Source organism: Artemia sp. Qi Xiang Cuo, chromosome 11, assembly GCF_049724085.1.
Source record: "Artemia sp. Qi Xiang Cuo chromosome 11, ASM4972408v1, whole genome shotgun sequence".
Taxonomy (NCBI): Eukaryota; Metazoa; Arthropoda; class Branchiopoda; order Anostraca; family Artemiidae; genus Artemia; species Artemia sp. Qi Xiang Cuo.
The window spans coordinates 13,089,288-13,150,235 of record NC_142804.1 but is presented as its reverse complement, the minus strand read 5'-3'; the positions used below and the strand labels follow the sequence as shown (position 1 = coordinate 13,150,235).

The 60,948-nt window shown below is 36.5% G+C and overlaps 2 protein-coding genes across 3 annotated transcripts in view; one reads left to right on the top strand and one right to left on the bottom strand.

The window, feature by feature from the left end:
- Positions 1–7,148: 7,148 nt before the first annotated feature.
- Positions 7,149–29,791, bottom strand: RpS12 (ribosomal protein S12). Of its 2 annotated transcripts, none has more exons than XM_089096306.1 (5): positions 29,719–29,791; positions 15,965–16,014; positions 14,364–14,489; positions 11,504–11,708; positions 7,149–7,312 (listed from the first exon to the last, which is right to left on the bottom strand). In XM_089096306.1, the coding sequence occupies exons 2-5, from the start codon at positions 15,970–15,972 to the stop codon at positions 7,253–7,255; spliced, it is 399 nt and encodes a 132-aa protein (XP_088952432.1). In that variant the 5' UTR covers positions 15,973–16,014; positions 29,719–29,791; the 3' UTR covers positions 7,149–7,252. The 2 variants fall into 2 exon arrangements, with proteins under 2 accessions (XP_088952432.1, XP_088952431.1); XM_089096305.1 differs by having other exon boundaries at positions 29,634–29,739.
- A 24,470-nt stretch (positions 29,792–54,261) lies between these two features.
- Positions 54,262–60,948, top strand: part of JMJD7 (Jumonji domain containing 7) — an 18,590-nt gene continuing 11,903 nt past the window's right edge. The window contains exon 1 of the mRNA XM_089097074.1: positions 54,262–54,345. Coding sequence (XP_088953200.1) covers positions 54,282–54,345 — 64 coding nt within the window. The 5' untranslated portion in view covers positions 54,262–54,281. The remainder of the gene's footprint in view (positions 54,346–60,948) is intronic.

Genomic DNA, 60,948 nt, shown 5'->3' with positions numbered 1-60,948 from the left:
CTTGGTCCAGTCTTCTTCCAAAAGAGGACCTTAAGTTCTTCAGTTGCTACTTTTGATCATGATAACATTGTGAACAGAATTCCCTTTCTTGCTCTTCAGCTCAATCAGAATGTAATCACCATGCCTTGACTTTCTCAGTGTCAAATTAGAAGTTGCTTGTAGGGGGCTTGTCTTCAATGTCTATGCTGGGGTCTGAAAAGTTGTTGTATACAGGATCATCTACGTCAGAATCGTCACTCTAACTGTGACTCTTGTTGTCAGAGACACGCCTTTTGCTTTTTAGTCTTTTCACTTGTCTGACTTTCTTCCGTTCCTTCCGGCAGACACAGCTTTTATCCATGCATTCTTTCATAGGGTTGTCAGTGAGCACTTCTGTGTTTTTCATATTTTTTTCCTGTTGATTTTTTGGGTTTGACTTGATTGATAAAATTCTGCAAGTAAAGCAAAGAATGAGAGGCAGCAATTCAGCCAGAAGTGTTTTCTGAGCTGATCATGATGGTTCCTGGTAAAGCTCCCCTGAGTAAAATTTCCGGGCACTATTTCCGTGTGAAAATAAGCATTAAAGGAACTGTGTCCCCAACACATTAGCACTAACACAAATTGTGATCAACAGTCCTCTTTCTGCTGACGTAACCTTCCTTATTTACTTCTGGTCTTGTTGTGCAATGATTTTAGGAGGCTTGTCGATTTTTTCAGACCTGATTCGTCAAAACTTGCAATGTCTTGTGGTCTGAACATGTGTTTGTATAGACTTCAATCCAGGTTGTTAAAGAAAGTTCCTTCATCGTGAAAGTTAAAAGTAGTTGTCCGTCACAGGCGTGTATATATTTGCATTTTTACTGATAGACTTTTAGGTCAATCCACAAAACCACGGTACCAATCTTTACCTGTAATTCCTCCACTGTTTCCACTACCTTTGCAGTTCCGTTATCTGGTACTTTTATGTCCTTAATAATGGAATAAGTGTATGCAAATTTACACGCTTATAGGGGAATACAGTCTAAAGCATATAAGCTATCGTTTTCAAGTAAGTTTTTAGTATTTTTGCTTGTTCCTCTGTAAATATTGCTCATGGGTTGTAACAGGGTGTAAGGAAATTCAGGTCCAGACTTTTTAGAAGGATATTCAGCTTCTCAACTTTTTGTTTTATGTAGTCTTGCAGCGTTCCTCTAGGGACACCCATGGTATTTCCAGAGAATCCAACTGACTTCTTGTAGAATAAGACAGAAAAAACTGCTATTTTATTTTCTTCTGGATCACAGACACCTTTCTTTCTTTTCTCTTCTGTTTTACTTTTAATCATTTTATCTTGAATGAAATTTAACAGAATAAAAAAGAACTTCAGTTCATCTACTGTTCTGACAGGATTAAACAACGCCAGAAATAACACAGTTTTGGGTATTAAGCTTGCCTTCAACCTTTAAATATGCTGTTTACACAGCTTTTACAAGCATAGCCCACCTTTGGACACCTTGGTACGGCATGCTGAATTTACCCTGGGTATTGTGGCCGAACATGGGAGTTCACTATCCCGCAGGATGAAAAAATACTAACAGCAAACTGTGAAGATGGCACGTCTCGGAAGCTGCCAAAAACAGGCAAATAATAGGAGAATACAATGTGAGTTTACAACGCGAGTTTTCTAGTATTCGTAATTAGGCGTAGGCTTTCAGACAAAATTGCAGAGTTAATCACCTAAAACCTGATCCAATCTGAAATTTTTGGTAAAAGTATTAATTAAGGTCAGACTTTTTAAAAAAATACACTGCAATCTGTCAGAGCGTTTATAATCCACCAGAAGCCCCATAGGTTTTTGTATTGAAACTGTTTGCTTTGGCTAGACGTGGGCCCTATACCAATTTTAATATTTAATTTTGCCCAACTGTAAACTTTTGAGTTGAATTCTTAGAAGAAGCTGTTATCTAACCATAATGTGATTTGTGTCAAATCGCTTTTGTGGTGTTTATGTTTTCTGGAAATTAGAAATAGGATAGTGGGTCTCTTATGTTATACTGTTGCAGGAAAAGTAGAACATGGAAAATGTTGAAGGCCGAGTCTTAGTGAAATATAGAATGACTAGTTTCTAAGGACCTATATTCAAAGGACCTCGGGACGTATTAGTAAGATCCCTCCCCCTCCATCACAGAAGCGGCTGCCCCTCCCCCCCCTACACAAGATGCTGCCTACGCCCATGTTAATAGGTCACCATGATAATGCAATAGAACCCAAACATCAGTATCATCTCCAATGACGGCAGTGTCGTAATATCGGGAAGAATCAACAACAGCTTGCATAATTGGGACATCTGTATCAACTAGTGCATGGACTACGACGAAACCCTTTAATCGGAGGTAAACAGTCCAAGCGCAGATAAACCTGGCCTTTCTTTTTTTTTTTGCAGGACAAGAACTCATTTATTTTTACCTTCAGCTGCATATCTGATGTGAAAAAGATCTTACGGCCGATTATACGACTTCTCTTCGACTGGGCCATATCCTTTATGGTAGCTCCGCCATCGTAGCCGTCAAACACAATAGTGGCAGATGGATATTTTTGGGTCACGTAAGTAGCATAATGGTTACGGATTTCGGAGTATCGTTCGTTTTTGGCCCATGGAAATCTGTGCAGAAGAGCTCCACCGTCGATGATATATAGAATTCCTTTGGGAACGGGAGTAGAGAGCTCCTCGAGATTGCAAGCCTGTGCTATAGCCTAGACAAACTCTGGTTTGCTCGGAGAACGAAACATGCAAGAACTTTCAAAAAGTAATGCCGGGTAGCAACACAGTTCGTGTTGAAATTACTCAGATTCCGTGAGATTGGTCCTCTTTGCTAGCGTGATGAACCTCTGAAAAAGGAGAGTGGGATCCAGTCTTTTGCAATCTTCACCTGGATTCTTCTTCGTAGTAATTTGAACTGACTTGTTTTCGTCGAAACACAAAATCAGCGACCAGCTTTCCAGACATGGAGTCAATGATTTTTAGGCCTAAATCTCTAGGAGAAATAACGTTGGCAGATTCGTAGGCTGTCAGAACGTTGGTGATGTTTCTTAGTTGAAAATCTCCATTAAATGGTGATCCTTTTTGTAGGAAATCGATAACGATCTGGGTGTGTTTATAGTCTCTCAGCTGCCTCGGCTCTGACGTTTCCTTATGTTGGTCACTAGTTCCATAGAGAACTCGTGGCACACCCTCCATCAGACGATTTAGTACTGAGCGGTCTGGTCAAGACAGAACCCATAAAGACCTTTGAACCTCTGTCAAGCCCCTTCCATCGATAAAACCACCAGCCGTTTTGAGGCAATGCATAAGCTCTTACTCAATGAAAAGATCTGCGGAGAGCCCAGCCCAGAATCTATCAGAACGTCTGATCACATGCATCCCATTCTGGAAGGCTGGATAAACGGCAGGATAGGTTTCTTGGAGCTTGACCATTCGCTGGATGTAAAGCTGGCAGGATTTTGTGTAATTGTTGTGCCCAGATGCCACCAGATAAGGTAGCATGTCAGAGATGAAATTTAAGTGGAGATCCCATGACCCAGATCGTTCGGCTCTTAAGAAATTTCGCAGTACGGATACCATATCGGAGTATTACAAGTTTGGGCAGCCTGACGTTAAGGGTCATCTGTTAGCACAAGATGCTTTTCAAGGCGCGATTATTGAAAAGAAAAAAGATAAAACAGTTATTTGATACAAATTTCCAAGAATTTTACTACGTACGGTTGGAAACATTAGCTTACACTTTCAGACTGTAGATCTTTGGTTGAAGTGATTGACACAAACAAAAGTGATCTCTTACCTTTAAATATCAAGTCAATGGGAAATAAGAACATTCGCATTGAAGGTGGCAGATACATCGAATGACTTTTTTGTATCCATAGATGGCAAGATATCAAACACGGGCATTAACGTGACTTAATAAATGATTACTCGGAGTAATTTTCAATTGCGACTCTTTAGCTTACGGCTTTATCCGGGAAATGACTTCGACAAAGCGTGGGACGAAAGGTTGATATTATTGCATACGAAGGTAATGAAAGTGATGTAGCTGCCTTCTGTGCCTTAATTGGTCTTCTTAATGAGCCAACCATAATTCATCAGCCCAATTATTATAATTTTTTTTTACCAACAATCGACGAATTGGGGGACAATAAGTGGTAAAAGAAACATGTCAAATAAAAAAGTGCATATTGATGAATATGAAACGGGTTTCTAGAAGACATTACTTCAGGTTAATTTTATTTTTGGGCTCAGCTCATCATTTTATATCAGAATAGTTGCCTTCTGATAGTATGGTAAAAAAGAAGTCTCAACAATGCGAAGGGTAAAATCACATATTGATGATTATGACACATTTTCTGGTGCATTGTACATCAAATTTGTTTTCATTTTCGGCCTCAGCTCTTCATTTTACATCAGGACGGTACTTCATAAACAGAAAAGCGAACTTTTACCGATAGTTCATTTTTTTTTTAAGAAAAAACTGAAAAAATTGACACGAAAAGCACAAAAAAACTAGTTTTGCGTGCTAATTACAACTTTGGATATTTTGTCAAGCTTTTTTTCTCTACAATATGGTATAAAAATAATTTCTGTTGCAATTTGTTTGGGGTCAACCCTTATTTTTGGCTAGTTTGCCTGTACTACTGTGCGACTGTAAAACTGATATTGTTTCATAGAGGATACTCAGCTTATCAAACAACCGAATTACACTTTTGTTGTAATTTGAATTATACTTTTGCATTGATTTAATTTTTTAATGAAAAATACGTTGATAACATGGGAGAATAAGTAGATTTTCTTATTGGATCATTCTTTAGAAGTCTGTACAATCATAATTTCGGCCTGGTGATTGGATAAATATGATACTATTGAATCCAATGACAGAAGTATCTAGTCTTTACGGTGCAAGTTACAGCTGTAGACATGCAAAAAACTTCACAAAACGTTTCACAGGGAGCATATGCCTTCTTGTTTCTTCTTCTTATTATTTGGATTAGTGTGAAGACGCTTTCGCATAACCACATCACTCGAGTCCAATTATGATGAACATAGACCTTAGAATATTGTTGGTTTAACTCTTATGTTTTTTAGTGGAACATCTGAAGAATTTACGGTTAGTTTAATACCTTGGGTAACCTTGTCAGTGGTGTAAATTAGCAGGAGGGGATAATTTAATTTTTTTTTCTTCAATGGAAGTACCAAAAAAGCCAGTTATCAATTTGAAAACCAGAAGTTTTTTTTGTGTCTATGCTTTTTAGTGGAACATCTGAAGAATTTACAGTTAGTTTAATACCTATGGGTAACCTTGTCATTGGTGTAAATAAGGACGTGGGGGGGGGGGGGATAATTTTGCTTTTTTTTCAATGGAAGTACCAAAAAGACAGTTATCAATTTGAAAACCAAAAGTTATTTTTTTATTCTAGGTGGTATTCATTAAGCAACAAGGTGGGAGTGATATTTAAAGATTGAAAAATTAGAGATAAGTTACAAAAATAATGATTTTTGATAATGGGAAAATTTAGATTAAACGTCATAATAGGAAAGGTTGAAGTAACTGTATGGAATCCGCTTCATTAAGGATAAAGATCCTCCAGAGCCATTGATAGCGCATAGGGTGTTGACAATCCAGCTGTCGATTCTCTTACAGGGACATGTAGCAAGCCTGTCGCCCAGCCTTGCGACAGCTGTGATCAAACCCAGGGCCCAGTTTTTCCAAGCAGAGATCAATCCCCTGCGCAACCATAGACTGTTTAATTTCAATAGTAAGCAAATTGCTTGGCATGATACTTACTACACTAAGCAATTATGCAGATACAGTGCTGTGACAAGAACGGTGTGGTTTTAGAAAAGCAAAGGGAAGCGTCGACAGTTTTCATGCTTGGATTATTAGTTGGGTGTATCTATATTGTCGGATCTCATTAATTATGTTTTATCGATTATAAACATATTTGAATTTGGCTGATAGAAAGCCTTAGTGAATTTATTCTTGAATGGTACATCAAGTGAGCAATTTAAAGTGACTATTTGATGTACTTTGTCCTAATGACCATGGCATCAAATGGGAAAGAAACACCCTCGTACACCTCTGATTAGATAATTTCAGTACCCTTGCGACGAAATAAATCTATAAAGCCTGCAAGAATGGGCATGAAAGTCAATGTTAAAATTACTAAGTTTTTTAAATTCGGGCTAAACGACGATGAAGAATGACGTTGGCAAACAACAAAATCGACCGAGTCAGAGCTTTATTACCTAGGTAAGTATAATATAATAAGTGTAATAAATAATATACTACTACTACTAACAACTCACCGTAGCACGAAGCCGCCTGAGGCCAGCATAGCTACGCACACTCATCCTCTATCCCGACTTATTCAAAGCCTCCCTCTTTACCCCTTCCCAGGAAGTTCCCATTTCCTTTTAATCTTTCCTTACACCATGTTCCCACCGCAACCGTGGATGGCCTGCTTTCTGTTTAGCCCTACACAGTAGGCCAAAAAGGACAATCTGTCATCCGCAGAACGTGCACCAGAAATCTCAACCTTTCTCTCATTATAGCCCTAGAAAGCGGGATTGAACCACACTTTTCGTACAACCTACTGTTTGAAATACGGTCAGTCAGTCGGATATGCAAAACAGTCCGTAAGCAATCTCTGGAAAACATCTAGCAATTCTTCCTCCGTTTTTCGGAGCGCCCATGCTTCAGAACCTACTTTACCACTGTCATCACTGTAGCTTCCAATATTATAATCTTAGTTTGCAGATTTATCTTACTATTCTTACGAACTTTTTTCAGCTGTGAAAAACACTCTGGGCCTTGGCTATTCTATTTTTAACATCTTCACTGTTTGGAAGAATAGCTAAGTCAAATAATAGATTGTATGAAAAATGTTGTTCACAGGTTATTGCCAAAGACAGTTAAAATTATCATATGACTTACCATCGTTCTACTTGTCAAATTACCTGGGGCTAAAAAAAAACTTTTAACTTTCTCCAAGAGGATGAGAAGAGGTAATAAAAATATATGAAAGAAGTAGGAACTTCAAGGGAGGGATTAAAAAAAGAAGCTATGAACAACAGAGGTAGAGGAATGGTAATCATTGACAAATAAACCCTTCCTGTTGCCAATTGAATACAAAAAATAGACTTTTGAGACACAACTACAAAATGTAATAACAAGAATGTATAAAATTTGTAAATTGTATCTTAAAATCGTACATCTTGTGTCAGATATACAATTTAGCAGAGGTTTTACTGCTTCTTGACGTAGTCGAGGAGAAATTGTGTAGCTTGTGTCTCTTCGCCCCAATCCTGCAATACAAAAATGAGCTTAATATACCTATTCATTTATGCAAATCATATGAAACAAGAAAGACATTAAGGGACGCCCAGATAGGTGGGGAAGAAATCTCACTGATTCAGATTCTCTCTTCAAAAAAGACAAAAGTACACTATTTTGCTAAATGAAATTTAATTTTGACAATAGCACTTAATCATATGCTTAAATCTTTTAGTGCCCCCTCCCAAGTCCAAAAATGGCAATCTGGTCACAGAACAACCGGGCCCTTGACTTCTTTTCGTATTTCGACCATCATTCATATCTTTCGCCTATTTTATTCAGGTTTTTTGGAAGTCCCTCCTCCAAATAAACGACTATATACGTGCTTCTATTTGCTCTAAAGCAGTGCTCTGCTTTAGAGCAGAGCACCTCCTCAAGACCAAAGACCAGTCACCTTGAATAACAGGGCCATTACATTTGACTCATGTGCTTTTTGTTAGGTTAGACCCAGTAAAATCTTTTCTCCGACTCCAAGAACTATGTTAATTTTAAATTCTTTGTCAACCTGCCCGAGACTCTAGTTAGGGGTGTCTATCCAAAAACTGACAAATAAGTATTTGTCCAATAAGAGTCATACTCGAATTGAGTCATTCAATTCGAGTCCGTTGATTTTGAATTGAAATTATCAAGTATTTTGCAGTAGGTTGCATCAAGACAGGGCTAATTGTAGAAAGAGAAAAGCCAAGACAGATAGTCTAAATAATTGAGAGGCAAATGTTTAAATAGCTGGAGTAAGTATGACTCTCTTATTTAGTATAACTCAAGATCAAAACTCCTTTATAGACTTTAGTCCCTAGATTAGGGTCTCTAAATCCTCAGGACTCAACAGAAGGCAGCTAGAGGTTAAACACAGTTTATATAATTATCCAGTATGATCATTCCCTATCTCACCCATTATAAAAACCCGGACCGGGGTGCGAGTGCTCCGGAAAACGTTTTTGCAGATAGAAACATAAGCGGCATCAGATCTTTTCACGGGCAGACAAGTCAGACGCGAAACAATCGGAAACAAGTGGAAACCCGCTATTAAGAATAATGCACTTTGTAACCATTTCTCATTGATAGACGCAAACACACTGATCCATAAGTGAAGAAAGAAGTGGGAGGAGCTTTTTGTTCGCACCGAGAACGAAGACCAGAAATGATCTGCGATAAGCTTACTGGATAATTATATAAACTGTGAGGTTAAATGACAAAGAATACTTTAAAAGGGAATAATATGAAACCAAGGGGACAACGATCGAAGAAATATATTCCACAGATTCCACAGAAATTTCACAAATATATTCCACAGAAATTCTTTATTTAGTTTGGCATAAGGGTCTAAAACGACAACACAGGTAAACAGAATAATAAATATCATTCATAATAAATTTTTGAATGTCAATGAATCCAGTAGGAAGTAATCAACATTAGGAGAGTCTTCAGTGAGGCAAAAGCTCCTGCCTGGCATCAACGTGTTGCTGCTCTCAAACCTACCAGCTAACACTGAAAGACATCCATACAAAAGTATTTTCAATTTCCTAAGACGTAACAATATCTGCGAGTAGTTCACATAGATGGTAGCAAGACTTATTCCTGACCCATCATCCCTTGCAGATTGAAAATCGTCGTGAAGCCAAAAGGAGACCGAAGGAGTCCAGAAGGCTTGGCATTCCAAGAAGAAAAATGGCGATATTTACTTAAAGCTTCACCTTTTTTCAAAATGCAAAACTGGTTCTCAAACAACAAAGAAAGCAAAGGAAAATTAGAATATGATGTATACCATCTTTCCAAAAATTTTCCAACTTGTCCATTATAGTACCATTAAGGCACTTCTTTAATTATGCAGGATAAGGAGTACTTTTTTCTTAGAATCAAACATGATAAATTGAAAAGAAGTGTTACAACATTGAAAAGATTTTTTTTTAGTAGAGTTTTCAAATTGCCAGTTTCCCAAAATTACCAGTTAATAATAATAATAAATAAATCATCCCAATAAAAATAAATACACTTCCATCTCCAATAAAAAGCATTCAATTAGCTATTTTCATGATCTAGAGTTTCATAAGCCGTGACCGACGTTTGTCAATAACAACGAAGGGCTATTAACAATGGTAATTTATTATAATACTATTATGTATTACTTATTGTATTTTAGTACACTAAATCTACGAGACAAGTATCGTGCATTTAAGTGTTTATTGTAAATATTTACATTTTCAAGCTAAAATTTCCTTATCAGCCACAACAATACTTTAGAAAAATAAATGTTTATTTAAAAAAAGACTAATTTCAAGAACATGCAAAAGATCAAATTGAAAATTATTTTTTAGAAGTTTTCTGGGTTCGTACTATGGCCAGTCACAATGTGACAAACACACTTTGTCGCTATAATAACATTACAGGAACTTTGTGTCTCACCTTTTTTGGAATGCTACAATTATTTTTTCTTTTGCTATTTTCCTATATTGCTATCATTGTTTTCTTATGTCACTTCAAACAGTATCACCTTCGTCTGTCTAGAATATCTTTTTACTTGGGTGGGGGGATAGTTTCCTTCTTTTGTTACAAAAATGCTCTTGATTTTGTCTAATATTTTAAATATTAAATCTTCTAATATGAAGTATTGTTGCTTTACGTGCTACCTTTTTCCCACTACTTAATAAAATAAACGTAGTTTGTGTTTTGTTTTATATTGGATTCTTTTATCTAGTCAGGCCTTTTTCGTTGCATCGCAAATCCTCAAAACGTAATAAATGGGACATTGCAAAAGATTTCACTCAAAGATTCGACTCATGGCTGCAGTTTGCACTGGCAGCACTTGCTGCCAGTGAAATCTTCCCTCTATATTTTGCGCAGTGGTAATCTTTCCATGTGTGCAATTCTCAATGGAACTATGAAAATATTCTTGAGACTGAAGAACACTGGGTTGGTCTCGACTTTAATTAAAACTTGAAGTGAGTTTGAATTAAATGTTGTACTATATTAAACAAAATATGACAATTTATTCTCTAAACATATTATATCATTTATCAGTCAAGGGCTTTCTACTACGATGGAAGAACGAAAAGAAACAGACATTTCTGTACAGGATTTAGGAAGAAAGAATTACCTTTCTACGAGCTAGTGTTACTTAATCCTTGAACCATCACTTGTTTGACAGAAGACCCTTATGCCTGTCTGCATTAGCTTCTTTCTAAGGTATTTTTTAAAACTTTATCTAGGTCATAATGGACGATTAAAAAGAAGATATTATTTTTTGGTCTTTCACAAATTTTTCATTTCTTCATCTGAAACTGCTTTAAAGATTTGAATTTCTTTGTTAGAAAACATACAAGAAATCTTTATTAACAAAGCAAATCGTTCAAGGACTAAGCCCGTTACTTGATCTAAAATCACTTTTAAATTTGCATCTTCCACCTTTTAGCAATAAATAAAATGAGTAATCAGATGAACGACGGTTCTTCTTGACTACTGTCCCTTTGTCGGCCCTGCTGTGTGTTGCTACAGCTGGGTCCGATCTCTGGGTCGAGCAGATATTGCTCGAGTTTACTGACTTTTTGAAAGCATTCGATTCACTCCATCGTGAGACTTGCCGATCTTCATGTTGAGGATTTAAAAATTATATTAATCAGTTCCAGAATCTTGGCAGTTTCAACGCTAGGTGACAAGGAAATAGCTAATCGTCAAAACTTTCAGCGTGTCCACCTGACAATGGTACATTTTTATTGAACTAAGCTCCTTCACGTCAAACTTTCTTTAACTAAAATGAAGGTTAATGTTCCCTTAAGAAAATTTTTCGTTTGATTTTTGTAGTCCACCATTTTAATGTTTCAATATAAAAAGATAATTTTACTATCTTTGATCAAACATTATTTAGCTTTATCGGATCAATTTTTTGAGCTTTAGTTTTTTTGGATTAAAAAATACCTCGAAAAGATACGAAAATATAATTATTTTCTTGTTTTTATACAAATTTATATAATTCTCTAAGAAAAAGTCAAGCAATGTAGCAATTCTCGCTTGGTGAATGGAAAGATCTGAAAATGGCAAATCGAGTATCTAAAAGCATTTTTTTTTTATAATGAAAACACAAAAAAGGTGTTTTTCAAAATCTAGACAGGACGATTGCCCCCGCCCCCAATCGGCACATAGTTCTCTGAGACTCGAAAATACAATACCTTAACAACAACGCAGGAGCATCCAACCACTTTCCTTGCTTTCCCTTCTTTATCAATTTTACAGAGTCCAGCCCACTCACCCAATTTTTTGTTACTGTCAACTTTGATCAGAGGGATCTCGTGCTCTGTACACAATGCTGTAACCAGTTTCTTGTAGAGTGGTTCGTCACAGCTGTCAGCAATAACGCAGAGCAAAGCCTGACGCCTAAAAGAAAAGATTATCCCCTTAAAATACAAGATATCACCTGCCTTGAGAGGGGAAGGGGCCATAAAATGTTATCCTCCCTTTTTCCAAGGATGAATATTTCACATTTATATAGCATTTGTCAAAAACGTTAGGCAATTTTTCATCAAACTAAAAATCTCTAAATATTGGCATGTTAGAATATCCCCTTTATTCCCTTAGAATGTTTCAACAAAATGGCAAATATCTCTGGGCTTTGTTTACTAGCTACAAATCATTCCCAGGAATGTCAACAAAGTAAAATACGTAAATTTTTTAAAACAAAGAATGAATTTTCAATGTTCACAATACAAGGACACTATCACACTTAAAAAAAAAGAGAAATTTTTTGCATAGATTTTTATCATAGCTCTATTTTTAGAATTCCGAATATAAAAATATTGCTATAAAAATATAACAGTATAAAAAACTCCAATTTTAGATTAATTTTTTTAATGTCGTAGCTGTTGTGTCTAAAGGTTGTAATTGACGCATTTTTGAAAATCCTCTGATAAATAATATGACTCACGTTATGAAATAACTCCGATAAAAATCAATAATAAAAATGAAGATTCCACGTAAGTATCGAAATTGGCACTGCAAATGTACTTGACCCATACTCAAATACTTTGACAGAGGTCAGAGCACACTTAAAAATACCCCTATAAATAATAAATATAACTGACCGCTTACTTCAAGAGATCAAGATCAAGAAACACAATTCCCAATATGGAAAAATCTTGTACCCAAAACTTTCAATGGGATGGATTCTTTTTTTTCATCCATACTCTTTAGCCAACATAACCTTATTTTAGTGTTATTTGAATTAACTTTTTTGGAGACAATTCATTGACAGAAAAAAAACAATTGTATTTATAAGAAATTATAAAATTGGAAGTTTTGTGTAGTATAGTGTACCATTTATTTCCTATACATATTTTCTTTTTATCATCACCCTTTACAAGAAAGAAACTTAGCTAAAAATGATTTTGATAAATTGTATAGAGACATGTCATTGACTTTAAAAGAATGTGTCTGTATAAAAAGTAACAGATGAGGAATGCTTTTTTTGTGCAGCACTGAGTACTATTTATTTGTTCTATTATGTATTTGTTAGATTTTTATTTGTTGTGTACATATTGTGAACATAAAAGACAATATTATCATTATTTTCGGTTATTTTGGAGTCTCCCTGGAAGCATTTCGGTTCTGTATATAGTGGTAAATTATATACACCCTTCTTTGACTGACCATTGTTGCCCTAAAGGTACTTTGTTAAATTTACTTTACATTATTTTCATTATGTATTATACATTGTAATTTGTTTTGTATTTAATTTAGTCATTGCCCTAGATTTTAAGGTGTTAATCTTTAAAAGATCCAGACCTGGAATAGTTATAAATTTTAATCAAAAACAAGCTGTCACACGATACTAATATCTCCACCATTTTCGTATTTCCACCTATTAGTTTCTGCACGGTAGAAGTATAGTAGAAGGACTCTCTTCCTCAATTTTGCAGACTTTCTGAAGGACTCTTAGAAAATACCCCCTCCCTCCACCCCGCAAAGGTTAGCTTTTTAGCATTTCAGCCCCATACCTTACAAAACATTTTCTAACACAAGTCCTGAAATGTTTGCTACATAAAACAATAACTTCTCTAGCAGGCTAACATTTTATCAACACTATTTTAAATGTTTTTTTTAATGAACATCTACTGAGAAAAAAACGTTTTTTAAAGAGAAAATCTATGTCAAACTAATAAAAGTCAAAATCTGCCAAACTAGTAAAGTTACTATATTTTTAGACGTCAGCAAATAGTAAATAACATTATTGTTCAAAGCAAGAATTTTTCATGCTAATACAGTATAATCTATTATAGATCGTTCCAGCCTTTAGAAGGAAGCCATACAATTTTCTGCTGAAGAATGACTTTCCCTAATCTTTTGGTAAGAGTTCCTCCCATAAACAGGAATATTGAGGGCCCTCTTATCTTGTGTTGGTACCAACTCATGAACTAGAGGTCATCACCTGAAACTTGTCAAGCAATCTACAATATCCGGGGTCCACACTCAATTCTTCTCAACATGAATTGTCAACAGTTGGAACAAACTATCTAATAAAACAGTTACTGGTGAATCCGTTGATGTTTTCAAACGAAGGCTAGATGCTGAGTGGTCTTCCAGAGAGTGTAAACTCAATTGGGATGCTACTGAACATGGAACAACACCTGGTCACTAATGAACTTTGTATACAACTCAAGTCATCATTCTGGAGCTCTACAAGGAGAAATCCTTAGATTGCTCCTAGCTGCAATTTAAGGTAATGGGAGGGAGGTATTTTGAAGACTACACTGCCTTTCCTCGACGTATAAATAACAGGGAAAATCCTTTTATTAGACAGTGGACCACAACAAAATAATCTCTGGATATTTCAGTCACATGTACAGTGTTGATCATCAGCAGACAAACTCAGTTTATCTGCTGATGACAGCCACCAAATGTGTGCTGATGACCAAAATATCTTGAGATTATTTTGTTGCAGTTCACTGTCTAATAGAAGGATTTTCCCTATTGAACTGTTATTTAAATGTAAAGGAGGTAAAACCACTGTCTTACAAATATGCAGTGAAAGCTTACTTATCCAGAGCCTTAGCAGCCTCGTGTAAACCCCTTGTGAGGCCATCATTGATAAGAGCATGTTTAAGGACCTCTTGAAGGGCTGAATTCAAATCCATAGGCCCAGCACCAGTGGGGACATCATCTCTAAAAAAAATATCCAATGAAAAATAAAAAACACCTTAAACAAGCAGTGAGTAACTATAGTATTGAGTGAAACTAAATAAGTAGCTAGTCTTAGTCCATGCAAAAGGGCAAGTTAATTGACAACTTGGGATAGACTTCTGTAGAAGCGGCAATGGTACCTACATTGTAACATACTTGAATAGATCTACTATAAATAATCCTGAGAGTTAAAATTTTAAGCACAGATACTCATAATTTTTTTTATGGGGAATATAGCAACAGAATAATTTTTTTTGTTTTTTGGGTACTTGTCTATTATATAAAACACTCGAGAAGTGAAGTTTGGTGAATACTAATGAAAAAAAAAATGTGATGAAAATATAATAGTTTAGAAACAAATTTGGGTTATAAATTTATGCATTAGGGGAGGTAACGCATAGCGTATATTAAATACGTAACATAAACAAACCTATTTAACCTAATAAAAAAAAAATATGATGAAAATAAGATACTTTATTAGCAAAATTGTGAAAACCACAACTAGGAAATATGCTCCCAGAATGCAGAAATGTCCTCAAGAATTGCGTTAAAATGAACGCGGCCTTCTGCCTCTACTGCCGCCCACCACATGTACTCTACTAAGTAAGAATGTAAAATATGGCGTCCACTTTGCAGAGCCCCTCATTCTCTCTAGTTTGTGGGTAGAGGTGCCAGTATCTGGGTCAACAAAATTATTTTTGTGGTTCATTTTCAAAGTAGTGAAACCTGCTTGTTCCATCCCAGTTGTGTCGTAGCCATTCCAACAATCTGAAATGATTCTTGAACATCCATGATGAGACACTATATTCTATCATTAGTCAAAGCAAACTAATTGGTGTCCTCAAGAATTGCATTAATAATGAACTAAAATGAACAAGGTCAAGAATTGTGTTAGTAATGAACTTTTCTTTGTCTTTGAGATGGTCAGCCAACACCAAAGCGCCAAATTTATTAATTCACAAATGACCTTCACAATTTTGCTAATAAAATATTCTGTTTTCTTCATATTTTTTTGTCACCAAACTTCACTTCTTGAGTGTGTTTGATATAATAGACAAGTACCGTTTTTTTTTTATCATTGTAAAATGAGAACCATCACATTTCCTATAAATAGACCTTACTCGATTTATACTGAAAAAAAATCCCTGTATCATAAGTAAGCCAACTGAAATGAAATAAGTAACCTGACATAAAAAACAAAATTGAATAAATGGTTAATGATTTAGATTTTTCTGCCAAATTTATAACTTAGTATGGTTGCCCTGACACCAAAACCTGTCTCACAGTGGTTAATTGTAACTGCAGTTAGAAACACAAAGAAGAAGATCAGAAGCAATTAAACAAGCAAATTTTTTTTTGTAAGAAACTAAAAGGAGACTGTTTAGACTCTAAGCACCGGTTTCCAGAAGAATAAGTTTTTTTTTTTAAAGAAGTTGAGACTGGTTAAAAACACTTACCCTTCCATATTTCTTGAAGGTTGCTGTAAGCTTCAAGTGAGGAACTCCTTCTAAAATAAAATATTATAAATAAATATCTTCCCTGTAAAGCTAAAAAATAATAATAGCCATAAAAAAGCAGTACATACAAAGTTGTGCTTAGAAAGCTCAGAAATAAAGATGATATAAAGAGGGCTTCAAGCTTCATCTTAGGTACTGCTGTAACTGGTAAAATTGGGTATTTTACATTTTTAATTCAATTTACGTTTTTACCAGTATTTTACATATTTTGCTGACATATTTTATGCCACCTTGAAATTTTCACAGCTTCAAAAAATGCTAGTGTGCATAAATAATCTCTCTTTAACAGGTAGACAAAATCAGTTGTGGATATGATAGATTGATTTTCCTTGTATATAGCTGTATTAGAAGATTGTTTGTGTGACTTCAGTCTCTTGCTATCAGAACAATGAAGTGTATTAGATTATATTACAGGTAATCAAAATTTTGGAATAGTAAAATATTAGCAAAAATAAAATTATATTATATATCCAGTCAACAATATACCAAATAAAATTATATATCAAGTCAATGTTGATCAACAAACCCATGTGATGTTGTGATATTTGAATTGTGGATTATTAACTTAAACTTAGTGTCTAAGTCATTTCTCCAATTCTAGTGTGTTATTTTCACAATTAATAGACCCTAAAATGTTTTATAGTTACTCACCTTAGTGCCTTATTCTGTTTATGCGTTTTCTAACTAATAATATAAGTTTAATTCCCTAGAGATTTCAACATCTACATATTTTGATTTTTTTTTTCATAGTTGCCTACAGAATTCCAATACCCAGCACAAAAGATGATGCAAGTACTGTTGAAAACTTCCTGTTAAGTGAGTATGGAATTGCATGTGGTCCCTCAAGTAATATTCGACACTTAAATGGGCAGAGTGACAGAACTATGGCACCTAACACTCCTCTGCTGCTGTTGTTCACTGTGTTCTCCTTCCAAATCAAGAAGCAAATTATTAAAGTATCATTTACTAGAATGGAGGATATCCTGTTCCTGTTCCTGCTGTTGTTCACTGTGTCCTCCTTCCAAATCAAGAAGCAAATTATTAAAGTGTCATTTACTAGAATGGAGGATATCCAGTTCCACCATGACCACTCAAAGATGGACCATGAAAAGTATAAGCAGCTTGTCAAAAAACTGAAAGAATGCACCACTGTAGGTGAACAAAACCTTGGCATATGCGATTTCAAAATCATGATATAAAATGGTCTGTCTACATCTGCCCCAATGCAGATGTAGAACCCCAAGAATTGGACAGTGTACATAGTGTTATATCTACTGAAAGACAATCAACTGTTTCTAGTGCTGATTTATTATAATCTGAAACAAACTCGAAAAGTTTTTGGACTGCAAATTCATCAACGCCTGCAACAAACTTTGCCTTACTAGATGACCACATGGACAAGCCCAATTGCCAGACCAACCACCAAAGTAAGAAACACCTACAAAGAGTATGTCCAACTTTTTCTGCTCATATTACTAATGTTGACCAGCTTACTTACAAACTGAATGAGCTGAAAACTGTTGTTTACTCAAAAATTATGATCTGGTTCTTTGACCAAAGTCTAGTGGTAAGTTCCCTGGATATTTTGTTATTTCAAATTTGCAGTCGCCAAATTATAGATGTAGTACATTGGCACTTGTCAAAGCATCCTACAGTGCCCAACAAATTAGTATATCCTGCAACTCAGATTGTGGAAGCTATATGGTTTGATCTCACTGATCACAACAGCATGGTGGTAACTTGAATAGGCTGCATATATAGGAGCCCCTCTGCCTCAGATCAGCTTGAAATGCAAAGTGATTACAAGTATGTTTTTTAATGCAACTGCAAGCTTCAAAGGGAATTTGCTGATTGCTGGTGACTTCAACTTCCCAACCCTTCACTGGAGAGAAGGCTTCCCATTTGACCCTTTCCAACTGGATAGAAGCTCCTCTAACCTTTTTTAAGAATGCCTTCATGATCTGATCCTACCTCAGATAGTTGAAAAGCCAACCAGGCATCAACTTTCCCAGAGACCAGCCCTCCTTGATTTGGTATTCTTTAGGAATAAAGGACAGCTACAAAGCATAAGTTACCACCCCCCTTTATGCAAGAGAAATCACCTTGTCATTGAAGTCAGTTTAGCCTTCCACAAGATAACAAACGATTATAACAACAAGACTTACATCAACTATACAGTAATCAAAGGAGAGTTGAGTGGCGTGGACTGGGGGTCTTTGCTTCAAGGGGAAGTAGATCAACAGTGAATTGGATTCAAAGAAGAGCTTACAGCACTCCAGAAAAAACACAGATCTACCAAACTTGTGCCAAAGCTCAAGACACTCCCATGCATGACCCCTCAGATATGTAGAGAACAAAACCAAAAAAGCCAATACTGAAAAATGGTGAAAGATTATCACTATGAAAAGTTTGTGAAGGCTCAAAATAAACTAAAAATCTCACTAAACAAATGTATTCAAACTTTGAGTCCATGCTTGCAGATGATAGCAAGAGAAACCCTAAATAGTTCTGGAACTATGTATCCAGCAAAGACCACAGTAGATGTTCAATAAAGAAACTTAAGAAATCTGATGACATGGAAATTACTGACCTACAAGAAATTTCTGAATTACTCAGCAAGCAATTTGCATCAGTGTTTACCAATGAAACTGAGTCCTCTCCCCAACAGTCCAGTGTATGGTGTACCAAACCTTATGCCACCTATCATGATTACTCTGGGGTCTGTCACAAAACGACTTGACGTGCTAGATGTTAATAAGTCAGCAGGGCTAGAAAACATTCACCCAAGGCTCCTAAAAGAACTGGCTAATGAGATATCAACTCCATTATGTCAAATATTTCAAAGGTCCCTTGACTCAAAGACTGTGCCTTTGGATTGGAAGAGCTCTCACATTACACCAATATTCAAGAAAGGTGGCAAGACAAATTCAGAAAATTATCAGCCAATCAGCTTAACCCCAGCTGTAGCAAAACCATGGAACACATTGTGAACACTGAAATTCTAACACATCTTCTGCCCAGCAGTATACTGTCACCAGACCAGCACAACTTCCCTCCAGGAAAGTCAGTCAAGACCAACTTACTTGAAATCTACAATATCATCACTGACCTTCTGGAGAGGGTAATTTTGCTTGACATTGCCAAAGCATTTGACAAGGTGTCCCACAGATGCATTTGGGCCAAATTATCAGCAGTTGGCATCCACACTGATGTAGTAGGATGGGTGATGAATTTCCTGACAGACTGAGAACAGCAGGTCAAACTTTTCACTAATAATGGTGATAAAGTATTCTCCAAACCATGTGACGTTGTCAGTGGAGTTCCTCAGGGTACCATCCTAGGCCCCACCCTCTTCCTCATTTACATAAATGATATGACAAAGGAAGCCACAAATAACATCATATTTTATGCTGATGACTCCAAGCTTTTTGGACCAGCCATTCAACAAAGCCTGCAGTCAGACCTCCAGAGAATCCAGAGTGGACAAGTGAATGACTGCTCAAGTTCTACATTAGTAAATGCAATGTCCTCCATTTGGCAATAACAATCCTCACCACCAGTACCATGCATGGCCAGAAGTTGCAGTCTGATATTCAGCTACAAACCAGTTATGAAGGACAAGACTTAGGAGTACTTCTTGATGAGCAACTGATGTTCCATGGGCATTGGCAACAAGCAGCATTGAAAGCTAATTCAAGTCTATGCTTGCTGAAATGCACTATCACCAGCCACTCCTGTGCTCTATTGTTAGACCATTCTTTGACTTTGGAACATGTCTGACCCCTCCCTTCTACAAGCATGACACCAGAATAACTGACAGAGTTCAAAGATGTGTCACCAAATGCATCACAGGTCTGCAAAATATGCTGTATGACAAAAGACTGAAGCACCTAAAACTACCAATGCTGATCTTCAGACATTGCAGATTTGATATGATACTGACCTACAAATATAATAGTCAACCAAACGCCACCCTCCTCACAAAACATACAGGTCAACACGACAATAGAGGTCACTTGCAGAAGCTATCAAAGCAAAGACCAGAATGCATTAAAACTTTTTTACCAAGCATATTTCCAACAACTGGAACAACCTAGAAGACAAAATCGTGACTGCACCCACTAGTGCCTTCTTCAAGTCAATGCTTGACAAAGAATGGAATAACAAGCCATGAAAATATAAGTGGGACAATCTATCCCTCTCAGCTACCAACTAATGCAACATCACTGGGCCCTTATCACAGTGACATATGCAGAGCAAAACAGATCCAGCAAGGACCTTATTTTGCTCTGAAGCATGAATGAAGGTAATTAGTTCTGTGAGCTGTTAAAGATGGAAAGGGCTACAAGCAGGATTGAAATATGACAAACAAGAACAAATGAAAAACAGTTAATAACAGAACTAGCCTATACATAAAAATAACAGCCTACCAAACGATAATTGGCTAAGGTTTGTTTTTTTCTCCTACATTTTGATTAATTCCATAGAGTGAGCTTATTTGTATTTTTACTTTTCACTTATTGCTGGCTATGTTTACTAGTAACCTATAGTTGTGACAGCTGGGCACTACTAACTATACAAGTGTATGTTTCTACTTTGTTGTGTTACGCCTCACCTAAGAAGTCTGGGTAGCCTCAGTATACTTGATTATTGATTATAGAATCTGCACACCTGTTGGCAGTTTTGAAATTACAGCTAGTTTAGTAGCCTATTACCAGTGTGATGCCCCCTCCACAAAGTAACAAACGTCAGAAACCAATTACTCCTGAAAAAGGCATTGATAAATGTGCTGTTGCTGGGTGTTTGCTTGACAACAGTTCTTGTGCTATGCAGTTTGATAAATGTGACCAATGGTTGTGTGCACAATGCCTATCAATGTCCTCCTCTGAATATGATATCTTTGTAAAAATGAATGACCAACTTGGTAGAACCCGGGTATGCCCAATGTGTAAATCTAGAGGTTCAGCCCAGCAAGAACTTCCCCAGCTGCTGAAGTCAGCTCTTAATGAGCACTGTAGTGAAACAAACGCTATGTATATTGGTTTTCAAAATGAAATGCATACCTCTCTTGAAGGTATTAATGCTAGAGTTCAGAATCTAGAAAATATTATTTCATCTAAGGTGTCCATGGCCAATATTGAGGAAATGGTCAATCATACCATTGTTGATAAACTGAAAACTGAAGTTCAAAAGATGGTGCTACAAGAAAATGACCAACTGAAAAGATGTATGAATTTAGTTGTATATGGTGTTCTACCCCAAACCAATGACTTACAGTTCTTACAAAATTTTCTTAAAAACAGGTTTCGAATTGATGTAGGTGCAGTGACCAATTTGCAAAGGCTGACAAGCAATAAACCCAACTCAAATGCTACCAACTCATCCAATCGACCAGATCCATTACTGTTCTCAGTCAGTTCCTTCAAAACTAAAATTGACATCCTAACACAGTCCCACATTAAAAAGGGAGACATTCATTTCTATGCTGATACCTCAAAAGAAGACTGGCTACACAGAAAAGAATTAGTAGAAGAAATCAAGAAAAGGGCTGCTGCTGGTGAGCAAAATTTAGGAATTAAAAATGGTTGTATAGTGACAAAAAAAATGCTAAAACAGGGAGCCATTACCCCAAACAACAGAATGGCCCTTTAAAAACATATTCCCTGCCTCTATATAGTATTACCAAACAAAGTAATCTAACTGTTCTACATACAAATGCAGACCATTTATCTACAAAAATTGATGAATTTCATGCCCTAATATCAACCCGCAAACCCCATGTTATTGTTATTACAGAATCACTACCCAAGAATTGTCAGCACCCAGATGTATTTTTCCAGCAAGTGCCTGATTATAATCTCATTATAAATACTAATTATAAGTGTGGAATTTTCATTTATGTTCATACCTCATTAAAGTATATTGAAGTTAATGACCCAATTTCTTCAATTATAAGTGAATCCTTAGTAGTTGATGTGAAATTACCCGGGTCCTCAATTGCTTTTAGAGCCATTGTAGCCATTTATCGTAGTCCTAGTGTTTGTGAATTGTCTTCATTTAACAATAGAAAAATATTGCAGTATTTATCCACTGTCTCTTTATCTAGTTCTAAGTTTCTAGTAGTTGGTGACTTTAACCTACCTTCTATTGATAGGACATCAAGTACAACACAACTTTCTGATGAGTCATTTGAAAATCAATTCCTAGAAACTTTACATGCTTTGTCATCACCTATGTCTGTCATAAGTGGAGCTCCACAGGGCAGTTGTCTTGGGCCAGTACTCTTCTGCCTATTTATCAATGATTTGCCAGGTATTGTTAGGAATTCAACCTTAAAAATGTTTGCAGATGATGTAAAAATCTACAGGTCAGTCATGAGTGAACATGAGATATCTTTACTTCAAGAGGATTTGGTTGCTCTGGGACAGTGGTGTGCTGCAAACTCTATGTTCATTAATGAAACCAAGTGCAATGATTTGCACTATTTGCGTAGACTCCCTCAACATTACCATTACTTTATTGTTGGTAAATCAATTTCAAGTGTGGAATATGTTTGTGACCTTGGGATTTGCTTTGATTCAAGTCTCAAATTTAATAAACATGTATCAGATATCACCCATAAAGCGAATTACCAATTACTATGTCTAAGATGTACTTTTTCAAGTTTAATTTTCATTCACTGATTTCACTTTATGTATCCACTGTACATACAATACTTGAGTATTGCTCATCAGTATGGTATCCCCTTAATAAGAGAGATAGAGAGAGGGTTGAGAGAGTGCAATGTAAGACCACCAAACTCATACCATACCTGAGTCATCTACCTTGCCACCAGAGAATACAAAGACTACAGTTGCCTTCTCTCCAGTTCAGACATGATAGAGCCAACCTAATAAATGCATTCTGCATTGTTAGTAATATTGATAATACCACCCCAACTCACTTTTTCACTTTTACAGAATACAGCAGTACCCATCAACACCAACACAAAATTTACCCACCACATTCACAGAAAAGAATAGTCCAAAACTCTTTGTCTAGCTGAGTGTGGAACACTTGGAATTCACTTCCATCAGAAATAGTTGCAAGTACCACAATCCAGTCTTTCAAAAGCAGTTTAGCCTCTACAGATTTCTATACTAGGTCCTATCACAATCCATTTTGAGAATATTTTTACTTTTGTATTAGCTGATTTGTGAGTGTGTTTTCAGTTATTTTGTAGGCTTACTTTTTGGTATGTTTCAATTATTAACAGATATGTTTCAGTTAGTTTAGTATGCTACTGTATGTTTCAGTTATTATGTTTTCTATGTTTTCAGTTACTGTATGTTTTTGTTATGTCATTGACATTGTTATATACTTTTTATAATTGTTTAGTGTGACAAGCTTGTTAAAGCTTACTGTATTTTGGTATTAATAAATAAATAAATAAATTAATTAATTAATAAATAATAAAATGAAATAGACATGAAAAAAAGAGGATAATGTCAGCCAGTGGACAGAAAAGAAGGGGGGGGGGGGGGTGTTGCCCAGACAGCATTATACTAAACATGTAACCTAACCAAAATACAAACTAAATGTTTCATTAAAATATGGCCACAATGTAGTTTTCCACCAAGACAAAGATAATTGTCAGGTAAAAAGACTGTGAAAACTGGTTATTGTCTGATCTTTGCCATACAAATTCTCAAGTTTATACCATATAATAGGTAAGTACCCATAATTAGTTCTAAGGAAGAGACAACAGGAGGGTGGAGGCAGAGATTGATATATAATACTCAGGGTCATATCCAGGACTTTTGTTTGGGAGGAGGGCATAAAAAACTTTTGGGTACCCATCAAAAATGTGTGTTAACCAAAGAGATGAACCAGACTGTTAGTTAAATTGATGAAGGTCTAGATGATGGTGTATTAAGCCAAGGAAAAATCAGAATAATTAAAATGTAATTAAAAGCTGAAAGGGATGCTTAAAAAGAAATGCTCAATTGGTCTTGTAGCTACAGGGCAACTCTAAACACCAATTTTACCCCATATTACCTGAGGAGTACCTTATTTTACATATTTTACCATACTTTACCAATTTTACATACAAAATTTTTATTTTATGGCAATTTTACAACACTCATATTAGGGTCACCATTTTTCCTCTGAGGGGGAGAATCCTAATGATGTATCATTCCCCCTATTTCTGGACCCATTAATAAAACAGCCTGACTTCCCCCAAGGATCAAACCTGTGTGCAGGCATGGCTAATACCCATAGATTGACAGTTCTCTGGCCAATGAGAATGAAAGGGCAGCAGCACCAATTCATGAAAATGTTGTGAAGAAAATTTTTCTCAAAATCTAGGGGTGAGTGACAAGTTTGTTGCTTCTTTATTTATTTTTTAGTAAAAATACCTGAAAAGGATACTTTTAAATAAAAATTCCAAAAAATTAAATTTTCAAATCTAGAGGGAAAAAACACAGGAAGAGGAAAAGTAATCCCCTCTTGAATTGGTACCAAAGAGAGGGGGACAGAAGTTCCACAGAGGATCACAAATACAAAAAGTAGGGAAGAATTTTTCAGCCTCTACAGCTCCTCTATGCAGGTAATGCTATAACCCATGACCAGATCATTACTGTAATGCCTAAAGATTTCATTTGACATTTTTACAAAACAGACTATCTGTTCATAAGATGTCTAAGACAATGCACTATAGGTTTGTGACCACACAAAGTAATACCTTCAAACTTGCATCAAAATTGGCTATCCTCTCCAAATGTATCTACCAAAGGCTGCTATACTCAAAGTTAGTAAATGTGCAGCTGTGACCTTTGGGTGTAACAATTTCATAAACTGTTTGTCAGTAATAACATTATATATCTGGAAGTGCATATTATATATGAAGAAACAGAAGATTACAAGACCTAACCATACTAACTGTCAAAAGGTAGTTGGCTTCCATTTTTTTTTTCAATTTGCTAAAGGTTTCATAAGAAAATAACAAGACAGCGCCTATACCTAAAACCTGCCATTTCATATTTACAATAAAACAGAAGGCAAAATGAAAAAATCTAATCTAACCTAATAAAAATCTTCCAGTTGTACCTACACCAAAATTTCTAAATACTAACCTATCACCTTTATCCTATTAGCCCATTTGAACTGAATTTTTTGAGAAACAAGGATTTCCACAAAACCAAATAAGATGTATTTTTCTTTTTGAAGGGTTGAGAGGACAATTGACAAAGTTACAACATTATAAGTTTTTGTACCATTTAAGCAGTGTTGTTGTTCCTATTACAATCCACATTTTGAGTATATTTAATCTCTGTATCAAAATTCTACCCAGTTAACCAGAATATGTAATGTTTGTAGAGTCAAAGCAAGTTACTGGTCCATTGACTTAAAAAGTTCACTAACTGTTCTTGAGTTTTGTATGTGTTGAATAAAGGTGGTACAATTTTCCTCAAAATTGGTGGTCAAAGCAGGTTACTGGTCCATTGACTTAGAAAGTTCACTAACTGTTCTTGAATTCTGTAATACTGTGTTGTATAGATGAACAGTGTGTCATTGAATATTAGCTCAGCCCATTATTTATATGCCTAAACCAGATGGCAATCCAATGAGAGTGGAATCATATAGACCAATTTGCCTCTTCTCCAGCATTAATGTTTTCAATCATTCACTCTATCAGTACCTGAGGCTAAATGAACTTTTGGGTGGCCACCAATATGGACTCTGCTAAAAGCATTCAGTGCTCAACTGCTTAATGGTCCAAAACCAGCTGGAAATTTCTGTAATGGTAGTAGAGTTCTAGGAAGCAATGCTGCCTAGAGACCATGGATAAAATTGCCAAAGATCTGGAGGATGCATCTTGATGGCATAATAGTAAAATATTGTACTGGCATGTTACCTTAAATATTGTTCTGGCATGTTAATAAATTGAGATGGATTAGTCAATCTGGACTTGTCTTAGTTAAAGATAGGAACAAGACCACAATCAGTGATAAGGAAATATTTAAAGATAGATGGGCAAATGTGCAAAACAAGAATATAATTGCAGGAAAAGATAGAAAGAAGTATGAAGTTTGTGACACCTTTGATGTGAAGGAAGATTTATTTTGTACTTAGTAACAGTACCAAAAGATTAAAAAATAATAAGGTCCCAGGTGCTGATGTGAGTTTCTTAAATATGGTGGTTATAAGGATAGAAATAAGTTACTGAAAATTATGAATGATTTTGAAAAAGGGGGGTACCTAGCAATTTTAGGAAAACCCCAATTAAAGCCATGTATAAGAAAGCTGATAAGAGTGAGCATGGTAATTATAGAGGCATTAGCCTGGTTTATGTAGATAGTAAATAATTTAGTATGATGATACTTTTTAGACTTAGAGATGCCATAAATGAAGTTTTAAGTGAAGAGCAGTGCAGTTTTAGGAGGGGTATGTGATGTGCTTTAGATTATACTGATGAGTAAAGAATCCTGGATGAAAGTGTGAGCAAAATGAAGAACTTCTAGAGCTTTTAATAACTTCAGGGTGCTAGAATATGTTTGAAAATTAATGTTAAGACAAAGTTGCTAAGGGTAGGAATAAGTGAGGATGAAAAAGGGATATTGGATAACAAAATGATTGATAAATTGGACAGCTTTACTAACTAAGTTAACCTAGCATTATTAATAAAGACAATGGGTGCAGTGAAGATATTAAAAGTAGAATAGCCAAAGCCCAGGGTGTACTTTCACAGTTGAAAAAGAGTTTGGAAGAATAAAAAGATAAGTCTATAAACTAAGATCAGAATATTATAAGCTACAGTGATAAGCAATCAAGTATGGTTCTGAAGCATGGGGTGCTCCCAAAATGGATGAAGATTTGTTAGATGTTTCCCAGAGTGTATGACAAATTAGACTATATGAAAAGTGTGGTTCAATCCTGCTTTCTAGGGCTATAATGAGATAAAAGTTGAGATGGCTAGGACATGTTTTGCAGATAGAAGATGATAGATTGTGCTTTTTGGCCAACTTACTAGAGCTAAATAAAAAGCAGTCAACCTCAATTGGGATGGAAGGATGTCATAAGGAGATTTAAAAGAAATAGGAACTTCTAGGGAGGGTGTAAAGGGGGTGGGAGGCTTTAAATTGGGACGGAGGAGGAGCATGTGTAGCTGTATTTGCCTCAGGCAGCTTGGTGCTGAGGTGGGACCATTTTTTATGCTTTTTCTAAATATAATAATTTCTTTTCTAACTAATTCAATTTTAAGCCCTTTTAGGACCCTTGAAAATAATAATTTCTTTCTATTTTTTTAATATAAAATTGGGTTAAAATATTTGTTTCAAACTTGTTGCTTCATTATAAATCCATTTTGTAAAAATTGTAGAACACACAAACATTGATTTGTCAAAGATGAAGTAGAATAAAAAATTCAAAACAATTTTTTAACATATAAGTGAAATGACAGTTTTTAAGTGGCCTAACAGAAGCCATCTTTTCTTCTTATTCTGTTAGGCCGCTTAAAAACTGTCATTTCACTTATATGTTAAAAAATATCAAAGCCAGCCAAAAAAAACAAGGCAGCTGGAAAAATTGTATTGATTTTTTTTTATCAAACTTAATTGTGACAAATAAAGCTTAGTAGATCATAAAACTTTAACAAAATAGATTGTAGAGTGAAATAGTAAGTTTAAAACTAACATTTTAACCCTTTTCATACAAAAAAAAGCATAGAAAGAAATTATCATTTTCAAGGGTCTAAAAAAGGCTTAAACTGAATTTGCAAGAAAACAATTATTATATTTGGAAAGAGCATAAAAAATAGCATCTAGCTGTATGCTCACTTTATTTGTATGTCAATTATATGAACTGCTCAATATTACTGGGTTGTTAGTACTACTAGTAGTATTCATTTCAATCTACCCCTAGCTTTTACACCAAAGGTGAACTTTTTAATTTACAATGGTTCAAAACTTTTAATAGAGCTAGGCACACATAGCTGATTTCAGCATCAGTGGAAAAACAATAGCAGTAAGAAAAATTTGTTGAAAGCAAAATTTATTGCACAAAATTTTCAGAACAAAAAATCATGGACACAAATAGTCAACTGGAGTTATATTAATAGTTGCTTGATTGATCTCAGTCCAGTAGTGGGGTCTTTCACCACAGATACTTCTAGCTGACTATTTATTTGTATCCCTATTTTTTTGTGATGATCATGATGAAAAGCAGCATTGATTTTGAAAAATTGGTGCTGAAAACTAGAAATTTTTTCAAGGTCAAATCAATGCCAATTTCTTTTAAAATCAGCACTGATTTGGAAATCAGTTCCCAAAATCAGCTATGTGTGCCCAGCCCTTAAGCCCCTAAAAAGACTGTCCTCTAAGTTTTTTTTTTTAGAGAGGTCTTAGATGCATCATTTTTTTTTGTCCTGTTGTGCATCCTTACTTCCCTGATATCATCTGATCAAACAGCCTATTTTTCTTTGATATATAATGATGAGGAAATTTATAGTTGCTACTCTTTATAGAAAGCCCAAAAGCCACATTCCCATAGCTTATTGGGGTAGCTGGTCTACTGACACCACCTGAGATTTCAGCCTTAGGATGTTATATTTATATTTTTAGAAAAGGATTCACAAGAATAACATTCCTGGTGAGTCCTATATAGCCTAAGTCTGTCATATATTGCGGGAACCCAATGGACCAGAGCAAAAAAAATTATAAATAGTAGGCTAACTAAATAGGGTCTTATCAATATAGACATTTAGGCTATATAAAAGCTGCACAATAGCATAATGTAAGTATAATTTATCACTGCACTATAAAAATTTGTTACAGTAGGCTAACTAGGAAGCAAAAATCCACTTTATAGCCAAATCACCTAATGCACCACTATAGGTCTAGCCAAATACTTATGATATAGGCTAAATAAAGAATTATGGCTATTGAGAAGGAACCATGTTAAGAAAACAATTTGAACTTCAAAGTATACACAAGAACTGTAGTAGGCTAATCAAATTTCAAAATGCCTTTTTTATGCTGATTACAAATATAATAATCATTTCTATCAGAAATGAATGTTATATTTGTAATCAGCATAGGCCTAAAAAAAGGCATCAAATGGTATAGGCTATTCACTTTATTTGAAACTCAATAGGCCTAATATGATTTGGTAAAAATTTACCACATGCCAATATGTATGAGAAATGTAAAATGTGGGCTAAACATTTAAACATTAGAAGGAGGAGGTAAAACATAGGCTAGCCTAGTGGAATAGCTTTCAAAATTTGCAAACTACAATTCTTCTGCATATTTTGAAGCAAGAATTGTTTTCTCAACAAGTTTACTTCTTAATAGCCCCAATTTTGGAGGCTACTAACTGTCAACCCTAGCTTCACCTCGCCTGTAGGCTATGACCTTAGAGGGAGAGAAGGCCAAGCTACAATTACAATGGTAGTGACTGTTGTATTAGAAGAGCATATATTAGTGATATTTTAATAAATAGACCTAAAGTACAAATAAGTCCCAGGGATTTTTCTTGTGAACCTCATGGTTCCTTAAGTTACGGCCTAATATTCTGAATAGATACCATGTCTAAATCAAGAATAAGAAAGGTATTTGGAAATATATACCTACAAACCTTGTCCGCAGAATAGATATGAACTTTTGATACAATAACCTGACTGAAGTTTCGTGATTAAAAGAGATAAAACTCACAATGATATCCCGAATATATTTTTAGTAATAATTCTTTCTTCCCTATTGTGTTGCCAGATGATGAACGAAAAAGTAAGCCGCAGCCTTTGAAAAACAAGCCAAAAATAAGCCAGACAATTTTTTGCCCAAAATCCAGCTTTACTTTTAAACGTGTCCAAGTTTTGACGGCCGTTTTATAGAAATACTTACCACTATTCAGGTCCTTTGATCCTACTGGCATTATCCACCTTTCAATTCGTTCCCTGGCTTGAGGAAGTTCAGTTCCAGTGTAGAGATTATTTTGAGGCTGCATCTAGTAGAATTGCGATAAACCGGTACCCCATGTGGAACTCTAGAGACTTTACAGAAATTCCCACGCGCTATGTTCAGAAAATGCTCAACCGTGCTTACTTTCCTGTCCAACAGTTCGGAGAAAATTATTGACGAGGACGCCCACCGGTTCGATTTCTCCTGTGTTAGTTCGAGCACTGTCCGTGTGTGCGCCGCAATTTCTGTATCCCATAATTTCACTGAGTCGGACCTCCGATTACTATAATGATACTCTGTGACCCAAGGCGTTTTAATGTCAACATTCTGATTCAGTCAGAGGTTCTTTTTGGCGCAATAGAGTTATTGCCAGAAAAAATTCTTAAATTTGTGTCCCAGCCATTATGTATTGTTTGTACATATTGATGCATTACTAAATAACGACCGTAGCCCGCAGACAAAAACAAAAAAGATCATTAGATCATTGGTTTATTATCACATGAGTCTGAAACAAGATTGATTGCTTCAGGTTTGCTTATGTCACAAGCTGATGCTCATCACCGCTAAAAATGGGGGTGCAAACCAGTCATGTACACCAGCTATTTTTCTGTGGCATGTACCCAATTTGCTGGTAGCCAATACATTGAAGTACAAACCTCAATGGATTGGGTACCCCCCCATACCAGTTAGGGATTGATTGTTTTATGTACAACCATCAACATATAATGTACTCCTTCACCACTGTAATATTATACCACAGGATCTGTACCTTAGAATTTGATGCCTACATCTAACCAAGTGTACTACTCCATATATAGCGTAGAAGGACCTACTCCATGTATAGCGTAGTAGGACCTATGCCATGTTTAATGTAGTACTGATTGTGGGGTGTAGTACTCAAATTCTTAGGTACAGATCCTGTGGTGTACTACTGCAGGGGTGAAGTAGTACATTATGTTGATGGTAGTACATAAAACAATTAATATCCCTAACTGCCCCATACCGATTTTCACTTTTGCATGTATTCTGAGAAAATCAATGACCAATTTGCTTTTTCCTTTGAGCATATTTAAACTGAAGTGATGCAAAGAAAACCTCAAATATAAATAAACATGTTTTCTCAGAATAGGCCTAGACAAAAAGTGAAAACGGGTATGGAGTTACCCAATATATTGGGGGCAGTACCCAATGCATTGGGGTGTGTAACCAGTGGACTAGGCTGTGTACCCAATCTGTTTGTACAGAGATACAAACCACAGAAAATAGCTAGAGTGTACATGACGACAGCATGACGACTCCTGAACGACTCACATGAACTAAACAGCTAAACAGGATCTGTAGATTTTACAGACATGTCTGTTATGAGGTTGATTCCTGGTGTTATTCTATACTAACAAGTAACAGCTAATATACTGTACCTTCAGCTGTAGTTCAACCCCATGACTTAATGGCTAATGCTTTTTATGCTGTTGTTACGAAGCCACGTGTCTCATAGGATTTGAAAACTCCACCGCACTGCTGCGGTTAGATTCGTATTTTGACCATAGAGTTAAAACGTGGTTTTGACCTTTCGTGAGCATTCGTTCGTTCGAGAATCGGATGAATTGCCAAAAAATATAAATTCTTCCCGAAAAAGTAAATCACGCCAAGAAATAAGCCAGCTCAAAATAAAAATAGCCAAGTTTTAAGCCACAAGCCAGTTCCAAACATTTTCACGCCAATCGCCAACAAAATAAGCCAGTTGGCGTAAAATAAGCCAATCTGGCAACGCTGCTTATCTAATTCAGATTGACCGCAGGGTTTCCAGAAAGTCAACCAAAAAACAAGCTCGAGCTTTTGCAAAACAAGCCAGAATAAGCCCGAGCCTTTAAAAAAAAAATAAGAGTGCCATCATGGTCAGTTCATAAAGTTCTGAAATTGCCCAAATTTTCGGTGCTAAAGTCAAAAAAAAATTTTTTGACCGTTTTTTTGAGCCGCGTGTCGTGGCTTGGGCCGCGACACGCGATTGGCTCGATAAGTGTAGTTAGATTAATTTCTAGATCAGTTTTTTTGTCCGGCTATTTCAAACTTAGCAACAATCTTTCGGAACAAACACGGAAAAAAGGTGGTTCTGGTTAAATCAAACTTGCTCAAATCTCTCAAACAAATACGGAAAAATGCGGTCCAAAATTTTTGTTAATTCCTTAACCTTTTCCAAAACCCTTATCGTTCCGTCCGTGACAAAATTAAAAAATTGTATTATGAAAGTGCTACAAATTGAAGCACGTGCTACAGTGCTAGAAATGATGAAATAGTGCTAAAATAGTTCTTTCGTGCTTAAGTCAGAAAAAGTTTTGCCCCTAATCTAATTCTACATTTACCTTGCTTGCTTACCCTTCGTTCATCCTGCTCCACTTTCATGGAGCAACAACGATTTATGTGATCCTCCAAAATTCTTCTTTTTTTAGCTGCAATTTTATGTGTCATAATGGTTAAACAGCTGTGAACTCTTCTTATTAACATTTAGAATTAAATATGACTTATTCCTATGAATACGCTAGTAACAACCACAAGCCGAAGACATGCAATATCTTTGGTTTATTATCGCATCAAACTTTTTGGTACACGTTATTTGGTACAGTTGCAACACAATATTTAAAGATAACTTTATGATTAAAGTAAGGCCTCAACAAAAAAAAAAAATTTGAAAACAGGGTTAATACAAAAGCCATCGTAATTCCAAGATGAAATAACACGTACAGATAAAAAACAAAAACAAAAAAGAAAGGCATTTAGATCCATAAGGCACTAAGAGATTTAAGACTTAAAGGAGGCTTTGGATACTATCTAGATCGACTAGATCAGTTGTTTGGCCAGTTTCTTCGACTTCACAAGCCTTATAAATATCACTATTGAAAACCAGCATACACTTTGTAGGCTCAAACGTCGAGCAACAAGAGCCCCATGCTGACAACTACAGCCTGGACACAAGTATTGAGTTCAACAAGAGCAAGAGCATACGGTTTTGGAGCTTGCTCTTAATGACATTCATCATAGAAAAGTACCGTTCCACTATCGCATTGCTATTTGGAAAACTCAACAGGGTCAATACCCACCTGGCTAACTCACGAAAAGGACACGCCCCAAGAGCATCAAGATAAGGTAGGACAGCTATCCAGAACTGAGAGGAGCCTTTGGGGATTGTTCCTCCACACACAAATGACCAATTAACGTCCAACAGTTTCCTCCTTTGATTCTCCAAGGTACTGAGATCAGTTGCAGCGACAATTCTCATTGGCAAGTCTCCAAATCGGGGTTGAAACAGGGACAAGCAAATCACAGGGGATAAAAATTTCAGCTTTAGGGGCGAAACCAGAGCAGGATGCATTCGTTTAAGCACTGCTTTAGCCGCAGTTTTCAGGAACGCAAAACACCGTATTCTGAAAGTTTAGATTTGGCCAGTTCAATCAGGAACTCGTGTCCGTAATCAACTTGATCTGGCGGCAAATAATTGATTTCGAAGTCCATATTAACCATCAAAGACAATGCAGATGAGCAGAGTATCCTACGCAGGAGACAGTATCAAACCCCGCAGCCCTTCAAAAAGACAAAATTGGTCAGCATGTGTGTGCTGAAAAAGCAAGTCGACCCTTTGAAATTCGGACAGCAATGGCTTCAAGAAGACAATGAAAATTTTGTTTTGCTCATCTTGATACACAGCGTGTAGCATTCTGGCAGTATAGCAACGTTCTTTCTCTTCGGCTGGACTGAAGTGTGTGGTGAGGTCCAATTACTGCTCATGTATGCGAACCAAGGCATTGTACTGAGAGAGCCAGCGAGTATTTGAGGGAGAAATAATACGTAAGGGTGAATTTCCATCGTTTATCAACTTAATTACATGTTGATATGCCTCCCTTCTAAGGGGGCTTACATTAAACCATTTATATGTTTCGGACATCATAAACTCAATGTTCGAAGGGAGTTCACAGACCGCATCTGAAGCACTATTCTAGACAAGCTACTTTTTGATATCTTGGAAGAGTTAGGTTAGGAAAACAACACTTTTAGTGATGAATCCAGAGCTAAAAACATACTCTGGGAAGGTGTTGCCATTTTACTATGTTAACCCCCTTCTGATTTCTAAGTCTTGGAATTTTGAAAAAATAACATTATATCTTAATTTTGAGTTTCTGTTTCTCTGGTCTTAGTTTGAAAATGCAACTCCTGTTATGTTTTTTTCCTGAATTTAGGAAATGTATTTCCAGATCTTTGAAACTTCCCAAACTTGGATTGAGCAAAGTTGTAAAGCTGAAAACACTTTTTTTGTACTTTTTTTTAAGCAGAAGATCTATTCTGCATGGTTTCACTTTTATAAAACAATGGTTTTTAAAGGTTTCCTTCTTTAGGTATATGCTATTACAAGTAGCGAAATCTGCATATTACAAAGTATAAATTGTTTTCTTAACATGATTTTTTTGCAACAGCCCCAATTGTAGACTAAACCTAGGCCACAGAAAGGTTGGGCCAGATCTGTCAAATACATCAAAAAAGGATAGATCTGCATAAAATTCAAGTCTTGCCTTATTCTGAGCAGCAATAGAATTCCTTGTAAGGCTCCTAACGCAGAGCCATCTCAGCCATGCAGAAACAAATTCCTAACGGGAAGCGTTTCAGAATAGAAAGCGTTCCACGCGCTAAAGGAGGGCTCTTGTCTTGTTGGTGCATAGCCACGGCTGAGCCACCGTGATTTTGGAATAATTGTCTGGTTCCAAACTTTCAGTCAAAATAAGCCTATTTTTTTGAAAAAAAGCTAACGTTCCCACCCCACGCCCCCCATGCCCACTCCGAAATTCAGCCCACCTTGACGGCTAAAATAAGCCCACGGGGCAGAAAACAAGCCCATCTGGCAACACAGATTGACAGAATCAATGAAATAACTAACTGTCTGAAATTTGAAATCCTTTAAGCAATCCAGAATGTCCGTGTTTTTTTTTTACATTATTTTTGTGACTGAAACGTCATAAGAGAGATTGAAGGTTTACTAATAAAAAACATAATTAATCTAAAAACATTTACTAACTTCTCAAAAAATCAAACCTTGCCAGTGCGGTTTTAGATAAAAAATTGCCGAGAAAAGAAACAACTTTACCACCAAAACCAACACAATAATCAATAAATGTAGAAGAACAAATATCATTCTTTACCATCAGAAACTATATATAGTCATTATCCCCTCAAAACATAAATAACAAATCAAATTCATCTCCAACAAAAAAAGATCCTTAATTGTTTTTTCTAAGTAAATGGTGTCATTAATCGTCCTGCATCACTTTTTCGCTATTTTACTTTAGGGAACTAGAGTAGGGTGCCTTTATATAAGATTAATTAAAAAAAAAAATTTCCACAAAACAAGTTTTTCAAATAAAAGTAATGAGCACCATTAAACCAAAAATGAGCAAAAATAAAATCAACTAATCTACCAAGCTCGAAACTACCACAAATCAGCATCGATAAATAAATGAAACCCAAAACGAACAGAATTTACAATAGATAACCGAGTCAAACTCAAAACGAGCAGAAATTAATATAAGTTGGGCGCAAAACCCCTATGCCTTCCCAAGACCAGAACAAACATTTAGTTTTTAAACATAATGGGCAAATGGGAGGGTGGGAGTGGAAGGGGGAATAGTTTCCCTCCAACCACTTTCGACTATTAAAAAGAACATCAGCCCTTTTTATTTTCAATCGAATGAGCCCCAAAGGGAAGTAGCCCTTTGAATTTCAAATTGAATGAGCCCTTTTATGAAGTTTCTACGACAACGCCTTCTATAAAACCTTACATGCCCCCCCCCGGCATAACTTAAAACCCTTGCCCTCAGGGTTGTGGGGGAGGGTCCTCCTCAAAAAGATATTTTGTACCTCGAAATCGACTACGCTGAACACACTGGCTAACTCACAATTTTGAGTGGATGTGTTTGGGGGAATAACTGGCGTGGGGGGTGGGGCTAGTTGCCCTCCAATCACTTTTGACAATTAAAAAGGGCACTAGCCCTTTGAATTTCCAATCGAAATAGCCTTTTTTGAAATATCTACGACAACACCTTCTATAAAAACCTTATATGCCCCCAGGGCATAACTTAAAACCCTTGCCCTGAGGGATGTTGGGGAGTGTCATACTCAAAAACATATTTTCTATCTGGAAATCAACTAGCCTACGCTAAAAAAATGGCTATATCAAAATTTTGATTGTATATGTTTGGGTGAATGATGGACGTAAGGGGGGGGCTAGTTGCCTTCCAATCACTTTCGACTATTAAAAAGGGTACTAGCCCTTGTAATTTCCAATCAAATGAGCCCCTTTTGAATTTTCTATGACAACGCCTTCTATAAAAACTTTATATACCCCAGGACATAACTTAAAACCCTTGCCCTGAGGGTTGTTGGGGAGTGTTCTCCTTTAAAACATATTTTCTATCTGAAAATCAACTACGCTGAACAAAATGGCTATCTCAAAATATTGATTGGATGTGTTTGGGGGAATGATGGGCGTGGTGGAGGGGCTAGTTCCCCTCCAATCACTTTTGACTATTATGAAGGGAACTAGCCCTTTGAATTTCCAATCGAATGAGCCTGTTTTGAAGTTTCTACGACAACGCCTTCTTATGAAAACCTTATATGCCCCCAGGGCATAACTTAAAACCCTTGCCCTGAGGGTTGGGGGAGTGTCCTCCTAAAAAACATATTTTCAATCTGGAAATCAACTAGCCTACGCTGAACAAAAAGGCTATCTCAAAATTCTGATTGGATTTGTTTGGGGGAATGATGGGCGGGGGGGGACTAGTTGTCCTCCAATCACTTTCAACTATTAAAAAGGGCATTAGCCCTTTGAATTCCAAGTCGAATGAGCATGTTTTGAAGTTTCTACGACAACGCCTTCTATAAAAACCTTATATGTCCACAGGGCATAACTTAAAACCTTTGCCCTGAGGGATGGGGGGGAATGTCCTCCTCAAAGACACATTTTCTATCTTGAAATCAACTACGCTGAACAAAATGGCTACCTTAATGATGGGCGTGGGGGATCTAGTGGCCCTCCAATCAATTTCAACTATTAAAAAGGGCACTAGCCCTTTGAATTTCTAATCGAATGAGCCTGTTTTGAAATTTCCACGACAACGTCTTCTATTAAAAACTTTATATGGCCCCAGGGCATAACTTAAAACCCTTTCCCCGAGGGTTGTGGGGAAGTGTCCTCCTCAAAAAGATATTTTCTATCTGGAAATCAGCTACGCTGACAAAATGCCTATCTCAAAATATTGATTGGATGTGTTTGGGGGAATGATGGGCGTAGGGGGGGGGGCTAGTTGCCCTCCAATCACTTTCGACTATTAAAAAGGGCAGCAGCCCTTTGAATTTCCAATCGAATGAGACTATTCTGAAGTTTCTACGACAACGCCTTCTATAAAAACCTTATATGCCCCCAGGGCATAACTTAAAACCCTTGCCCTGAGGGTTGTGGGGGAGTGTCCTCCTCAAAAACATATTTTCCATCTGGAAATCAACTATGCTGAACAAAATGGCTATCTCACAATTTTTAGTGGATGTGTTAGGGGGAATGATGGGCGTGGGGGGGGGCTAGTTGCCCTCCAATCACTTTTGACTGTTAAAAAGGGCACAAGCCCTTTGAATTCCAATCGAATGAGCCTGTTTTGAAGTTCCAACGACAACGCCTTCTATAAAAAACCTTATATGCCCTCAGGGCATAACTTAAAACCCTTGCCCTGAGGGTTGTGGGGGAGTGTCCTCCTCAAAAACATATTTTCTATCTGGAAATCAACTAGCCTACGCTGAACAGAATGGATATCTCAATATTTAGATTGGATGTGTTTCGGGGAATGATGTGCGGGGGGGGGGGCTAGGTGCCCTCCAGTCACTTTTGACTATTAAAAAGGGCAATAGCCCTTTGAATTTTCAATCGAATGAGCCTGTTTTGAAGTTTCTCCAACAACGCCTTCTATAAAAACTTTATATACCCCCAGGGTATAACTTAAAACCCTTGCCCTGAGGGTTATGGGGGAGTGTCCTCCTCAAAAACATATTTTCTGTCTGGAACTCAACTACGCTGAACAAAATGGCTAACTCAAAATTTTGATTTGATGTGTTTGGGGGACTGATGAGCTTTTTTTGAAGTTTCTACGACAACGCCTTATATAAAAACCTTATATGCCCCCAGGGCATAAATTAAAACCCTTGCCCTGAGGGTTGTGGGGGAGTGTCCTCACAAAAAGATATTTTCTATCTGGAAATCAACTACGCTGAACAAAATGGTTATCTCAAAATTTTTAGTGGATGTGTTTGGGGGAAAGATGGGCGTGGGGGGGGCTAGTTACAGTCCAGTCACTTTCGACTATTAAAAAGGGCACTAGCTACTCCAATATCCAGTCAAATGAGCTCCTTTCGATCTTTCTACGACAACTCCTTCGATACGAAGTGCTTATCGAAGAAAGAAGAGGAAAAAAAACACATTGTGGCCGCATCGTTCTTCACTTAGCGCGCTGCCTATGTTAAATCCCGCATTTATAAATGGACAAGTTGCGCAATTTACAATCCTTACCCTGGGGGCTGTAAGGCATCGCGCACCGAAGGCATTATTACTAAACCTTTTGAATATCAAAATGTGATCAGTGTTTAGGGGAGAGGCATCTAAAAAGAAAAAGTGGCTGGTAGCCCTCCCATCACTTTTTAATATTCCTCTTAACATATCCTGTAAGTTTCAACTTAATATCCTCAGCCCTTCCTTAGGTATACTGAAAAGCCCTTTTGACAACCAGCTTGCAAATAGCATTATGTTCAGCATTCCTCCCCATATTTTGATTGTGTTCAGGATTCCTCCCCGAAGCTATAAGGGATTATGCTATACCTATAGGCATAGTTATTTGGCCCTAAACTATATTGAACAAGATGACTATTTCAAAATTTTGATCGAGTCTAATTGGAAGGCGGGCAGCTGTAAAGAACATGCGAGGGCGCTGGCAGCAATCTAAGCACTTTGAAACAACCCTTCAACATCTCCTAAAAGTTTCAACCTAATACCCTCAGCCCTTCCTTTGATATACTGAAAAGCCCTTTTGACAACCAGCTTGCACATATTATTATATTCAGCATTCCGCCCAATATTTTGATTATGTTCAGCATTCCTCCCCAAAGCTATAGGGGATTATGCTATTCCTACAGGCATAGTTATTTGGCCATAGACTATTTTGAACAAGATGACTATTTCAAAATTTTGACCGAGTCTTATTGGAAGGAGGGCAGCCAAAAAGGGAATGCGAGGACAATAGCCGCCATTTAAGCACATTGAAACACCCCTTTAACATCTCCTGAAAGTTTCAATTTAATACCTCACTCCTTCTTAAGATATTGCAGATCCGCCTGTTTAATAAACTGGATACACATGGTACTTTTTGATTTAGCCTAAAGCGCTGCTCCCACGGCGTCAATAAAGTTAATAAAGTATTCCGCAAAGTTACATACCGTAAAGTTCGTCGCGCTCACACATGAATTTTACCTTCCTGACTTTATGGAATTTTTTTGAAGCAATTAATTTGAATTATTCACGCGTTCATTCTTGAATATATCTGACATTATTTTTTGATAACTTTTTCAATTTAATAAGTTAGTCTTCAGTTAGATGTTGTTTTTACTTTAAAATTTACTAAAGAAGGCTCAAAGATAAAAATGAGGACCCAATTCTTGACACATTACTTCACTTATTTCCTTGAATGCGTTTTCAACACAAATTCTGTCCTTATGTTCCCCTTGTGAGGAACTGCATACTAAAGGTTTATTTCTCACTAGTGAAATAAGCAAGTCTTCTGCTTCAATGTTCCACATATCAATGTTCCACAGATTAGATAAAAAAGTTCAAGACTGGCTATCTAATTAGTTTCTTTTAGCTGAATTGAAATTTTCCACAAGTCTTCTCCTATTGGCTAAACTTTCCAGACCTTATTGAAAAAGTTAAATAAAGTTTAACTTCTTTCCGACAACCATAAAGTCAATAAAGTTATAAGAGGAAAACGGTTTATTAACTTTATGGACAGCTTTATTAACTTTATTGACGCCGTGGGAGCCCTGCTTAAGACATCCCTCAACATTCTTTAAAGTTTCTTTAGTCTTTTTGAATACACCCAGAATCAAACCTTTCCCCTTTTCCTAATGATAAATCCAACATGTCAACAATGGACAAATTGCATGATTTACAGCCTTTGCCCCAGGACTGTGAGGGTACGGCATCCATTGAGGCGTAGCTGTTTGAGCTTTTGACTAGTTAGAAGAAAATGACAATTACAAAATTTTGGTCATTGGTGAGCAGAGGGGGCCCGTAAAAAGACAATGGAAGCGGAGGGGGGGGGCTGGTTTTACTCTAGTCAATCTTCAAGATCCCATATCACCAACATACCTTGAAAGTTTCTACTTAATACCCTACAGCCATTCCTTATATATTGCTGATTTTCCCTTTTTACAACCAGTAAGCATTTAATATGCTTTGATTGTTTTTGGCATCCCTCGTAGCAGTTCCTTAAAGTTTCACTTTAATAACCTAAGCCTATTTGGAGATTCAGCATCTAATATACCCTCTTTTCCCAATAAAAAATTTATACGTTCCGAATGGGCAACTTCCATAGCCTATAGCCCTTGTCCCGGAGGCTCTTGGGTGTTTTGTCAACCCTGAGTTCTAACTTTTTGACTTTTAGACTATTTTGAACAAAAAGGCTATCTCAAAATTTTGATCGGATGCTTTTGGGGGAAAAAGGCGTGGGATGAGCGTTATTTCTCTTTGACCACTTTTGACTCTTAAAAAATGAACTAGAACTTTCAATTTCCAATTGGATGAGCTACCACCGAAGCTTATGCGACCATCCCTCCATGTGAAGTGCTAAGTATTATTTCTTTGATATTGCTGATATTCCCTTTTCACAATCAGCAAGCACATTACCTTAAATTGTAGCTTGGAGTAGTTTAAGGATTTATCCTTGTGAAGCTCCAGATATTGATGAGTGAAGTTGTTTTCGTGTTTTTACTGACCAGGTGTAGTTGGATGATCAGTAGCTTTCCAGTTGAGTCTACACCCTCTAGAAGACCACTCAGCATCCAACCCTTGTTTGAAAATATCAACCGATTCACCAGGAAGTGTGTTCTAACTGTGTTTGGTATCCCTCTCAACATTTTCTTTAAGCTTAACCAATACCCTAAGCCTTTTTGGAGACCCAGGATCAAACATGCCCTCTTTTCCTAATTAAGTACATTATATGTTAACAAAGGGCCTTCCATAACTTATAGCTCTTTTCCCAGCGGATGGGGGATGTCAACCCCGAAGGCATAGTTATTTGACCTTAGGACTATTTTGAACAGAATGGCTATCACACAATTTTGATCGAATAGGTTTTGTGAAATAGGGCGTGGGAGGGGTTGGCTGCCCTTTTATCACTTTTGACTATTAAAAAAGGGCACTAGAAATTTAAATTTTCAGCTGAATGAGCCCCATCTAAAGTTTATGCGACAATCCCTTTCATATGAAGTGCCTGTAGGGGAAAATATATAAATAATAATAATAATACATTGAAGTCTTATAATTCTTTAATGTATGCAGCGCTAGCGCAGTCCCTCTGGCTATTGAATTTTCTACTCATAGAATAAACTAATGTAACTTCGTCTTTTAAGCAACATGTAATTTTAAAAATTATTAAAATCCTAGCAAGAAATGTAATTATAATGAAGAAAGTTCAATGTTTTGTTCGAAATCTATTTTGTGTCATTAGGGTACTGTTCATTCACATGACACAAAGGATGGTGTTGGTTCCATGTCCCTAGAGTAGTTTATTCCCGTTTGTGTTTTCTATCATAGGCAGGCACTAGCGCTGCCTAAGTAAAGAATGATGTGGGCACAATGTGTTTTTTTTTGTTTTTTTTTTATCCATACCCGGGCACTTCGTATCGAAGTAGTTGTCATAGAAACTTAGAAAAGGGCTTATTTGATTGGAAATTGGAGTGGCTAGTGCCCTTTTTAACAGTCGAAAGTGATTGGAGGTCAACTAGCCCCCCCCCCCGCCCCTCATTCCCCCCAACATAAACAATCAAAATTTTGAGATAGCCATTTTGTTAAGCGTAGTTGATTTCCAGAGAGAAAATATGTTTTTGAGGAGGAAACTCCCCCACAACCCTCGAGGCAAGGGTTTTAAGTTATGCCCTGAGGGCATATAAGATCAATGTTGACACAATGTACAGTTTATTTTTTTTTTCTTTAAAGCAGGGCACTTCATATAGAAGGGGTCGTCGTAGAAACTTCAAAAGGGGTTCATTCGATTGGAAATCGGAGAGTTCTAGTGCCCTTTTTTATAGTCGAAAGTGATTGACGGGCAACTAGCCCCTCCCTCACGCCAATCATTCCCCCAAACACATCCAATCGAAATTTTGAGATAGCCATTTTGTTCAGCGTAGATGACTTCGAGATAGAAAATTTGTTTCTGAGGAGGACACTCCCCCACAACCCTCAGGGCAAGGGTTTTAAGTTATGCCCTGGGGGCGTATAAGGTTTTTATAGAAGTGCCTTTGGAGGGCCTTTTTATATAGTCGCCTAGGGCCTTTTTTTATAGTCGAAAGTGATTGGAGGGCAACTACACCCCCCCCCACGCCCTTCATTCCCCCAAACACATCCAATCGAAATTTTGAGATAGCCATTTTGTTCAGCGTAGATGACTTCGAGATAGAAAATGTGTTTCTGAGGAGGACACTCCCCCACAACCCTCAGGGCAAGGGTTTTAAGTTATGCCCTGGGGGCGTATAAGTTTTTTATAGAAGTGCCTTTGGAGGGCCTTTTTATATAGTCGCCTAGTGCCTTTTTTTTATAGTCGAAAGTGATTGGAGGGCAACTACACCCCCACGCCCATCATTCCCCTAAACACATCTAATCAAAATTTTGAGATAGACATTTGGTTCAGCGTAGTTGATTTCCAGATTGAAAATATGTTTTGAGGAGGACACTCCCCCACAACCCTCAGGGCAAGGGTTTTAAGTTATGCCCTGGGGGCATATAAGGTTTTTATAGAAGGCATTGTCGTAGAAACTTAAAACAGGCTCATTCGATTGGAAATTCAAAGGGCTAGTGCCCTATTTAATATTCGAAAGTGATTGGAGGACAACTAGCCCCCCCCGCCCATCATTCCCCCAAACACATCCAATCAAAATTTTGAGATAGCCATTTTGTCAAGCGTAGTTGATTTTCGGATATAAAATATGTTTTTGAGGAGGACACTCCCCAACAAACCTCAGGGAGAGGGTTTTAAATTATGACCTGGGGGCATATAAGGTTTTTATAGAAGGCGTAGTAGAAACTTCAAAATAGGCTCATTCGATTGGAGATTCGAAGGGCTAGTACCCTTTTTAAGTGTCGAAAGTGATTGGAGGGCAACTAGCCTCCCCCCCCCCTGCCCATCATTCCCCCAAACACAGCCAATCGAAATTTTGAGTTAGCCATTTTGTTCAGCGTAGTTGATTTCCAGATAAAAAATATGTTTTTGAGGAGGCCACTCCCCCACAGCCCTCAGGGCAAGGGTTGTAAGTTATGCCCTGGGGGCATATAAGATCAATGGTGACACAATGTACAGTTTATTTTTTTTTTCTTTAAAGCAGGGCACTTCATATAGAAGGGGTCGTCGTAGAAACTTCAAAAGGGGTTCATTCGATTGGAAATCGGAGAGTTCTAGTGCCCTTTTTAATAGTCGAAAGTGATTGACGGGCAACTAGCCCCTCCCTCACGCCAATCATTCCCCCAAACACATCCAATCGAAATTTTGAGATAGCCATTTTGTTCAGCGTAGATGACTTCGAGATAGAAAATATGTTTCTGAGGAGGACACTCCCCCACAACCCTCAGGGCAAGGGTTTTAAGTTATGCCCTGGGGGCGTATAAGGTTTTTATAGAAGTGCCTTTGGAGGGCCTTTTTATATAGTCGCCTAGGGCATTTTTTTATAGTCGAAAGTGATTGGAGGGCAACTACACCCCCCCACGCCCTTCATTCCCCTAAACACATCCAATCGAAATTTTGAGATAGCCATTTTGTTCAGCGTAGATGACTTCGAGATAGAAAATGTGTTTCTGAGGAGGACACTCCCCCACAACCCTCAGGGCAAGGGTTTTAAGTTATGCCCTGGGGGCATATAAGATTTTTATAGAAGTGCCTTTGGAGGGCCTTTTTATATTGTCGCCTAGTGCCTTTTTTTTATAGTCAAAAGTGATTGGAGGGCAACTACACCCCCACGCCCTTCATTCCCCTAAACACATCTAATCAAAATTTTGAGATAGCCATTTTGTTAAGCGTAGTTGATTTCCAGATAGAAAATATGCTTTTGAGGAGGAAACTCTCCCACAACCCTCAGGGCAAGGGTTTTAAGTTATGCCCTGGGGGCATATAAGATTTTTATTGAAGGCCTTGTCGTAGAAACTTAAAACAGGCTCATTCGATTGGAAATTCAAAGGTCTAGTGCCCTTTTTAATAGTCGAAAGTGATTGGAGGGCAACTAGCCCCCCCCGCCTATCATTCCCCCAAAAACATCCAATCAAAATTTTTAGATAGCCATTTTGTTCAGCGTAGTTGATTTCCAGATAAAAAATATGTTTTTGAGGAGAACATTTCCCCAAAACCCTCAGGGCGAGGGTTTTAAGTTATGCCCTGGGAGCATATAAGGATTTTATAGAAGGCTTTGTCGTAGAAACTTCAAAACAGGCTCATTCGATTGGAGATTCGAAGGGCTAGTACCCTTTTAAGTGTCGAAAGTGATTGGAGGGCAACTAGCCTCCCCCCCCATGCCCATCATTCCCCCAAACACAGCCAATCGAAATTTTGAGTTAGCCATTTTGTTCAGCGTAGTTGATTTCCAGATAAAAAATATGTTTTTGAGGAGGCCACTCCCCCACAGCCCTCAGGGCAAGGGTTGTAAGTTATGCCCTGGGGGCATATAAGATTTTTTATATAGAAACCGTTGTCGTAGAAACTTCAAAAAAAGCTCATTCTATTGGAGATTCAAAGGGCTAGTGTCCTTTTTAATAGTCGAAAGTGATTGGAGGGCAACTATCCCCCCCCCCACGCCCATCATTCCCCCAAACACATGGATGGTTGTTTAACTTCAGGAGAGGCTCAGTCTTTCTCCCTGAAAAAGACTATGTCAATATAAAACAAACAGAAATTAATTTTAAAAAAAATTTCCACAAAATAAGTTTTTCAAAAAAAAGTAAAGAACTCCATTAAACAAAAAATGAACAAAAATAAAATCAAATAATCTACCAAGCGTGAAACTACCACAAATCAGTATCGATAAATAAATGAAACCCAAAACTAACAGAAATTACAATAAATAACCGAGTCAAACTCAAAACGAGCAGAAATTAACATAAGTTGGGCTCAAAACCCCTATGCCTTCCCAAGGCCAGAACATAATTTGAATTGAATAGCCATCTTTTTCAAAATAATTGAAAAGTCAAATAACTATGCCTCCTGGAATGACGAAGTCCCCCACAAGTCCTTGGCAAGTGTTGTACTTTATATAAGTTGCCCATCGTCTATCAATAAGATTGGTTATTGGGGAAAGGGTACAAGTCTGATCCTGAGTTTCAAAAAAAAGGCTAAGGGTATAAGGTAAAACTCTTGGAAAATGCTGAGAGGAAAGTAAAAAAAAAAAAAAAAAAAAAAAAAAAAAAAAAAAAATCAAAACACACTTATGCAAGAGGGCTGTCAAAATGGCACAATAGCAATTCCAAAGGAATGGCTAAGGGAAGCTTTAAAATCATGTTGTGAAGGAAGTTGAAAAAGGAACGGAGGGTAAACGACCCCCTCCCTCTTGCCCTTTTAGATGCCCCCTTCACGCTGATAGGAATCGTAAAATGCCATTTTATTCAACAAAATAACAAGGCTTAATTGCTTTGCCTCTGGAGATTCCATGTCCCCATTAACCTCGGGACAAGGATTGTAAATTATCCAATTTGTCCATTTTTAATATACATGATATATTACTGGGAAAAGGGGGGAATGTTTGGTCATAGATGTGTCCCAAAAGACTAAGGAGATTGAGGTGAAATTTTGGGGAATATTGAGGCACATGTAGCGCTAAATCAAAAGACACTACCTGGATCCATGTAATTAATAAGGTGTATCTGCAATATCTTAGGAACAAGTAAGGGTTTTAAATTGGAACTTTTAGGGCCACTACTTTTACTACTACTATTACTGCTTTTCTACAAATTTGATTGGTTGTGACTGCAATTATTTCCGACTGTGGCAACTTGCAACTGTAACTGCCACTACTTGATATTGCTATTGCATCTACTTGTGACTACTTTCAGGGAATAATGAGGAGGATTTTGAGCAAAGTCGAAACACACTATATGCACGCTGATTGTCAAATTGCTGATCTAACTGTACCTACTGCTATCGTTGAGATCCTTCCAGTCCCTGAAACATCTGATCCTGCACCAGAGGTATCAAATTCAAACCACAAAGTGATAAAGCTGAACCAGATATACAAGAAGAGGAAGAATCCAATTTCCCAGATGATTCTCCACCCATTGATATTGATCAGCAGGAAAATCCATCTGTAAACTAATTATATCCCTACAAAGAAGGTTGGTGTTGCCCTTTAAATCTCGGAGGCAAGAAGAGATACGATACAGAGTTTTTTAAAATGTTACAAGGTTCGCTGTTGGCCCAAAAATTCTCCCGATATCCCAGCTGAGATCTAGTCTACAGGTCTACCTTTCAAACAACCTGATAATTGAAATCAAGGACGAAAGCAGATGCCTAATAGTTATGACACTGCAGGAACAGACACGATATAATCTTCTTACTTTTACTCTCCAATGGAAGGAGGTAGAACCCCTTTGCCTCAGCGTCCGTGTCAGGGTAAAGGTATGTATAGACCTACTGTGATAAATATCCCTGTTACTCAACCAGAAGCTGCATTTCCAAAAGTTGAAATGCTTGGGTTCCTGACTTCTTTGCCAGAAAATGATTCTGAAGAACAGAAAATGATCTTAAACAATTATCTTAAAAAAGTATTCAGAAGTAAACTAAATAAACTGACACCTAAAAATTTTGACAAAATCCCACAGGCATTTTGGCTATGGAGGCTGATTTAGAGGAAAAATTAAGCATGATTCAAATCTCCTTTGTCAATGCTGTTAGTTAGCAGCATATAATATATGCTCCGAAATATGGTGAATTTTATAAATTGATTTCTGAGAAGTAAGTGCTGGTCAGTGGAACAGGGATAGACAGTTTTAGGAAGCTTCTTCTTGACGGTGGTCGGTAAAATTTCGAAAAGGAGAAGAAAAGCAAATAAGAAATTGTACGTAAATAGAAATAATTACAGGAAGCTGATATAGAAGAAAAAATAAAGAACTCCAAACGAAATTGGACGAGATAATACAAAAACAAAACGTACTATGTTAGGAAATATTAGATTTATTGGTGAACTATTCAAATTGTAGATGCTGCCCGCAAAATTGGGATTTTTTGTATATCTAAGCTTCTTAAATCTCGTGAAGAGGAGTAGCTGGAATGCATTTGCAAAACGATTTCTTTAATTGGTAGAAATAATAAAGAAGAATATGATGCCAAATACAAAGAGTAGTTCCAGAAGCTAAAAGTTCGGGAAAGCAATTGCAGGTGCAGCTAACGGAGCTTGATGAATAAAACAGTTCGTGGTAACGAACTGTAAGTAAGGAGTGACCCGGCTCAATAGCAACCAAAACTCTAAAAAATGGATTTTTGAAATCAATAGATGCATACAAACAATCAGATTTTATGCTGATTTCAAATATATAAGTTTCATCAAGTTTAGCCTTACCCGTCAAAAGTTGAGCGCCTGAGAAAATTTGCCTTATTTTCAAAAAAAGGGGGAGACACCCCCTTAAAAGTCATAGAACTTTAATGAAAATCACACCACCAGACAGCGTATCAGAGAACCCTACTATAGAAGTTTCAAGCTCCTATCTGCAAAAATGTGGAATTTTGTATTTTTTTTGCCAGGAGAAAGATCACGGATGCGTGTTTATTTGTTGTTTTTTTTCCAGGGGTAATCGTATCGACCCAGTCGTCCTAGAAAATCACGGAAGGGCTGATTCGAACGGAAATTAAAAGTTCTAGAGCCCTTTTTAAGTGACCAAAAAATGGAGGGCAATTAGGTCTCCTCCCAGGCTGATTTTTTCCCAAAGTTACACGATCAAAATTTTGAGATAGCCATTTTGTTCAGCATGGTCGAAAAATACAATAACTATGTCTTTGAGGACGACTTACACCCCCACAGTCCCCGGGGAAAGGTCTGCAAGTTATGAAATTTGCCCAATGTTTACATATAGTATTGGTTATTGCGAAGTATATAGAAGTTTTCAGGGGGATTTTCTCTTGTAGTTTGGGGGATGGGTCGGGGGTTATGCGGGAGGATCTTTCCATGGAGGAGGTTTTCATGGGGGAAGGGACATTGCTATGAGGGGGTAGCTGGATTTCCCTGCATTATTTAAAGAAAAACGATCAGAAACTAAATAAAAAAAAAAACAATTTTTTCGACTGAAAGTAAGGAGCAACATCAAAACTTAAAACTAATAGAAATTAGTATGTATATGATTGGGATCGCCCCCTAGTCCTTACCTTGGTTTTTATGCTAAAGTTTTTCTTTGTACTTTCATCAGAGCTATTTATTCTAATTAACGGCCTTTGTGATTAAGGGGTCATTCTTAAAGAATTGGAACAAAATTTGAACTTTAGTGCAGAGAGCGAGGTATTGACCAGGGGGCGAATCCCCTAACGTACGTAATAAAAAATTTACGAGTATAGAATTTTGTTACGTGAGTTAATTCGTAAGTTACGTCAGATCAAAATTTTGAGAAAGCTATTTAGCCAAAAAAAAGTAAAATTAAAAATACAAATTTCTTTTTAATTATTCATGCACGTTGAGCCAAAATAAAAGCTGCATTAATTCAAAAACGTTCAGAAATTAAATAAAAAAACAAGTTTTTTTAACTGAAAGTAAGGAGTGACATTAGAACTTTAAACAAACAGAAATTATTCCGTATATGAAAGGGGCTGTCCCCTCCTCAATGCCTCGCCCTTTACGCTAAAGTTTGACTGTGTCTTACAAATTTATTTTTTAAAACAATACAAAACTTTAGCGTAAAGAGCGAGGCGTTGAGGTGGGGACAGCTTCTTTCATATACGCAATAATTTCTGTTCGTTTTAAGTTTTAATGCCGCTCCTTACTTTCAGTTAAAAAATCTTTTTTTTTTATATTTAATATCTAAAGAAAATGAGATAATTGAGCCAGAGGAAAGATTTATATTTCATATTTGATTTGTGTTAATGGACGGTCTTGACTTGAAGTAAGATCGATGGGTAGCACGCCAAGAACGAGAAAAGACAATTGACAAAATTCGTGGTGAATTGCAAAAAGAAAGACTCAAAAAATAATTATCCTTGCGAGACAATATTATCAAACAGCCTCAGATTGGTTGACAGGGTGATGAAAGGCGAAAATCGAGGTCAGCTGTTGATGACAGAGGCTGGCAACCTTACCATGAGAAGAAACTAAGGCTCACTTATTGGCAAAGATCAGACTTCTTATGCTTTCCCTCCAAGAATGACCACCGAACCTCAAGAAAGGAGCATGGGACCAACCAATCCCCGGAGTAGAGGAGATGGCCTGGCAAGTACAAGTACAAAACAGGAAGTGGAAAATACTCAGCATTATCTTATGATGAATATCCTTCTGTATCCAGTCAAAGTGTTACAAATATTAGACTTAGACCACCTTGTTTTATGGGCGACAGAGGAGCCGCAACCAAATCAATGGGACTGTAACCAAAAGTCAAAAAGCTGTTCATTAACTCGTAGCCTCTCACGATCCCAAAGTCAGCAAGCTTCCTGAGAAAGTTCACTATCACGACAGGGTGATGTACCTCCAACAACTGAACAAGTACCTTTCCCATCTGAATTAGCATCTGAATAAGCATCTTGAGGGATCTCCAGGAAGCTGTGGAATGTGCCAAAGAGCAAATACAGGAAAAGAAAATTTTGTGTGTAATTGAGAATGGTTTTAATATTATTATTGAGCATTAACCATCACCAAGAACTGAATTCGGAAAACTGGTTAGAGAGCTTTTGTTGTAGCAACTGATATCAAGCGTTTCGCTTGATATTAATCAATCAATCCAGCGATTTGCTTGATTGATTTATTTATGGTTTTAGGACTATTTTGGTGCGCGCGTATAAACTTTAGTGTGCACCCTGGAGCATGATGCTCAATGTTTGCATGGAGTTAAAGATATTGAACAGTTAGTTGTTGAAGAGTTTACGACGAGGGGATGTTTACTGGCAGCAGTTCTAGCTGAGCTAGTGAAATCATAGGCAGCGCAATAGTGCTGTCTAAGTAAAGAACGATGTTTGCACAATGTATTATTTTTTTATTGGTCTTAGACCATGACACTTCGCATCAAAGGAGTTGTCGTAGAAACTTCGAAAAGGGCTCATTCGATCGGAAATTGGAGCGGCTTGTACCCTTTTTAATAGTTGAAAGTGATTGGAAGGCAACTAACACCCCTTCCACGCCCCCTATTTCCCATAACACATCCAATCAAAATTTTGAGATAGCCATTTTATTCAGCGTAGCTGATTTCCAGATAGAAATTATGTTTTTGAGGAGGACACTCCCCCACAGGCCTCAGGGCAAAGGTTGCCCTGGGGGCATAGAAGGTTTTTATAGAAAGCGTTGTCGTAGAAACTCCAAAAAAGGCTAGTTCGACAGGAAATTCAAAGGGTTAGTGACCTTTTTATTAGTCGAAAGTGATTGGAGGGCAACTAACCCCCCTCTAACGTCCACCTTTTCCCCAAACATATCCAATCAAAATTTTGAGGTAGCCATTTTGTTCAAAGTAGTCGAAAGGTCCGGAACTTATATCTATGAGGATGACACTCCTCCCCCCCCCCCCCCCACAGCCCTCAGGGTAAGGGTTGTAATTTATGCCCTTGGGGCATATAAGGTTTTTATTGAAAGCTTTGTCGTTTAAACTAGAAAAGGGGCTCATTCGATTGGAAATCCAAAGAACTAGTGGCATTTTTAATAGTCAAAAGGGATTTGAGGGCAACTAACCCCCCTCTCACACCCACATTTTCCCCAAACACATTCAATCAAAATTTTTAGATAGCCATTTTGTTCAGCGCAGTTAACAGTTTTAGAAGCTAGGTCTTTGAGAATGATAACCCCCTCACCAGTCAAAATTTTGAGATAGCCAATTTTTTCGACGTAGTTAAAAAGTCTGGAAATTACGTTTTTGAGGATGACACTCCCCCCACAGCCCTCAGGGCAAGGGTTGTAATTTATGCCCTGGGGTATATGAGGTTTTTCTTATAGAAAAGTGTTGTCGTAGAAACTTCAAATAGAAATTATTCGATTGGAAATTGAAACGGCTAGTGCCCTTTTTAATAGTCGAAAGTGATTGGATTGCAAGCAACCCCCCCCCCTCTCTCACGCCCACCATTTCCCTAAACATATCCAATCGAAATTTTCAGATAGCCATTTTATTCAACGTAGTTGGAAGGTCCGGAAATTATGTCTTTGAGGATGACAACCACCTGACAGCCCTCCGGTCAAGGGTTGTAAGTTATGCCCTGGGGCACATAAGGTTTATAATTAAAGCGTTGTAATAGAAACTTCAAAAAGGGCTCATTAAATTGGAAATGGAAAGGCCTAGTGCTCTTTTAAATAGCCGGAAGTGACTGGAGAGCAACTAACGCCCCTCTCACGCCCACCATTTCCCCAAACACATCCAATCAAAATTTTGAGATAGCCATTTTGTTTAACATAGTTGAAAGTTCTGGAAATTAGGTCTTTGAGGATAACAACCTCCTCAAAGCCCTCAGGGCAAGGGTTGTAATTTATGCTCTTGGGGCATATAAGGTGTTTATAGAAAGCGTTGTCGTAGAAACTCAAAAAGGGCTCATTCGATTGGAAATTGAAAGGGCTTTGTGCCCTTTTTAATTGTCGAATGTGATTGGAAGGCTTGACATTTTTATAGTATAAGATTGATGTGGGTACAGTGTATTATTATTTTTTTCTTTTTTTTCGTTTAGACCAGGGCACTTCGTATCGAAGGATTTGTCTTAAGAACTTCTAAAAGGGCTCATTCGATTGAAAATAGAAAAGGCTAATGCCCTTTTTTATAGTCGAAAATGATTGGAAGTGTAACTAGTCCCGCTCGCACGCCCACCCTCCCATTTGCCCATTATGTTTAAAAACTAAATGTTGCCTTAAGATTGAATCAAAATGGAAACTAGGTCTTTGAGAATGACAACCATTTGTTAATGCTAATTCCCAATAAGGCATCTCAGCAGTATCCCAAGAACGACTGAGGGTATTATGTTCAAACTTTCGGGGCTACTTCTGCTCTTAAATTTAACCAAATCAAAATAGCGTAAGTATATCCAAGCTATCAAAGAAAGTAAACAGATTTTTTTTTTCGAATGGTATCGAGTTTTTATTTCAGGTCAACTAGAGGAGGTATGAAACTAAATTAAACACTAATATTTGTGTCCAGATTTTTGAAAGGGTGTAGGTTCTTAAAAATTGCAGAAAATTTTTCTCCAGCAACCAATAACAGGCCAAACTATACAGTCTTAAAAAAACGAAAAGATTTAAAGAATTATTTTCTTTTTCACTGAAAAGACTAAGTCAATGTAAAACGAACAGAAATTAAATAATAAAAACTTTTTCCACAAATAAGTTTTTCAGAGAAAAGTAAAGAACTCCGTTAAACCAAAAATGAGCAAAATAAAATCAAATAATCTACCAAGCGTGAAACTACCACAAATCAGCATCGATAAGTAAATGAAACCCAAAACGAACAGAAATTACAGTAAATAACCGAGTCAAACTCAAAACGAGCAGAAATTAACATGAGTAGGACCCAAAACCCCTATGCCTTCCCAAGGCCAGAACATAATTTGCACTTTACTGAAAAAAATACAAATGATTGTGCATTGTCAGTTTAATATATATACTAATATTTAGTAATCCAAATGTTAATATTATTTAATTTATTAAAGTTATAAAAGTAAAAACATTTATATTTTTTCAGTGAAGTGCAAATTGTGTTCTGGCCTTGGGAAGGCTGTTATTTCTGTTCGTTTTGGGTTCCATTATATTAATCAATGCTGGTTTGTGGTAGTTTCACGCTTGGTAGATTATTTGATTTTATTTTTGCTTATTTTTGGTTTAATGGAGTTCTTTACTTTTCTTTGAAAAACTTATTTTGTGGAAAAAGTTTTTTTAATTAATCAAAAGATAAGGAGACGGCAGGTCGTGTTTGGCACACTTCCGGTCGTACTTGGTATACTTTTGGAGCCAAAACTAGTGAGAATGTAGAGAAAATGGGTTTCACAAAAGATTCACCTGGAAGCCTGCATCGAGCATCAGATCCTTAACGAATAGATAATGCTAGATAATTTCACATGAATCTAGAAATTGACTTATAGGATATTCAAGGTGTCAAGTACGGAGAACACAATTGCATGGGCGTGGGTTTGCAAAGCTGATAGTCAACACACAGTCATTGACAAGAATCAGCTCATTAGACGGATGAATTTATGCCAAAGTTAATTAGTAGCAGCCAGGGAATAGAATTTAAGCATTATGCTGTTCAAAGTATTATTCAGAATTTTATCACTGTGGAATTCCTTGCACGTTAAATTGCAAGCATTACTAAGGGAGGGGGTCAGAGAAAATGTTTTTGCATTTTAAAACTTGTGATGTATTTGAGAAAAACTATATTACAATATTCACTAAAAGTTAATCACTGAGAGTTAACAGAAATTACAATAAATAACCGATTCGAACTCAAAACAAGCAGAAATTAACACGAGTAGGGCTAAAAACCCTTATGCCTTCCCAATGCCAGAACATCATTTCCATTTTACGGATGAAAATACAAAAGAATGTGCATTGTCACTTGAATGTATATATGGTGATATTTATGCCCCCATAGGTTCGCATTAGACTGAAATCAGCAGCACCAAATCCCATAACAGAAAAGCAACAAGGATGAGACCAAAACGCTGTTCCCGCAGAACAACTAATTCACTGAGCTGCAAAAAAACCTATTTTTAAGAGCATATGAGAATGGTGTTATTATTTGTCAGATCCATTTGGCGTTTGGTCCGTAAAACGCCAAATGAAAATGCGACTTTTAAACGGAAGGTGCCATATTGCATTTGCAGTGCCATCTATATTTTGAAATCATGGACCAAGAAGAAAGTTTAAGAATTACTTCTAGCTTTGAATCTCTGAGTCGGGAATCTAAAGGTAAACGCAAATATTTGACTTTTTATATAACTAAATAGATTGTGATAGCAAACTTAATTTACAAAATTCTAATTAAAAGCACAATAGAATTTAGTGTATCAATTTAAAGCTGTAGTAGATGACTCTGTAGGTGCTTGCACGGTGAATTCTATGCAATAGATCAGTTTGTTTACTAAAGTTTAGGCTCAAAACTGGCATTAAACCTATTAAAAAAAAAAATTTAGTTCATATAAAGAACTATAAAATAATTATCAATTACGTTACAGACAAACTATCATGTGAAGAATGAAAATTAAAATCTATATTAGGGAAAAAAAATCGTTTGATTTGCCCGTTGGTAAGACATTATTTCTTCTTTAAAATTTGGGAATATCTAATGGATAGTGTTTCTTCTGTGCTTTCTTGACACTGGTGAATTCACGGGGGCAGGGGGGGGGGGGGAAGCTCCCAATATTTTTTTGGCACCCTCATTCTTTGTTTGTTTTCTATTTTTCACTTTAAAAAAAAATAAATTTGTCAATTTGGTTAATTATTGGCACCCTTGTCACATTTCCCCCCAAGATTTTGTTTATTGGTGCCTTGTCCCCCCCCCCCAAGATTTTGCTCTAGATCTGCCCCTGTTTCTTGATACATTTTATATCAAGCAGATCCTTTTTTTATTCTTGGTAAACCTTGGTAAAACCTATAGACCTTCCATGGTTCTCAGCACGGGTCTAAAATCAACAATGACTTTCAAAAAGAAGTTCTTAATAGTACTTGCAATCAATTGTTTATAATAAAAGGACCAACTCATTCTAAAGAAAAAGTTTGCATGAACACATTTATTAGGAAACGTGTAAAAAGTAGAATGCAGAGTAAAGGCGGATCTAGAGCAAAATCTTGGGGGGGGGGGGGGGTTGATAAGGGTGCCAATAATTTAACGAGTTGACAAGTTTATTTTAAAAAAGTAAAAAGAAAGAAAAACCGGAAATAGGGTGCCAGAAAAATCTTGTGGGGGGATCCTGAAGCAGAGCGTTTCAATTTAATACAATATCTACAAAGTGACTAATCCTCTGTCAAATATCTTTGACGGGAACGAAGGGCTCATGCCCCCTGAATTCTCAATATTTTAAGATTTTCCCTGTAATGTCTTCTTTTTTCAGGATAAACAATTTTTGATACTCCTGTACTAAACGGACTCTTTTATATACTGCAATGGAAACCAGTCAAGAAAAACCCGTTTTTAACGGGATAATTCAAGACACCGTATAGAGTAATACAATGTATAACGTGGTTTTCATTGCGTATAAGATATTTAAACTGTTGTTTTTTGGGGGTTTAGGGGGAAGGTACCTAGGTTAGGCTACTTAATAATATTTGCTATGCTTTACCCCCCCCCCCTCCCCTAATGTGCAAATATTATAACCCAAAAATGTTTCTAAACTATTATATATTCATCCTATTTTATTTTATTTCATTAGCATTAACCAAACTAGCAGTATATAAAAGAGTCCGTTTAGTACAGGAGTACCCAATTTTTGAGCGATTCAAGGAAATTGTTACTACTTTTTACCCCAAATAAATTTATGATTACCGATAACAATTGGTTTACCAAACAGATAGGTTTACCAGAAACAATTTTCATTTCGCGCAGTCTAGTCTACACTTTTCAAAATATAAGAAAAGAAGATACAAAATCACCATATTAACTAAGATTACTGAACAGAGCTAATGCAAGAAGACTGACTGTTTAATACATAATGATATTCGGTCCTGGAATTCTCAGTAATTCCGGATTTATTAAATCCGGAATTATTAAATCCGGATTTATTAAATTCCGGATTTATTAAATCCGTCATAAAAGAGAAAATGATTAAAATATATTTTTTTCTTCCAGTAAAGTGCAATGACACTATGGCCTTAGGAACGCTTTGGGGGGACGTTAGTTCTATTTCTGTTTGCGGTAATATCTGTTAATTTTAGGTTTAACTTGATTATTCATTGCAATTTCGGTGCGTTTTGGGTCTCATTTATTCATTGATAGTGATTGCTGTTTATTTTGTTTTGAATTATTCTTTGACATTAATTCTGATCATCTGTGGTTTAACATAGCTCTTTACCTTTCTTTAAAAATAAGTCTTGGGGAAAAGCTTTTAATTATTTTCTGCTCGTTTTTTAATTGACATTGTTTTCTTTATTGGTTAACAAAAATGTTTCTAAAGTTTTGCTGGCTTCACTATTTAAGAATTAAGATTTTGGCTTGCTTTTTATATTTTTGACACAATTTTGCAACACATTTTTGTAATAGTTTTACTATAGGAATTCTGGTTGATAAGGAGGAGGAATATAATTCTAATAAGTGGATTGAAAATCTGTTTAGTTTTGACCCACCGTAAGGTTGAAGCCATCATGACCCCCCATCCTGTTACAACCTTGAATATAGACGAATATTGATCGACATTTTATTATAAGAATCATATTGCATTATATTTTGTTTCATTAAATAAATGCATTTTTAGCTCACATTCTCAAATAAATTTTCATTTCTTGCCTAAAAAATAAAAATAGAACGTCAAGAAACAATGCATCTAAATTAAGAATCAATTCGAATAGATTTTACTTCAAACATTTATTGGCCTTAATAAGCCGTTTTTGTCCCCCTAAGTAAAAACATAAAATCTACTTGATCCCCTGGTCTTCGAATATTCTTTAAAAGTTTGAGCTGCGTCCCTTAAGCCGTTAATTTATGTTTTATTAAGTTAACTGAGGTTGGGCGTATCTGATATATATTGCAGATACGCACTTTTGTAAACCTGGATGCAGGTAGTGTCTTTTAATATAATTCACCATCCCCCTCGACATCCCCTGAAAGATTCAACTTAATATCCTTAGTCGTTCTTGAAATATTACTGACACACGCTTTTGACAGTATGCATGCACATAGTTTCTTTGGATTTACTTCAACACCCCCCTTACCATTACCTGAAAGTTTCCACTTGATACCCTTTGCCATTTGTGAAATATTGCAGATACACCCTTTTGACAACCAGGATGCACATAATGTCTTATGATTTAGTTCGAATTCCTCTGAAAGTTTCAACTTAATACCGCTAGCAGTTCCTTCGATATTGCAAATACGCCCCTTTTATAACTTGGATGCACAAAATGTCTGTTTTTATAATTGTTTTTGTACTCTTACACTTTTTTTTGCCCCCACACCAATTAGCTGTACAAGTTTGCAACCAGTTAGTATATGCTACAATTAATTTGTTAATAAACCTATCAGTTTTTCAAACAAAAATATTCTACACATGAATGGAAACCAACCTGAACATTGAAATATCCAGCTCACCTTTAGCTTTTCGATCTTAACTCTAAAATGCAACGTAAGCTACACTTTGCAAACTGGCTTTAAAAACATAATTAGCCTTTTAGGTTTTCTAAACATGTTGTTTTCCAATTTCGTTTCTAAATATGATTTTTCTAAAAAAAAACACACACACACCACTACTATCTACAATCCCTGCTAGTTTGTACAGTTATAAGAAAGGCGAATACCCCCCTCCCCCCCACCACATTCAAAAAAAGAAGATTAAAATTCTGGATTTGTGGAATTTTTCTTTTGAGATTGAAGGCCACTTGATACACTTGAACACCCATTCGGGGATAGGGTGTCTAGCCCCGTATTAGTCGGGTTAATGGCCCAGTCTTAACAGACTATATTGATAACCTAGTATACAACTACCACGAATGTTTTTTGTTATTAATTAAAAAAAAACTTTCCGAAAAATAAGTTTTTCAAAGAAAAGTAAAGGCCATTTTAATCTTAAGCTCAGCAGATACAAATACCTTTTAAAATTCAAATCCCAAACGACCAGAAATTACTATTAAAGAATAAATGAAGCCCAAAACGAACAGAAACTAAATAAACAATCATAGGCAAAACATACAACGAGTAATAATATAAATGAATAAATAGATCTTAAAGCGAGTAATGCTTAGATTGAATATGTATATTAAGCTTAAAAAAAAAATATTTTCCTATTGAAGTATAAATGAAACTAAAAACGAACAGAAATTAAATAAACAATCAATGCAAACAAATATGCAGCAGATATAGATGTAAATTAATAAATAAATCTTAAAACAAGTGAAACTTAAATGTAATATGCAAATCAAGCTTGAAACAAACAAAATCACCACAAACAAGAGTTTGGGTATGACCTCCTTCTCTCACTGTAGAAGTCTAAAACCTATTGCGTCATTGGTGCTTTACTGAAAACCAATTTTATGACAAATATTTTCTTTTGTACTTAATATTGAAAATAAACATTAAAATTATAGTGACATTTTGAACTGATGAGCTTTCAGCAATTAATATCAGTATACATCAAATATTTAGTATAATTCATTAGCTTTTTTTAAAGTTGTTACATTACGAACAGAGCTTTCCTAAAAATAATTGATTCGTTATTAACTCATATCCTAAGTGTGAATAAAAAACAAATCCCTTCTGCCTCACTCGTGGCTAGCCGATAGCTGATTTTATTACGAATATTTTCTTTTCCAGTTCTTTTCACATTAAAAATAGAAACAGAATTACAGTGAAATGAATTCTTGAACTGATGGATCTTTCAACAATTCATATAATTATACATCTAATATTCAATTTGATGTTGTTTATACTTTCCAAGACTGTTCAAGACGCATATAGTTTTTCAGTAAAGTGCCAATGACTCAGTAGGTTTTAGACTTCTACAGTGAAAGAAGGAGGTCATACCTAAACTCTTGTTTGTGGTAATTTTTGTTTGTTTCAAGCTTGATTTGCATATTCAATTTAAGTTTCACTCGTTTTAAGATTTATTTATTAATTTACATTAATATCTATTGTATGTTTGTTTGCATTGATCGTTTATTTAATTTCTGTTTGTTTTGGGTTTCATTTATTCTTTAATAGTAATTTCTGGTCGTTTTGAGTTTGAATTTTAAAAGGTATTTGTATCTGCTGAGCCTAAGTTTAAAATGCCTTTACTTTTCGTTGAAAAACTTATTTTTCGAAAAGTTTCTTTTAATTAATTTTTGTTCGTTTTTGATTGCAAGAAATTTCAAGTTTTTGAAAATTCCTTATTTCAAAATCAAACTTAAAAAAAATTAAATCAAATATTAATCAAAGTAACAAAACTGATATAAAAGTAACAATATCAAAGTGAAAAAATGGTCTTGTGTCAACCCCGGAGTTTTTATTATCTGATGTTTGAACTATTTTTAACAAAATTGCTATCTAAAAAATTTTTATTGGATGGGTTTGGGGGGAAAGGGCGTGGGGGGACTAGATTAAGCTTTGTTCGCTTTTGAATCTTTAAAACTGAACTAGAACTTTCTATTTTCAATCAAACGAGCCCTCTCTGAAGTTTATACGAGTATCACTTATATAGGAACCTTACATATCCCCAGAGCATACCTTACGACGCCTGTCCCTGGGCCCTGGGGGGTTGTGTCGACCCTGGAGTTTTAATATCTGATGGTTGACCTATTTTTAACAAAATGGTCACCTGAAATTTTTATCGAATGGGTTTATCCATCCGATACATCCAAAGGCGTGGAGGGCAGGAGGGGCTAGTTGCCCTCTGATCTTTTTTCACTCTGAGAAAATGAACTACAACTTTTAATTTCCATTCAAATGAACCCTCTCTGAAGTTTATACGATCATACCTTTCCTAAGAACCATATATGCCCCCAGAGTAATACTTACAACGCCTGCCCCTGCCCTGAGGGGGGGGATGTCGACACAGGAGTTTTTCTTATCTAATATTTGAACTACTTTTAACGAAATGACCATACGCACAGGAGTTTTTGCTACATGATCTTTGAACTATTTTTAACAAAATAGCTACCTCAAATTTAATCAGATGTATTTGGGGAAAAAGGGCTTGGGCGGGGGGGGGCAGTTGCCCTCTGATTACTGTTCACTTTTAAAAAAGGTACTAGAACTCTCGATTTCCAATCGAATGAGTCCCCGTTGAAATTTATACGACGATCTCTTCTATATGAAGTGCCTCTGGGAAAAAATAGAGTTTGAGGGGAGGCTATCTGCCCTTCAATCACTTTTGACCCTTAAAAATTTAATTACAACTATCAATTTCCAATCAAATGAGCCCTCTAGGAATTTTATACGAGCATCCCTTCCATAACAACCATATATGCCCCCAGGGCATAACTTACAACACCTATCCCCGGGCCCTTGGGTGCTTTGTCGACACCGGAGTTTTTTTGTTATCAGAACTTTGAATTATTTTAACAAAATATCTATCTCAAAATTTTTATCTGATGTATTTAGGGCGTGGAGGAGGAGGGGGGGTAGTTCTCCTCCGATCTCTTTTGACTCTTAAAAAGTGAACAAGAACATTCAATTTCAAATCAAATGAACCCTTTCCGAAGTTTATGCGAGCATGTCTTTCATAAAAACTATATATGCCCCTAGAGCATTACTCATAACGCCTGTCTCCGGGCTATGGTGGGTTCCGTCGACATAGGAATTTTTCTTATTTGACCTTTGAACTATTTTTAATGAAATGGCTATTATAAAAATTTTATCAGATGGGCTTAGGGAAAAAAGGGTGCAGA

Excerpts from the sequence above, each read along its gene's own strand:
- RpS12 (XM_089096306.1), bottom strand. Across the intron at positions 11,709-14,363 it reads GCTGCTAAGGCTCTGGATAA|GCGTCAGGCTTTGCTCTGCG; the intron begins GTAAGCTTTCAC and ends CTTTTCTTTTAG. Across the intron at positions 7,313-11,503 it reads GCTCCTGCGTTGTTGTTAAG|GATTGGGGCGAAGAGACACA; the intron begins GTATTGTATTTT and ends TTTGTATTGCAG.